At 34.7% G+C, this 72,089-nt stretch overlaps 3 protein-coding genes, 1 long non-coding RNA gene and 1 pseudogene across 5 annotated transcripts; 3 read left to right on the forward strand and 2 right to left on the reverse strand.

Moving 5' to 3' along the window:
- The first annotated feature begins 1,906 nt into the window (after positions 1-1,906).
- Positions 1,907-20,229, forward strand: LOC122598883. The gene is made up of 16 exons (XM_043771363.1): positions 1,907-2,271; positions 3,889-8,713; positions 8,788-8,976; positions 10,016-10,130; positions 10,789-11,824; positions 12,303-12,750; positions 13,363-13,416; positions 13,502-16,262; positions 16,367-16,480; positions 16,983-17,113; positions 17,279-17,371; positions 17,452-17,721; positions 18,081-18,612; positions 18,773-18,848; positions 18,914-19,309; positions 19,719-20,229. Exons 1-15 carry the CDS (start codon positions 2,018-2,020, stop codon positions 19,011-19,013), a joined length of 10,998 nt encoding a protein of 3,665 aa, XP_043627298.1. The 5' UTR covers positions 1,907-2,017; the 3' UTR covers positions 19,014-19,309; positions 19,719-20,229.
- Positions 20,230-33,113: 12,884 nt separating this feature from the next.
- LOC122601477 lies at positions 33,114-38,183 on the forward strand (annotated as a pseudogene).
- An 11,727-nt stretch (positions 38,184-49,910) lies between these two features.
- Positions 49,911-51,319, reverse strand: LOC122602317. The gene is made up of 2 exons (XR_006324212.1): positions 51,151-51,319; positions 49,911-50,440 (listed from the first exon to the last, which is right to left on the reverse strand). It is a non-coding gene; the product is annotated as an uncharacterized LOC122602317 (long non-coding RNA).
- Positions 51,320-51,714: 395 nt separating this feature from the next.
- Positions 51,715-56,030, reverse strand: LOC122600627 (extra-large guanine nucleotide-binding protein 1-like). Its single transcript, XM_043773372.1, has 7 exons — positions 54,986-56,030; positions 54,377-54,514; positions 54,198-54,302; positions 53,740-54,103; positions 53,409-53,656; positions 53,144-53,310; positions 51,715-52,475 (listed from the first exon to the last, which is right to left on the reverse strand). Exons 1-7 carry the CDS (start codon positions 56,015-56,017, stop codon positions 51,854-51,856), a joined length of 2,676 nt encoding a protein of 891 aa, XP_043629307.1. The 5' UTR covers positions 56,018-56,030; the 3' UTR covers positions 51,715-51,853.
- Positions 56,031-63,628: 7,598 nt separating this feature from the next.
- LOC122600433 (mitochondrial import receptor subunit TOM6 homolog) lies at positions 63,629-65,605 on the forward strand. 2 transcript variants are annotated; one of them, XR_006324049.1, is made up of 3 exons: positions 63,629-63,952; positions 65,077-65,184; positions 65,349-65,605. XR_006324049.1 is itself a non-coding variant. In XM_043773145.1 (2 exons), exon 1 carries the CDS (start codon positions 63,765-63,767, stop codon positions 63,927-63,929), a length of 165 nt encoding a protein of 54 aa, XP_043629080.1. In that variant the 5' UTR covers positions 63,629-63,764; the 3' UTR covers positions 63,930-63,952; positions 65,077-65,269. The 2 variants fall into 2 exon arrangements, 1 of the variants encoding a protein (XP_043629080.1); XM_043773145.1 differs by lacking the exon at positions 65,349-65,605 and having other exon boundaries at positions 65,077-65,269.
- The last annotated feature ends 6,484 nt before the right edge of the window (positions 65,606-72,089 follow it).

Consider the following 72,089-nt stretch of genomic DNA (forward strand, 5'->3'; position numbering starts at 1 on the left):
TTCCTCCAGTTGATATCTGATCAGAACTGAAGACATTCCAATTGACGTCGAAGACAACAAATGGAAAATAGAGAATGACAATGGCAGTGAAGCCCAGTTGGCATTCTACACAGATTGAAACTGGAGAATATCAGTTTAAAGCCTTGACAATGCTTTACACTGTTTACAAGGAAGACCTTTTTGCTTTATGCAGCTTTATACAGACAATATCATTTATCTATGATTAAAGTACAAAAGTGCATAAAGCAGATTAGATAAAGTAATGTCTTGACTTACCTTATCAAGCATTTCAAAGGAACTCACCTAGTTTACTTAAATGTTGTCAACCATATCTATACGACAAAGTTGGATTCCCAATGCCAACTTTGTCTATAAATAGAGGTCTTTGCACAACAAGAATACAACTTTGCATATTCAGACCTTTGCAATATTCTTGGTGTACTTGTGCAATATTCTCTCAATCGTAAAAGGGAACAATTCACAACTTTAAGTGTTTCGATTGTTAAAGAGAATTTCCAAGTATAGATCATTTGTATTTAATAGGTTGTTAGGATATTTACATTTATGTAATATCTTGGTTCCGCAACAACCTTGTACTTTATTTAGCATCAATAAATAAAATACATTTGAAAATTACAACTTGGTCTCACCATTTTACTTTATTATATTTACTTATGCATTGTCTTTTCTTTTGTCACCTGCTAAGTAATCTATCCAAGGACTTGGTATACAATCACTGTAACTGGTCGTCTCCAGTTCAGTGTTTATATTGCAAAGAACTCTCACCATTGACATAGAGATGTCTTCAGTTAGTACCATCTCTTAAGTTGGGACTTATAAATATACTTCATAATTTTCATCACAAATTTGATAGGCTGTTCTTTGTATAAGATTTGAAATTTATTGATCATTCATTTTAACTCCAATAGCACCAGTGACATCTACAATCCTAACTTGCACATTAAACCTACAAAAAAAAAAAAGCAGAGATACAATTTTACCACATATTCCATTGAATACCATAACTGGTCGGTTGGAATAGAACCGATTGTTGCAACAACAACAACTACTTTATCAAACTGTCAAAATGAAAATGTTTATACATTAGAATGTTAAAAAGCTAGTTATAAATTCGAAAGAAAGTTATGTTAAAAAGTAATCTAATCAAAAAAGAAAAATTCACAAACAATGAATACTTACATGTTCGTCCATCAGGATCATCTCAATACTACCTATGTTATTAACATCTCCATATAGAGGTTGCTTCCATAGCCGCAAAATTCTAACCGTTATCGTACATGGCTTATTATTTGGACGCAAATTTCTAATTGAAACATGGCTTAGTGAAGCCATACTAAAATTGATCTGTTATGTGTTTACGTTTTGAAATGCCTTAAAACTGAATAGAAGTGGCCTTATATAGACATAGACATGCAAGGAAGTAACCGCCACAAGCAATACACGAACGGTTACACATTCAAATTTTTGAAAATTTGAACTTCTTGAAAGCATAACTAATCCGTTTTCGAAAATTTAAACTTCTTATAAAAGGAATTAATCCGTAAACCTTCCAAGGAGTAATATTGTAATGATTTTTAGGTTTTCTTGCATTTTTAAGCATGCCACATAGGCAATAACAAATTTTGAAGTGAGATTTATATAATGTGGGATTACTACCCGCTAACCATACATCCGAACCAGCCCATCACACATGGAATAAGTTCTTTTTTTCCCAACGAAATAAGTTTTTTTTTTTTTAATAAGCTTTAGATACCAGTACGACTTATTAAAAGTGCGGATAGAAGCGAAGTCCTAAAAGCCCCCCTATATAGTTAAAAACACAAACTTACATAAGTTCACTCCGCCCTGCTTTCCTCTTCCTCCTTCTGCTTCACTCATGACTTGATCATCTCACAAAAATTCAAAACTGAATAACTTTATAATACGAGTAATATAACAATAATAATAATATGCAAATTAAATCAAACTTCAAAACAATAACAAAAATCATCCAACAATGAATATGAATATTCAAGGCTTACATCATCAACAGCAACAATTAGCTGCTCTAATTTCAGTTGCTCTTCCTAAAGACTCCGATTCCTCTTCATCAAAACCTAAAATTCCTTCCGAAAACGGAGACGACGAGCCGTCTCGATTAGCCGCTATCAATTCGCTTCATCGAGCCATTGTTTATCCTCACAACTCCCTTCTTGTCACTCATTCTGCTTCTTTTCTCGCCCAAGGCTTTTCACAACTCATTGCAGACAAGTATTTCTATATCTATATACCTATATCTATATACACACACACGCACATTTATTTATACTTGCAGCTTGATATTGTGATGTATAATTGAATGATTGTTAATTTTCTATATACCTCTCTATATATATATATATACACACGCGTACATTTATTTATAGTTTCAGCTTGATATTGTGATGTATAATTGAATGATTGTTAACTGTTTTTAATATTTTAGGTTAGTATTGATAAATATCGATACGTACATATGCTAAACCTAGTTTAGGTTGTAGAAATACTAATAAATGAAATTTGGATTGTTTTTACGTGTCGGCGAGAGTCAAAAGTTGGAGCTAGAAATCTGTTAGGCGTGTGGTGTTCGTGAGAGTGCGGAGAGATACGTGTATAGATGAAAAACCGTATGCGTATGCTTATATAATTGTTTAGTATGAAGGATGAGATTCTTAGATATATAATGTAGACAGTGTATAGTCCAGGTGCTACATATCCATAAGTCTATTAACTTAGGTCTTAGCATTTGTAACAATTTGGAATACGAACGTATATAGTAGGATTCTAGAAGTATGTATTTTGGAAACAGTAGCTAGTAATGGAACTTCACAATGCCGCAACATGTTGGGATCCTGAATTTAACTGCAACGCTGGAGTCAGCAGATTCTAGTTATCTTAAAATATATATTTAATTTACTCGGGTTGGGGTTATTAATCTATTTGAGTGTATGCGTAATAATACATGATAAAGTGCACAAATTGTTAATGTATGCTTATTTGAACCTGTAAGTTAAACAAGCGAACTTTTGATCATGAGTGGACCTAAGTATTTTAGCTAAGGTAGGATTTGCTTTCTGGAGTCACTTATTAAGAGGGATAATGGTTTCAGATAGCGTTTACTATATGTAGATTCTTGTAATTTTGTACCCGGGCATCAAAATGATATTTTGATGACGAATTAGGGGAGAACAAAGATGACCTAATTTAAAAATGAATCTGAAATTTACGGTGTTGTAATCATAAGTCTTACTATGAGAGGACTTGTCATTTACTGTACCTCATGAAAGTATACAAAGCATGTTTCCAAACATCTAACTATACTCTAACATTAGTAATTTGGAAGTTTATGAACAAATGTTAACTATAATAGAATACTTCAGTTGAGGTACTTTGTGTCAGAGTGTTAAAGCAACTCTTCGTACATATTTTTAGTGGCACTAGAAGCTCAGTAGTGAACCCTGTGGAATGGAAAACCCACGCCGTACTCCTAGCTTTTTCATTCCAAATTACTTACAATCTTTTAATTTACATGAGTTTTGTGTATATCTTCCAGTACTGTATGTTCTATTTGTAGCAAGCTGCTGTTACCTCTTAAATAAGCTTTTGACTTATATCTTAGATCTTGCTCTCACAGTGCTGTCATTCAGTCAAGTATATACGTTTCTGCAATGATCAGATTAATTATTGGCATCTCCACAATTTTTTGGGGCGAATATGCATAATGATCAACTGTTTGATTTACAATCAATGGTTCTTTTTATGTTTCCTGTGTCGGAACTTTATGTACAAGATACCAAATATATATTTCTATATTGTTTGTAATTCTTTTAGTATGTTCACTTTATGTAGATCATATTCTGTACGTCAAGCTGCAGCCACAGCCTATGGTGCCTTGTGTGCTGTCTTATGTTCACTCCCTAATGGAAGGCAAAACCACCACTTAAATGGAAATTTGGTTGATAGATTTATTGGCTGGGCGGTACCATCATTTAGTAATGTCAATGCTGGTGATGGGACTGTGGAATTTGCTGCAGAAGGTCTCCATGAGTTCCTCAGTGTTGGCGATATTGGAGCTACTGAGAGATATGCATTGCCTATTCTTAAAGCTTGTCAAGAGCTTCTTGAGGATGAGAGAACCTCCTTAAGTTTACTGCACCGGATTTTGACTGTTTTGACTTTGATATCTTTGAAGTTTTTCGTCTGCTTCCAGACCCATTTTGTTGACATAGTTGACTTGCTTCTTGGGTGGGCTATGATACCTGACCTTGCTGAAGCTGATAGGAGTGTCATTATGAATAGTTTTTTGCAGTTTCAGAAACATTGGGTCAACAATTTGCAGTTCTCCTTGGGATTGCTTTCAAAATTTTTGGGTGACATGGAAGTGCTGCTTCAGGATGGAATCCCAGGGACCCCACAACAGCGTCAAAGGTTGCTTGTGCTATTATCTTGTTTTTCTACAGTTTTGCAATCTACAGCTTCTGGTTTGCTAGAGATACATTTACTTGAAGATATTAAAGACCCACTCAGCAAAATGCTTCCTCAATTGCTGGGATGTTTGTCAATGTTTGGAAAGAAATATGGCTGGTCAAATTGGATTGTTGATTCCTGGAAGTGTTTGACTCTTTTAGCTGAAATTTTGAGCGAGAGGTTTTCATCTTTCTATAGTATTGCAGTTGACGTCCTCTTTCAAAGCTTGGACATGAAAAAAGATGCTAAAACAAAGAATGCCGAGAAGCTCACTTCTTTTCAGGTTCATGGGGTCCTCAAGACGAATCTTCAGTTATTATCACTTCAAAAGCTTGGCCTTTTATCTTCATCTGTACATAAAGTATTACAGTTTGATTCACCAGTATCTCAGCTTCGTCTGCATCCGAATCACTTGGTGACGTCAAGTGCTGCTGCTACATATGTTGTCTTACTTCAGCATGGGAACAATGATGTTGTCGAATGTGCAATGTCTTCATTACTCAAAGAGCTAAACATGTTAAAGAGCATGCTTGTGGCCCCTAAATTATGCTCTAAAACCGAGATCTTTGCACTCTTTAAGTTTGATTTGAAAGTACTCCTGAGCTGTGTTTCTTTGGGGGGTGGGAGTACTTTGATAGGCAAACCAGAAATTGATACTTTATATGTTAATAGATCAGGGAAAATGATACACCATCTTATTGAGAATCTGAATCCTTTCGATCAACCTCTTCAGGGATATGTAGATTTGCAAGCAAGTATTTTTAAGATGTTGAATAGGCTAAGTACAGTGGAATTTCTTAGTAAGTTATCAATGAGGAAAAACAAGAGTGGGGATATCCCCTTCGATAATAAGAATGAAAAACTTTTAGTTTGTAACCTCAGGAAGTATAGTGTACTCCTTATGAGAGCTCTTCACTTTTCATCTCCTTTGGCAGTTAAATTAGAAGCATTACAATGGATACATGCATATTGTGAGACTGTTAAGCATATGTATGACTGTTCAAAGTATACAGATTGTGGCTATCTTAAGTTTTTTGGTGAACTAGTCTTCTCTGTTCTTGATGCTGCATCAGATAGGGAACCAAAAGTGAGGTGTCAGGTTGCATTGGTGTTGGAAATGTTTCTCTATTTAAAATTCATACACCCCTCACAATTGTATACTTTAACTGAAGTTATTCTTGAAAAGCTTGGAGATCCAGACCAAGATATCAAAGAATTATTTTTGAAGTTGCTTTCACATGCAATGCCTGTCACAATATATATGTGTGGCATGCATTACAATGGAGCAATTACAAAATATAGGCCACTAATGCAGTGGAAGCAAATTTTTGCCCTGAAGCAACTGCCACAACAGCTTCACTCAAAGCAGCTTGTCTCCATTTTAAGCTACATTTCACAAAGGTGGAAGGTGCCTCTTTCTTCATGGATCCAACGGCTTGTTCATACTTGTCGAAATTCAAGGGATCTTGCTTTGACCCAACAAGAGGATATGGGAAACTTGTATGCAACAAGCTTATGGCTAGACATCAACGTGGAGGAAGGTTTTCTTGAAAGAATATGTTCAGTAAATCTCCTTGCAGGAGCATGGTGGGCCATACATGAAGCAGCTAGATACTGTATTACTACACGCCTGCGGACCAATCTAGGTGGGCCCTCACAAACTTTTGCTGCGTTGGAGCGGATGCTTTTGGATGTTGCACATGTATTACAGGTTCATACCGACCAAAGTGATATAAACCTAAATATTTTAGGTTCTTCGTATGCCCATTTGTTACCATTACGGTTATTACTTGATTTTGTTGAGTCGCTGAAGAAAAATGTGTACAATGCCTATGATGGATCAACTGTGTTACCATCTCCATCTCGCCAGAGTTTAGTTTTCTTCAGAGCAAATAAAAAGGTCTGTGAAGAATGGTTTTCTCGAATATGCGAGCCAATGATGAATGCAGGGCTTGCCCTCCAGTGCCATGATGCTACAATTCATTATTGTAGTTTGCGTCTTCAAGAGCTTAAAAGCTTAGTGGCTGCATCTATGAAAGACAAGTCAAGGACCCAAGTCATAGAAAACCTCCATAACCTGAAGTCTAGGTTTTCTGGAGATATCTTGAGGGTCTTAAGGCATATGACATTGTCTCTGTGTAAGAATCACGAGCCTGAAGCTTTAATAGGATTGCAAAAATGGGTATCAGTCACCTTTTTTCCTTTATTTATGGAAGAAACTCAAAGTATGGCTGATGATGGAGGATTTGGATCATTGTCATGGATCAGAGGGCTTGTCTATCAATCACAAGGTGAGTATGAAAAGGCTGCTGCTCACTTCACACATTTATTACAAACAGAAGAGTCACTTGCTTCTATGGGTTCTGAAGGTGTACAGTTCGCTATAGATCGTATAATTGAAAGTTACAGTGCAGTTTCGGATTGGAAATCCCTTGAATCTTGGCTATCAGAGTTACAGCTGCTTCGAGCTAAGCATGTTGGTAAAAGCTACTCTGGTGCTCTTACAATGGCAGGGAATGAATTAAATGTGATTCATGCTCTAGCTCATTTCGATGACGGTGATTACAAGTCAGCATGGGCTTGCCTTGACTTGACCCCTAAAAGTAGCAATGAACTCGCACTTGATCCAAAAGTAGCTTTGCAAAGAAGCGAGCAGCTGCTTTTACAGGCAATGCTCTTCAATACAGAGGGGAAGGTGGAGAAGGTGCATCATGAACTACAAAAGGCGAAGTTAATGCTGAATGAAACATTCTCTATTTTGCCACTTGATGGGTTGACAGAATCAGCTGAACATGTTAACCAGCTGCATTGCATATCTGCATTTGAAGAGAGTTGCAAGATCTCAGGTGCACAAGACATGCAACAACTTCCATTGTTATTAAGCTCGTATATTCGAGAAGTGCAGTTTTCAAGTAATCACATCCATCAAGATTGTAAACCCTGGATGAAAGTTCTCCGCATTTATCGAACCATTCATTCTACCTCTCCATTGACTCTAAATCTCAGCTTAAATTTACTGACTTTATCCCGTAAACAGAGAAACCTAATGTTGGCAAATCGGCTGATTGATTATTTGAACAAGTGTGATCTAGGTTCTTCTGAAGAAAGTACACATAAATTAATCCTCTTAAGTGTGCAATTTGAAAGCATTCTCATGATGCGTACTGAAAACAAGCTTGAAGAGGCTTATACAGGTCTATGGTCATTTGTTAGTCCATCAATGGTTCCATCTTCAGCTGTCATTTCCGTTGCTCCTGATGATGCTTTAAAGGCAAAGGCCTGCTTGAAACTTTCAAGTTGGTTTAGAAAAGACTATTTGGATGTCAGTTTGGATAATGTTATTCTCAGGATACGATCGGAAATATGTGGAGAAGAACTAAAGCATAGTGATGATAGTATGAGCTCTCGATTGAAGACAAATCTCTTTGTTGAGGAACTTGTAGGTACAGCTACTAAGCTCTCTACACATCTATGCCCTGCTATGGGAAAGTCATGGATCTCTTATGCTTCTTGGTGTTATGCGCAAGCTCAGGCAACTCTACAGAATCCAAGTGATACTGCCCTCCAATCTTGTACCTTTTCTCCGATTCTTGGTTCAGAAATTCTACCTGACAGATTCGGATTGACAATAGAAGAGTTCTCAAGAGTCAAATCTGTTTTTTTTGATCTTCTTCAGATAGAGAGAAATGCTAAAGATGTGGGTGGTGTCCCACACGATAGCAGCTTCATGTCTGATTCTCCTGAACATGGGCGTGATGAAAACTACACACATGCGGTGGTGCAGCAAGTAGTGAAAATAATAGAGGTTGCTGCTGGAGAACCTGGAGCGGAAAATTTTAGTTGCGAATGCCTATCTTCTGTTGTTACTTCTCGGTTGCAAAAGTTCTTTCTTTTTGTAAATATTGGTGTTGAGGGAACCACTTTATTATTGCTTAACGAATTGGTTGATGTTTTTTGGTCTTTAAGAAAGCGACGGGTATCCCTATTTGGGCATGCGGCTCAAGGTTTTATAAGTTACCTTTCACATTCTACTTCTAAGCTCTGGGGTGGTCAGTTAGCTGCTGGTGGTGGTGAGGAAGGTCGAAAGAATGCCAGTTATACTTTGAAAGCTACACTTTATGTTTTGCATATTCTTCTTAATTATGGGGTTGAGTTAAAAGCTATCTTGGAACCTGCGCTTGCAGTAGTTCCTTTGTTGCCATGGCAGGTGAGTACCCTCCTTTTTGCTATTTGAATATTGGAAGCTACCATTTCTGTTCTGACTAGTATACCTATTTGAAGGAAGTAACACCACAACTATTTGCTCGATTAAGCTCTCATCCTGAAGATTATGTACGGAAACAACTTGAAAGCATTCTGATAATGCTGGCAAGGCAATCTCCATGGTCAATAATTTATCCAACCCTTGTTGATATTAGTAAAAGTGAAGTGGATCCTTCAGAGGAGCTTCAACGAATTTTGGCCTGTTTGGTAAGTGATAGAGGCATATATGTGGACACCCTCTACACACCACCTCTCCAGTTTGCTTCCCTTGTGATTGTATCCTCATGGACTAGTGCATGGGGATAGGTCTTCCATGAGCTTCATTCATACATTTAAATGCCTTAGTTCTATATTTCCCATGTTTATGTACTAGAGTTGGAACTGGGCTGTTTAGGTAGCGAGTCAAATTGGGTATATTTGGAATGGGTGAGGCCATGTTAGGTTGACAGGAGTGTCTATTTTGTCAAAATTTAGGTAGTGCTTTCGTTTTGTTATTTGCCTCTTCTTACCTACTAATTACACATATTGATGTTTGTGCATTACTCATTTGTAATGATTAATTTATATGCTAGGGTGAAAGGTGCTTTATCAAGTTTTATGTGCTTGAAATATGAACATAATAAACCCTTTGAGTCATAAGGCCAACCTTAATGCTGGCTGATATTAACTTTTGTAGGTCATTGGTATTTTCCTGATAATCTACATATGCTCATATGAATACCCTGAAACAAATAGAAGAATTTTTATTAGCTCCGAAGGCATAAAAACCTTTACGAGTGATGGTTTATTTGTCTGATCACTGGGATTGTGGAGATTATGTCAGAGGCTCAGAGCATGTTGTACTTTTGGTGGAGTATATATGTAGTCTGGTATAAACAACTTCAAAAATGATACATATGACTAAATTTCATAAGCCTAAGTATACCTAAGGAGATCAAGACACATGGCGAGTTTAGGTGAAGATGAGGAAAGAGGAAGAGTGGAATCCACGTGTCATTAGCTGAGTTGATTAGGCATGTTAGGATTATAAGTTTTAGTACTCAAAAAAGCTTTCCTACTATAAATGATAGCATTGCACATTAGGGTGTTGAACAACCCCTTACCATGTATAAAGTATACAAACATGAAAGATGTATAAGAACCATTTTTTAAAAGTATGTCATCATTGCGGTATTGGACTCCATGATTATGAATTCCTTGCTGTAGAATAGCACTGAAAGACTAAGCATTCGTACTTTGTTTGCAGAACAAGCAATATCCAAGATTAGTTCTGGACGTTCAGCTCATGATTAAAGAACTTGAAAATGTAACCATTCTTTGGGAAGAGTTGTGGCTCAGCACATTGCAAGATCTTCACTCAGGTATCTTTTCTTGACAAAATTGAATTTCGATAATAAGTTCTGAAGTAGCATTTATATTTTCAGGATTATGAAATGATAAACCACATGATCCAGTTTTCTGATACCATTTATAATGAGACATTGAGACATGCTTGCAACATGTAATTCTTCCAAATTCTAAATTATTAACCAAAGTGTCTGTAACACATGATGGCTTGATATTTACAACATTTACCATATAGGCCTTTACTAGAAACAAGCATTTAGAATATAAGGATATATTTTTTTCGTTTTTCTTTATTTGTTTTTATTTTTATTTTTAATCATTGCAGTAGATCCTTGTTGTTTTTATTAGCATTTACTACATGAACTCAAGCCTCTTGCATACAAAAGTGATAACCTTCCTCATTTTATTTTATTTATCTATTTATTTATTTATTTTGGTTGGAAAAATGTGTAGGGGCTGAGTGGTGTAATAAATGATCTCCTGAAAGGTATTAGACCTAAGGGGATACCAAACATTAATCATATGCTGGATCTGTTTATTGTTTTCTGCTATATTTTTGCCTTTTTTTGCTAATTAATTACCATAAGTTTATTCATGGATGCTCATCATACCATCTCTCTCTACTGCTGTGTTTGGCATACTCTTACCCATATCTTTTGTGTAATTTTCTAGATGTAACTGGACGGATAAATCTGCTAAAGGAGGAGGCCTCACGTATTGCAGAGAATGCAACTCTTAGCCACGCTGAGAAGAACAAGATAAACGCTGCAAAATACTCTGCCATGATGGCGCCCATTGTAGTAACCCTGGAACGTCGTTTAGCTTCTACCTCTAGGAAACCTGAAACACCTCATGAGATGTGGTTCCACAATGAGTATATGGGACAGATCAAAGCAGCCATTTCAAACTTCAAGACTCCTGCATCGGCTGCTGCACTTGGGGACATTTGGAGACCCTTTGATAGCATTGTTGCATCTTTATCATCCTATCAGAGAAAATCATCAGTATCTTTGTCAGAAGTTGCACCTCAACTGGCTCTGTTATCATCATCTGATGTCCCAATGCCCGGTCTTGAGAAACAACTTACTGTTTCTGAATCTGAACGGGATCAAAAAAGTACTCTTCAGGGTATTGTCACAATTGCATCGTTCTCTGAACAAATAGTTATCTTGCCAACAAAAACGAAACCTAAAAAACTTGTTATAGTGGGGTCAGATGGTCAAACATACCCATATCTATTAAAAGGCCGTGAAGACCTACGTCTTGATGCCAGAATAATGCAGCTGTTGCAAGCGGTAAATGGTCTTCTACATTCTTCCCCTATTGGCATTCGTCATTATTCGGTGACACCTATTAGCGGTAGAGCAGGTTTAATTCAGTGGGTGGAAAATGTGACAAGTATTTATAGTGTCTATAAGTCTTGGCAGACCCGTATCCAGGCTGCACAAGTTTCAGGGGGTCCTTCTGGCAATTCAAAGAATTCGGTGCAATCTCATGTACCTCGGCCTACGGATATGTTTTATGGTAAAATTATACCAGCACTCAAGGAGAAAGGCATTAGAAGAGTGATCTCTCGAAAAGACTGGCCTCATGAAGTCAAGCGAAAAGTTCTTTTGGACCTTATGCAGGAGACTCCTAAACAGCTTCTTCAGCAAGAAGTGTGGTGTGCAAGTGAAGGTTTCAAATCCTTCCGCTTAAAAATGAAAAGGTAATTCATATTCACTAAAATAGCTTTTCCTTGTGTGACTCTGAAACTTTGTATCTAAGAATTCAATCTGGTCTGGACTGGTACCGGCTTATTTAATCTTGCTCTTAGTTCTAGATTTATTAAAAACACTGAAACTGGTTTAAGTTTATCTGATAACCAGTTCTCAAGTTCTTTGTCTTTATAACCGAAATAACTTTGTGTTGTATTTGTTCTTTTGAAAATTATAAAGCCCGGAGCTTGTGTTTGTGTTATTGTCTTGTTTGGAACTGCACTGGCTTTAAACAGTATCTTGATCTCTTTAGGTTAGTCCTATTAGCGGTTCAATTGTTTGTCCTGTTTCGCTACGATAAGCACCCTGTAATTCATATCTGCATGTAGTCATGTACAACCACCTACCAATCAACTAATATATTTGCATAGGATACGTGCTGAGCTATGGAATGATGTTGCTTCTCAGTTGAACCTTCTTTCTCTTCAGGTATTCTGGAAGTGTAGCAGCCATGAGCATGGTAGGTCACATATTGGGCCTTGGAGACCGGCATCTGGATAATATTCTTTTGGACTTCCATAGTGGTGATATTGTCCACATTGATTATAATGTGTGCTTTGACAAAGGACAAAGGTTGAAGGTCCCTGAAATTGTGCCCTTCCGTCTGACGCAAACACTCGAGGCAGCTTTAGGATTAATGGGCACGGAAGGCTCCTTCAGAAAAAACTGTGAATCAGTTCTTGGTATTTTGAAGAAGAACAAAGATGTACTCCTGATGTTATTGGAGGTTTTTGTCTGGGATCCTCTAGTGGAGTGGACACGTGGAGATTTCCATGATGATGCTGCGATTGTCGGTGAAGAAAGAAAAGGCATGGAGCTGGCAGTTAGCTTAAGTCTTTTTGCTTCTCGTGTGCAAGAAATCCGTGTTGCTTTGCAGGTATTATCACTTTCATTTTGGTTGCTAAATTTCTGTGACTTTTAGGCCATGAAATATTCCTCTTCAAGTTCAAGATGCTAATTTTTGACTGAGATATAAAAAAAAACGGTAGATTGATAGGAACCGTTTGATCCCATGTACCGAGTTGGTACCCACATAACCCCCAACAGGGATAGTGTCAAGGTAATTCAACCACTTAAATTCAATTTTGCCTCTGGCAAGCTTCGAACCCAGGTTGCTCCTAGAAAGTGGCAGCTGGTGGCCAACTCTTCTACGAAGAGTTGGTTAATTTGTGACTGAGATATAGCCTTTTATAATTACATGAGAAGTATATGTGTCAAGATGGGTCAAAACGGGTTTGTGTTGAAACAAGTCATTTTTTTAGTATGTGTTGTTTGCATGCTAGGCTGGTTGACCCACAAAACTACCGTCTCCATGGGTCTGTACCCATATAAAAGTTATCTTAATAAGCACAAAAGAGTTGTTGCACAGAAAAGAATACTCCTCAATCCTGATTCCTGACACAACTTTTGTTCACCATGGTGATGTTTCTTATACATTAGCATGTTCCTTTTGGTGCATTGTTCTAATTTATTATATCAAACTCTCCAGGAACATCATGATCTCTTATTGGCTAAACTACCAGCCGTTGAATCTGCTCTTCAGGTAGGTTGGAGTTATTACATTCTGTTTTGCTTCTTATGATTATGTTCCTCAAGAAGTTTAGCTGACCCCAAGAATCATACAACAGACGTTTGCAGAAGTCTTAACTCAGTACGAGATTGTTTCTGCCGCCTACAATCGTACAGATCAGGAGAGATCAAACCTAATTCTTCGCGAGACATCAGCTAAAGCAGTTGTTGCAGAAGCAACTAACAATTTAGAGAAAAGCCATTCATTATTCGAGTTGCAGGCGCGGGAATTTGCTCAAACAAAGGCTTCTGTAGCTGAGAAAGCCTTGGAAGCAACATCATGGATTGAAAAACATGGAAGAATTATTGATGCATTAAGAAGCAGTTCAATATCTGAAATAAATTCCCACATACAGTTAACTGGAAAGGAAAAAGCTTTCTCTCTTACATCTGCTGTTCTGGTCGCAGGGGTTCCATTTACTGTTGTTCCCGAGCCTACACAAGTCCAATGTCACGATATTGATCGTGAAGTTTCTCAGCTTATGACAGATATGGATGAGGGGCTCACTGCTGCTGTTACAGCTCTTCAAACATATTCACTGGCTTTACAAAGGATTTTGCCACTAAATTACGTCACAACTAGCCCGATGCACAATTGGGCTCAACTTTTGAAACTTTCAATTAGCACCATATCCTCTGATGTTCTACTGCTTACAAGGCGACAGGGTGCTGAACTGGTATCGAAGGTCCGTGAAAATAGTTTTCAGACAGTGAAGAACATTCATGATGATCTATGTCTTCAAGTAGAGAAGTATGCTGATGAGATTGAGAGAGTTGAAAACGAGTACCGAGAGTTGGTGAATTCGATTGGTTCAGAGACCGAGTCCCGAGCCAAGGATCGTCTCATGGCTGCTTTCTCAAAATTTTTGCAGTCAACCGGTCAACTGGTGAGTTTTGGTTCACGACAGCAAGACATGTTCAAAGATTATAACTTGCAAACTTTAGTAGGCATAGCGGTAAGTTCCCTTTATAATGAGGTTAAACATAGACTACTTGAGGTATTGAATCATTCACGTGGGTCAAGAATTTCGAACAATACTCTTTTATGCGAGTTTGAAGAGAAAATAGAGAAATGTGTTCTTGTAGCAGGTTGGGTAAATGAAGTAAAGAAATCCATCATGCCTCATGTTGATGCTATTAAAGATAGACCAGATGATTCTATGGAGACAAACTGGGCTTCCATTTTTAAAACAAGTTTGCTCTCATGTAAGAGCTTGATTGCGCAAATGATTGAAAATGTTCTTCCAAATGTAGTAAGATCTGTAATTTCATATGATTCAGAAGTCATGGATGCATTTGGATCTCTTTCACAAATCCGGGGCTCAATTGATACGGCCTTGGAACAGCTGGTTGATGTCCAGATGGAGAGATCGTCTCTTCTAGAGCTGGAACAAAGCTATTTTGTGAAAGTGGAGTTTATTACTGAGCAACAGCTGGCTCTTGAAGAGGCTGCTATTAAGGGGCGGGATCATCTTTCGTGGGAGGAGGCTGATGAGCTTGCATCTCAAGAAGAAGCTTGCAGAGCCCAATTGAATGAACTCCATCGAACATGGAATCAGAAGGACATTCGAACTTCAAATTTGATACAAAGGGAGGCAAGTATTAAAAATGCTCTTATATCTGCTGAAAATAATTTTCAGTTTTTGATTGGTCAAGAACAAGAAGATGAATCCCAGAATTCAAGAAACAAAGCGCTTCTATTGGCATTAGTTCAACCCTTTCTTGAATTGGAATCGGTTAATAAGATATTATCATCATATGGCGGAGCATCGGGTTCCTCGAGTGGAGTTTTGCAAGTTACTGATTCACTTAATTATGGTAATGCAATGCCAACATATATTTGGAAGTTTTCTGGCATAGTGGATAGCCATTTGTTTTTTATGTGGAAAGTGGCTGTTATGGATTCTTTTCTTGATTCGTGTATACGTGTAGCAGCTTCGTCAAGAGATCAAAGTTTGGGATTTGACCAGGTTGCAAGTGCTGTTAAGAAAAAGTTGACTATCCAACTTCAAGAACATATTGGTCAATATCTAAGGGACAAAATGGCCCCAGTCTTGTTGACCGTTTTGGATACTGAAATAGAACATTTAAAACAAAATGACCTTGATTTTGAAAAGATGACAAGAGATATGGGTGCTATCGAAGGAGTGAAGCTCATGCTTGAAGAGTACTGCAATGCACATGAAACTGTAAGAGCTGGAATGTCAGCTGCAGCACTCATGAAACGACAAGTGAAAGAACTTAAAGAGGGTCTGCATAAAACTTGCTTGGATATTCTACAGCTTGAATGGATGCATGATGTCATCTTGAGCCCGTTGCATAATTACAGACTAATATGTCACAAGTTTCTATCTGGTGATGACAATACCCTTCCAGTTATGCTAAACCTTAACAGACCTAGATTGTTGGAAACTATACAGTCTTCGGTAGCCAAAGTAGTTAGGTCAATAGAGGGCCTTCAAGCTTGTGAACAGACTTCCATTACAGCAGAAGGGCAACTCGAGAGAGCCATGGGGTGGGCTTGTGGTGGTCCTAATTCGAGCTTGACCGGGTCAACATCAACTAGGAGCTCAGGGATTCCACCTGAATTTCATGATCATTTAGCAACACGTCGTCAGCTGTTATGGGGTGCTCGAGAAAAGGCATCAGATATAATCAAAATCTGTATGTCAATAGTGGATTTCGAAACATCTAGAGATGGCATACTTGGGATTTCTGGAGAAATTCATTCAAACAGAACAGGAGCTGATGGCAGGACATGGCAGCAAGCTTACTTCAATGCAGTAGCAAATTTGGATGCCACTTACCACTCTTTTACACGTGAGCAGTTAATTTCTAGTCATCTAGTGTATCAGTTAATTTGCTAGAGTGATATACTACAATATATAACAAATATCGGGTACTTTGTGCTTGGTGTTCATCAGGTACAGAGCACGAGTGGGAGCTAGCACGGGGTAAGATGGAAGCTGCTTCAAATGGTTTAATTGCAGCAAGCAATGAAATGCATGTTGCATCTGTCAAAGCAAAGTCCGCAGCAGGTATGTGTTCTCCTTGAATGTATTATATGAAAATGGGCAGTTTGGGTAACTGGCTAAACGAGGCTCAAGTTGAGAAAAGTCAAGTTCAGTACTGAATGGATAAAACCACAAACTTTCTTTGCATTTGCATTTTCTGTATTAATTATGAATTTATGATTACAAAAGCGAAATTGTTATAATACGAATCTAAATATTTGACTGAATTTAATTAGGAGGTTGTATGCATAAGGGACTTTGGGCATCTTTTAACCCGCTCGACAATTTGACAAGTTTCTCATATTGCTATTTTTACATTTGACCTATTTCAGATAAATTTACACTCAAATCGAGCCATTTGTAAATGGGTCTAAATTTCTTCCTCAGCTCATATTTCTTGTTAATCTTATTTGATCGCGCTTGTGTCGCTGCTCTAATTGCAGTATCCATATAAAATATCATTAACTGTTATGCTCTCTTTTATACTTTGGTACGGCATGATGTTTTTGATTATCGTTTCCTTCAGGTGATTTACAAGACACTTTTGTTGCCATGAGAGATTGTGCATATGAAGCCAGCGTGGCATTGTCTGCCTTTGGATCTATTACCAGGGGTCACACGGCTCTGACTTCTGAGTGTGGTTCCATGCTTGACGAGGTATGATACTTCGGAAGGGACAGGGACATAACCAATAATATCTTTTGAGTCTGAGTTTTGAAGTTTCATAAGTTTACAATATGACGATTATTTTCTCTCCTCACATCATATAGTGGAAGACAGTTTCACACATATAATCTTATTAGTGCCCTATCTTGCTTCTAGGTTTTGGCAATAACAGAAGGTCTACATGATGTTCATACTCTGGGAAAAGAGGCTTCTGCATTACATTCTTCTCTTATGGGGGATCTTTCGAAGGTTATAATAAGTGATATCTGAAATTCTATATACAGAACTTCTACTGAAATTTGTGAATATATTCTGTTTCTGTTCTACAGGCAAATGGCATTGTACTTCCACTGGAATCGGTGTTGTCTGAAGATGTTCAGGCTATGACTGAGGCTATGACGAAAGAAAGAGAGACCAAGTTAGAAATATCTCCCATTCATGGACAAGCCATATACCATTCTTACCATACAAAAATTACCGAGGCTTGTCACGTAATTAAACCTTTGGTTCCATCACTTACGTATTCTGTGAAGGGACTACATTCCATGCTTACAAGGTTGGCACGAACTGCAAATATCCATGCAGGAAATCTTCACAAGGTATTTGAGATCTTTCAATAGAGTAGCAATTTTGACCCATTTATTATACAAATGAATGGACGTGAGATTTTTTTTTTTTATCTCTAACCAGTCAGATGGGTTATGCTCAAATATTTAACTAATAAGGAAGCAGCTCTTATTGGTTGAGCGATTAAAACAGGTTAAAATTCGTATAAAATGTATTTAATCGCATAGAAGCTGCGAAATTCCTTTACTGATTTTCTTGGATGTAAAAGTATTGTTTTGTAATCAAATTTTACACAATACAAAGCATTTACAGTATGAAGTTCAAACCTCAAATAACAAAAAAAAATTGGGGTTGGTCCAAACCGTTATCTGACATTTGTGATCGCTACTAGGCACTTGAAGGGCTGGGTGAAAGCCAAGAAATAAGGTCACAGGAAGATATTGTTGGAGATGAAATTGGATATGATAACAAAGAGAACGACTTGTTCTCACGATCTGATGGAGAGTGTGATGAGGAGTTGCCTCAGATAGCAGGTTTCAATCTGCAAGATAAGGGATGGATATCTCCTCCAGATAGTATCTATGATACCAGCTCAGACTCTGGTCCTACATCAACAGAAGCAAGTGCTATCAATAGCTTCACTGGCTCTGAAATAACTGAACCACATCCAGATAGATATGATAACAAAGAAAACACAGAGGTATCTAATTCTTCGCTGTATGAGTTGTCCAGAGATAAGGATGCTAGCCAAGTGGATGGTGATTTCGTGGATGAGAACCCAATTGATTTGGCATCGCGATCAAGTTTTTCTGAAATAAGTATAGGAGTTTCAAATATGAGAATCAGTACCCAATGTGACGAGGAAAGCCATAAATCCCGTACACCGAATACAGATACTCAAGGTCAAGTCAGCAGAGTAAAGAGTAAGTTTTGATTATTACACTCGTCTTGTAGAGTCAGATGCATGTGTAGTTATTTTATTATTCTATTTTCCTGAATGTTTGGCTCCCTGCTTGCGTGTATTATGTGAAGTCATCTCATTTATTTCTATTAATGCTTTTCTATTGATGTTTGGTTGGCTAGGTAAAAATCCTTATGCTGTTTCGGTATTAAGGAGAGTTGAAATGAAGATAGAAGGTCGAGATATTGCTGATAACAGGTATAAAGTTCACTTTTTTCATTATCTAAGGAAAATTTACTGACGTTTGTTTGTTTCTTTCACAGAGATGTAAGTATTGCAGAGCAAGTGGATTATCTACTTAGGCAAGCAACTAGTGTGGATAATCTCTGCAATATGTATGAAGGATGGACACCTTGGATTTGAGCCTTCAAAATTTCATCCATTTGCTGTGATTTATCCGTCCCATATACACGTTCATGTTATGAACCAGATGTAGGGTGTTTGACGGGTACATGTTAGCATGTTTTACATGTGTCCTAGTCTGGGAGACTGGGACCAGGTATATACCAAAACTTGGGCAGCTAAGAATCGTCAACACAACATGAAATGCTAAACTGTGCCAGGTTTGACCAAACATTTTGTGGGATTCTCGAAACGACTTGTACTGATCTGTTTGACCTGATTGCAAGATGTTGAGAAAATTCAAATGATGTAGCAAGGTATTCTTCCTTAGATACTCCTGATTTATACCCTCATCAATACTGCGTATGTACCTCCGGATAAAATTGGACTACCAGACCGGACTGGACCAAACTGGACCAATGTAGCCAATTTGGTACCAGTCTGGTTCTGATTTAGAACTGTTTCTGTCACAAACGAGACTGTAAATCAAATACGAGCACATATTTGGAGTTTTATAGTCCTGAAAATCTAAATATAAAGACATCGTTATACTGGACCAGACCGAACTAAGAACTGGTTTCTTTAAATATCATTAAACCGAGAATTGGTTTTGTTGTTGTTTAAACCAATATTCGTGCAGGCTGGCTGCATTTCAGGGTTTAGTTGTCTTTAAACTTTTACCAATTTTTCACTATCTCATATTGCTGCTGCCATATGGTTTTGCAGTTTTGGAGGTTTAAGACTACAATCTTTTTCGACGGACATTGCAGACATCTCCAGTGGTCACAGAAAGCAAGAGGTTCTTCTGTCATTAGGGTATCCATGATACTGGGGTCCATGATATATCTGATACTGTCCTTCCATGCAGTTAAGTTTGTGCTTTTCTAATTTTGTGCAAGTTAACTCGTACTCTGTCCTTGATTAGGTTATATCCCTAGTTGGTGGGAGCAATACCATTGACCAAGGGTTCTGTTCGTAGAATTCCGCTTATATGTCAGTGAACTTGTGTTTATTCTGGCGTACGGCTAAGTTCCTACAAAAACGGGGTCACATGTTTCTTGAGAAGCTGGACAGGACCGCTCATAAACTTTTTTTGTGGAACGAAGCTGCTCATAAAGTTTTCCAGTTGTTTCTATGCCAATGGCCTACATTCTATGTTTTGATTATAGTTAACAGACTGATTATATATGTTAAAGATTACAACTATGTACAGATATGATAAATTTAGTTTGTTTTACTGTTGGTGTTGTTAGATCCAAAATTTTGATGTGATTCGGTTTTAGCTTCCACAGAATTTTAGGTAAATGGTCAATCATAACTTTTGGTATTCTTTTTTAAAAAATTGGCTTTTTATGTTCATGTATATCATGCTATCTATAATTTGGACCCTTTTTTAGTAACATGGCCTCTTATAGATGAAAATAAGGGATAGTTAGCACTTACAGGGTTGCACATGTTTCCGCTTTTAAATTTTTTTTTTTTTTTTAAATCTATATCCATACAATGTGGGAACTACCCAAATAAAATTGTTTACATTAGTAGGAGTAAGGGTTTCAAGAACCCCATACCATCCACTTTTTTTGATGGGGCATGACAAAAAAAAAAAAAAGGTTCTTTGGAGCAAGGGGTTCCTTTTTGAGGGGTTCTTCGGCTCTTTTTTTCCCCAAGTTTGACTTTCATTTTTTTTAACAAAAAATTTAATTAAAATTACAATTTTTTTTTTTTTATCAAAACTCTAATAAAAACATATATCCTACATACCAAATTAAGTTATTACATAAAATAAAATAAAGTTCTTAATTAATAACAACATAGTAACTTAAGTTCTTAAAAATCACATATTACAACATTATTTAAAAAAAAGAAACAAGCTACTCATCGTCGGAACTAACGTACTCGCTAAGATCCGGGAGGACCTCGTTATCGGGATCAAAGTCATGTGCTTGGGTCGACGAAAGATGATCAATCAAGTCCGCCGTAAGCATGTTGTGTGTTTCTCGGTTTTTAATAGCATGACGGTTTTTAATTCGTTGTTTGAGTGAAGTCATTTTTCCCAATAACCCGGTACTAGAGAAGGTTCATATATATAATGTGTGTATGTATATATGTTGTATGATGTTGTGTTATATATATATATATATATATATATATATATATAATGTGTGTATATATAGAGAGAAAGGAAGAAAAAAAAATGTTGGTAAAAGTTTACGTTGGAGTGGGTACCCAAAATAGCCGTTGGCACATCTCCATAGACAATTGCCTCCCGTCCAAAATCGGCCAGCCTCCTATTTGTTCCTTCGAGAACGCCGCGTGGAGCGGCGTGGACGGCGTCTCGCCGGTGTTCTCGAGCGCTTTTTGGGAAGGGAACGCCTTGTTCCTATCAGTCTTATATGTCTCACATCCTGCATAATGGGTTTGTTGACCAAAAACTGAGCCCGACCCAATCTATAGCCAGTTATTGGTCAAACTTAGAGTGGGTATTGACCATGTTTGACCAGTTTTCTTTGACCAAAAACTGAGCCCGACCCAATCTCAACCCGGTTGCAACTCGATAAAAAAATGAAAACCCAAACCGGTTAGTAACAGTCGGGTTGGGTCAAACCCGGTTGTTGACCAATTTTAGGTCCATGTTTTTTTTTTGGTTCGGGTTTAACCGGTTTTTTGTACACCTCTAGGTCCACTCCTAACCTGAAATTTATATATTTATTAATTTATAATTAACATCGATCCGTTTGTGCGAGTCCCAAAAAGATGATTAACCCGACTGGCAAGCAATTCTGAACTGGTCATATCCAGGTCAGAATTGCTATATAAATAATATATATAATAATTCTAGATATGACCAGTTCAGAATGCGATCCACATGTGGATATTAACAACAAAGTAAATAACTGAATGTAAGTGCGAGAAACTTAGAGTGCAGAAACTATATAAATAATATATATAAGTCAAGTATGTAGCATTGAGTCACGATGTACTTTTCAATGTATTTTATTCATTGATATAAACAAAATACAAAGGTTGTTGCGGAACAAAGATAATCACAAGTGTTAAAATATTTAAACATACTTGTATCTAAATAACTTGGAAATACTCATAAGACAGGATAGAAGAGTTATGTATGGACATGTGTCATGTTTCTTGAGCGACATGTGTTATGTCTAATCATTTACTATCAAAATAAATAATCTTTTTTATAAAATACTATAAATTGGCATTAGTTATGTTATGTTGTGGGAATATTTTATGAAATTTTGTTTTTCGATTCTTTTGTTGACAATCATGGCTATTTAAGTTGGCTTTTCAATTAAAATTTTCTTTGGGCTTTTTTGTTTGGAGCCTTGCTGAAACTCTATTATTAAGTACCTTATTTATCTTGCTTTTACATGCATTTATGATGCGAAGCTTAAATTTGATTTTTACATACACGGATACACATATATAACAAATAAGATACTAATGTTTGATGTTAATGGGTTAGTGATCTATTGGTAAGATCTTAGACTTTAATTTGGAGAAACCCAACAGGGTTCGAATCTCAATTTCCACATTTGTAGGAGTGGATTACTAGGGTGGGTTTTCGAGAATTTTGGGTTTCATCCCAGACATGCATGATCCGAACTTCGTATACTGCCCAATTGTATGTCATTGTAGTGCTTCGAATGTTAACTATTATCTAATAGCTCGTTGTTAAAAAAATACAAATGTTTTATGATATCGTATATTGATAAATTATATATAAAATGTGTTGAATAACAATAATGTTGTTTTGCTTACATATAATTAAATGAGTTTAAGTATACATATTAAAAAGGAATTGACATGGTGTAGATAAAAAAAAGCGAAAGATTTTGTTAATCAATTCTCTATATATCTAATCTTCATATGTAATAAATATAGGGGCTTCAAGTTTGAGTTTGATGCATATATCACTATGAAGATAGTTAAAGATTTAAGAGATTAGGGTCCCCTCATTACGCTTTCTTTTTTTAGTTTTAAAAACTTGTAATTATACTTACTTGTATATTAATAGCTTTTTTTGTATCTAAAAGTTTCCATGAAACAAAAAAATTCATAATAACTATTAAAGTATTTAAGTTCATATATGGAAGCTAAATATTAAGGTGAGAAAATATCGAACCAAAGACCATGAAAATTGAATAATTCGAACCGAAAAATCAAAAAGCGAAAAAACCAATAATTTTTGTTTTAATTTTCTTGAAATCGAAAGTTATGATTCAATTTTGGATTCATATAAAAAATCGAACCAATCAAACTGAAGCAAAAATATATATTGTTTGCTTTATCTTAAAATTGTACCATTTTATAATGTAACAAATATAAATAAAAGATGAAATAAAATGATGATTTTGTTATTTTTTATGATTTTTTATCTTTTGATTATTCAAGACACCATATACATATAAGAATAATCTTTTATTTAAATATCATAAGATATTAACGATTTAAAATTAAATTCTTATAAAAGTTAACTATGACCAATATTTATTACGTTTTATCATAAAAAGATATATAAAGTCATAATTTTTGAAATTAAAAACAAAAGTAAAAAAAAATGATTTTAAAAATGATAATATAAGGTTTAGGAATTATTTTTTATAACTATATCATTAAACTAATTACTTTTTTAATTATAAAATATAAAAAATTACTTTCCATAATTAATGATCATATTCGAATTTGTTAAATTAAAATTAAATCAAAAAATGTAATAAAAGGTATTTGACATTAGCAATTTGATGTAATAGTTCTAATTGATAGTTGAGTTTTATCCAAGGGTCAAAACTTTCTCATTTTTGAATTAAGATTTCTCTTTTATTATATTTATTAGAGATGATTTTTTTCATGGATCATATTGTGCAGTAAAAATGACTACTTGATGATACGTTAATTAATGTCAGTTAAATTTTTAAATGGACGATGATTATTGAAAGTTTGTTTAAAAGAACGGAAAATTTTGAAAGTTGTTACATACTTACGTACAACAAATTGAACAATATAGTTCATAATAATAAGAGTAAATAATCACATAAACCGTCCCCAATTTATCATATCCATCCTTTGTTAGAAATATTTGCATAAACTATCCTGTAGGCGTAAATTAATTACATCCATCACACGACTCTTAAACCCAACCTGTGGTGGATCCCGGATGACAAAGTAAACCATCCTCATCTAATGTATTCAATACTATATATAATTTTAATAAATGTATTAAATATTATTTTTTAATAACTCAATATAATAAATAATCATCAATCAAACAATATTTATAATCATCTCATATATAATACGAATATCAAAACTAGGTATTTTTTACAATTCACAATTTTACAATAACATGTCAGGGGAAATATAGTCGCGACATCATAAAAGAGCTACTCGGTGACGGAATATTCGCAGTAGATGGGACTAGTTGGTGATGACGTACCATGTCTGGAACCCATTTAGTCATTATAACCACAGGATAATATGATTAGGCTACGGAACTATCCGCATAATAATATGATTAGGCTGCAGATTCATAAAGGAATCTAGAACAGTACACAAATGACGATAGTCTGAACACCCTATCAGACTAGTTGTCTCGTTCCTCAAAGTCAACTTTCGTACATGGGTAAACGACACACCGAATAACGGTTTCTTACTATCTGAGGTCACCCGTCAGGAGCCTCTTAAATATCTGATGTCACATTTTCGGGGACCAGAACTAGCTCCCCACGAGTCCCTATAAATACATGCCTTTGATCTCAACTCAAAGACATGACAAAATCACCATAAAACACACATAATACACTTGGTGGCGTGAAGCTAACTTGTTACTTCATACCTATTGGGAATCGCCAGCAAGTCACCATCCTCACTAATATTCCACTCTTTTTACAAGATCTCCTTAAACTAATTCAAGGGTAACTTTATACTTGAAAAAGTGGCGCCATCTGCACTCTAAAACATCTAGATCTTGCGAGAATACATCCCAAAATGGCGGAGGCCGGTCCTCCTCCAGGTTTCGAAACACCTCCGACTCAAACAAATACACCTCCGACACAAATAAACATACCCCCGACTCAAACAGGTACACCTTCGGTCCAAGCAAATGCACCAACGACCCATACAACCCACCAAGTTGAGGCAATTGAAGATCTGTTGCGGTAACACTTACGGTAGCTAAACATGGAAAGTGTCCGAACCCGCTTAAATTAAATTACAATCCAATATATCACGGTTTCACACAACCTACACCCATACCGCAAGTTTATAGCCAGCATACACCTGCCCAGTCGCAGCAACATTTCGTAACCCCACAAAACAACCAAACCGGAGGCTCCGGAATAACAAACCAATTCTATACACCCCAATACGGTGCATACTTTACAACAAACAACCAGCCGCATGGGCAAAGCCAATATACCCAACAACAATTTCAACCACAATTCCAGCAACAATCCCGACCGCAACAACACCCTCAAATGTACAACCACTTCCAGCAGCCCTACTTCCAACAGTCGGGCGGGAACATGTCACAAGGAGGTTCCGGGATCCCTAGTGCACAAGACATGATAGTACAGACGGAGCCCGGACCCTTTGTACCATGGATCGAAGATTACCCGCTACCAGAAGGCGGGCTACCAAAAGGGATGTCTATGTATGACGGCAAAGAAGACCCTGACAATCATCTGAAACACTTCAATGGAATGATAAGGATGCAGAAATGGATAGTACCGGTTGCTTGCCACATGTTCGCCATGACTCTCAAGGATGCGGCAAGAGTGTGGCTAGAAAGCCTACCAACAGGAAGTGTAGTAAGTTTTGACGATTTAAAAACCAAGTTCCGGTCGTACTTTGAGCAACAGAGGAAGTACAAGAAGATGCATCTGGAGGCCCACAACATCAAAAGAAGGGAAAATGAAAGCGTCAGACAATTCATGACAAGATACACCGATGAAACAACATTAATGAAGGGGCTCAATGAAAATCAAAAAATATCAGGCTTTGTACATGGGCTGCGTATCCAGCCTCTAATAGAATTTTTGTCAAGGGACCTTCCGGAAGAGTACACCACTCTCATGGACAAGACCCACATATGGTTGGTAGGAAACGAGACAGCTGGAGGAGTAGGAGGACCAGTATATAGCTCCGGAGGGAAGGATGTTGATAGAGGACACATAAATAGAAATTTTCGTGTGGAAAGAAATCGCTTCGTACCTTTCCAAAGAACACAAGGTTCCCCCTCTAATTATCATGGTACAATCCATCATACCTTGCGGCCGCCGCGAGACATCTTAGCCACTGAAAAAGGTCCGGCAAAAAGTCCCGGAAAATACAAAGGCCCAGACATGGCCAAATTCTGTGACTATCACAACCGCCCGGGACATGATACAAATGACTACAGGGTGCTCAAACACAAAGTAAAGGAAGCTATGAAGTCCGGAAAATATTCATCCTTAGTCAAAGGCATGAAAGAAACAAACTCAAGACATAATGATGAACGACAGTTGACACGAGAAAGGGCGGAACCGAAAGTAGAACCGCTAGAAGATCTGATTATGGCAATTGAAACATGTGAGAAAAAGAAAGAAGTCCTGATGGATGAACCTTGGAAGAATGTAACAATCAGTTTCCCGCCAATAAAAGAAGTGGAAGCCTCCGACGACCCGATTCTGATTAGTGCAGTAATCGGAAATCACCCCGTCCAGAGGATCTATCTAGATACAGGTAGCGGTTGTGAAGTTATGTATGAACATTGTTTCTTAAAGCTGGAGGCGGCACTAAGAAGAACCATAAGGGACATCACTAGTCCGCTGATAGGTTTCTCCATGGAAAGATCATGGTCTCTAGGAGAAATCACACTGTGGGAAAGAATAAGTGAGATGCCAAGGATTCGGACAGAGCAACTGACATTCATAATAGTAAGAGCCGTATCCCCTTACAACATCATTCTGGGAAGAACAGCCATGCGCAAGTTTGGAATGGTACCATCCCCAAGGCATGCAATAGTCAAATTCCCAACCCCTTACGGAGTTGGTTGCATCAAAAGTGACCCAAGACAAGAACGTGTATGCGCGCAAGTCAGTATACCAAAGGAAGAACAAAATCTGGAAGAGAAAAAGGCTGCGGAACCATTGACTGAAAAAATCTTCATCAATGAAGAATATCTGGAGCAGCATGTGTTAATAGGAAGGCAGTTACCGGAAGAATGGAAAGAAAAGCTGAAAGCGCTCTTGCGAAAGAACAAAGATGTTTTCTCTTGGACACCTGCGGACATGACAGGTGTCCCTAGACAGTTGAAAATTAATGGTGAAGTTTTGGACATGCAACATCGTCTGAACATGAGGCCGCAAGCTATTCCGAATAAGCAAAAGAGAAGAAGTTTGGCTCTGGATAGGAGCAAAGCATCGAAAGAACAAGTTGATGATTTAATCCATGGAGGGATTTTGCGAGAGGTGAAATACCAAAGCTGGATAGCAAATCCGGTGATGGTTAAAAAGCATGATGGTGGATGGAGAATGTGCGTAGACTTTACAGACATTAATAAGGTGTGCCCAAAGGATTGTTATCCCCTTCCGGAGATAGACTGGAAGGTTGAGTCATTAGTCGGCTTTCGTCTGAAATGTTTTCTCGATGCCTACAAAGGCTACCATCAAATACAAATGCACCCAGATGACGAAGACAAAACGGCCTTTTATACCGCAGAAGGAATTTTTTGTTACAAAAAAATGCCCTTTGGTTTGAAAAATGCAGGAGCCACTTATCAGAAAATAGTTGATAGAGCTTTCGGAAACCAAATAGGTCGGAATCTAGAGGCCTATGTAGATGATATGGTAATTAAGAGCATGGAGGAGGAAGAGATGCTAAAAGACATAGAAGAAACTGAATCCTAAGAAATGTTCGTTTGGGGTAGAAGAAGGCAATTTTTTGGGCCATGCAGTCACAAAGGAAGGTTTCGGAGCAGACCCGGGAAAGATCATGGACATTCAAAACATGAAGCCCCTGCAAACTTTAAAAGATGTGCAAAGTCTTAATGGGAAGCTTGCGGCATTACATCGTTTTCTATCCAAATCTGCAGATAGATCGCTACCATTTTTCAAGACCCTTAAAGATTGCCTAGAGAAAAAGCAGTTCAGGTGGACAGAAGAGGCACAAAAAGCTTTTGTGGAACTAAAGGAATACTTATGCTCACTTCCGATGGTCACAGCGCCAAAAGCTGGAGAGACGTTGCAAATGTATCTAGCGACCTCAAACGAAGCAATCAGCGCGGTACTAGTGGCTAACAGGAGTGAAGGCCAAAAGCCGATATACTTTGTAAGTAGAGTTTTGCAAGGCCCATAAACAAGATACCCAGAGATTGAAAAATTGGCATTAGCACTTATCCACGCAGCCCGAAGGCTGCGGCGATACTTTCAGGCACACCCAATAGAAGTGCTAACGGACAAACCCATAAAGCAAGTCCTAATGAAACTCGAAGTATCAGGAAGGTTGGCAAAATGGGCAATCGAATTAAGGGAGCACGAGGTAGAATTCAAACCAAGGAATTCGGTAAAGGGCCAAATCCTTGCGGATTTTCTGGCAGAAACCCCCCATAAGGAATGTAATGGAAAGCGTAAAACTCCGTCAAAATCCATGATAAAAGGTCCCGGAACAGAAAGAGAACGTTAGGAAACCTGGAAATTATTCACAGACGGAGCCTCGAGTGCTGACGGTTCCGGAGCTGGCCTGATTCTAACAAACCCAGACGGACAAGAGTTTACGTATGCTCTCCGTTTCAAATTCAAGGCTTCCAATAATGTAGCTGAATATGAAGCATTGCTAGCAGGGCTAAGGATTGCCAAAGAAATGAAGGTTAAACACCTTCACGCTTGTGTTGACTCTCAGATCGTAGCCTTCCAAGTCGATGGAACTTATGAAGCCAAAGAACGAATCATGAAGAAATACTTAGCAAAAGCTCAACAGTTGTTACAATGTTTCGAAAGCTTCCGAATCCAGAACATACGCCGGAACCGTAATAAAATCGCTGATGAACTAAGTAAGCTAGCCTCCACTTCATTCGCATACCTTACAAAAGAAGTTCTGGTAGAAACATTGGCAAAAAGTTCGATAGAAGCAGAAATAGAAACCGTAGCCGTTGAAGAGGAGGGAGATACATGGATGACTCCCATTGTAGAATACTTAACGAGTGGGATACTTCCGGAAAACAAAGATGAAGCTACAAAGGTAAGAATCAAAGCACCCCAATATGTACTTAAAGAGGAAGGTTTATACCGGAAATCATACCTGGGCCCATTACTGAAATGCATCGGCCCAAGGCAGGCTACGGAAGTTATCAGGGAGATACATTACGGGGCTTGTGGCTTACACTCCGGAGCCAGGATGGTGGTGGCCAAGATAATTATAATGGGTTATTATTGGCCTTCCATGCACAGAGATACACTAGCAGAAATCCAAAAATGTGATTCATGTCAAATACATGTCGCAACCCCAAAAGCACCCAAAAGTGAACTCATCCCAGTAACATCAGCATGGCCTTTTTCGAAGTGGGGAATTGATATCGTAGGGCCTTTTCCACCAGCTCCAGGAAAAGTCAAGTTCTTGGTAGTAGCAGTTGATTATTTCACAAAATGGGTGGAAGCAAAACCCCTAGCCACCATCTCAGGAAAAAACATGGAAAAGTTTGTATGGGAACAAATTGTAACAAGGTTTGGAATCCCTAAAACCATAGTTAGTGACAATGGCAAACAATTCTGCCAAGGAATTTTTCAAACTTTTTGCAGGAACCTAGAGATCCAACAATGCTTCACATCCGTAGCTCATCCGCAGGCTAATGGCCAAGTGGAAGTGACTAACAAACAAATTGTACAAGGGATCAAATCAAGACTAGGAAAAAGCCAAAATGGCTGGGTGGACGAACTTCACCAAGTTTTATGGGCCAATAGAACTACACCCCAAACGAGCAATGGGGTGACACCCTTCAGCTTAGTTTATGGGTCAGAAGCCATGATTCTCCCAGAAGTTAGCGTTCCTACGGCACGAAGATACAACACGGAGGAAGATAATGAGAAGCAACTCCGGAAAAATCTCGACTTGTTGGAAGAAAGAAGGGAGATAGCGTTGATAAAGGAAGCAGCCTACAAGAAGATGATCAAGAAATATTACGATGGCAGAGTGCAAAAGAAACCTTCTTACCGGGAGACTATGTATTTAGAAATAATGACGCTAGCAAGGCAGAAAAGCAAGGGAAATTGGGACCTCAATGGGAAGGACCCTACACAGTAATCGAAGCCTGCGGCAATGGAGCCTATAAGCTAGCCACCGTGCAAGGAAGAGATCTCCCCAGAACTTGGAATGGCTCCCAGCTCAAAAGATGTTACATTTGATAACCAACAAAATTAAGTGTTATTTTGTTTAAGGCATGAAAGCCAGTAACTGAGCAAGCAAGCAGCATTTACAAGCACATGTAAAAAGCATTGCTAATGAAAAGCCAAAACCACACAAGGCTGATTTCAATCAAGTATGTCAAATTTAAATAGTTATGCCTGACATTCCTCATCGTAAGCAGAGATGTGTAGGCTCGCAACCTTACGTCAGAAAATTACCATAACCCCACAAAATGCGAACGAGAACCAAGTTTCTTTAAAGCATCGCACAATCACACCCAACACGCTCCGGCTAATGGGTTTCTTGAAGCAAACAAGCCCAAGGGATTTCCTTGGAACCCTTGAAGGCAAATTATACAAGTCTAAAAAACTTAAAGGCATAAAAAATAAAAACTAAAATCTGCAGCTTCTACGACCGCAGTAGCATTCATTAAGCTGCGGTCAATCACAACATATTTTGAATATTGAAAAGGCATAAAGAGAAACATTGTCATAGCCAACAAAGGCCTTACACACACGCAAGAAAGAAATTAATGCATATATTATTCATACAGATAGAAGTTAATGCGAAGGCAAATCAAGCAATGGAACTTGAAGGGTTGCTAGAAGCCGCAGCTTTCTCAGAATCAGAGTCCGGTTCAACTTTGAGTAGTTCCGAGGGCGAAAGATCTGCACTGGCCGCAAGTTTAGAAAGATAAGGCCATTGCTTGCTCTGGAACCCCTCACCTGCTTCCTTCAACGTGGTAAAAGCCTGCGGGTTGTAGCCCGGAACCTTAGTAACATCGAATCCCAAATTTTTCTTTTTCAGCTTCTCCAATATTTTGTGACTTCCATAAGCGACAGACAACCCTTGGACCTTTCCCATCTCCCGGTTATACTCCGCAGAATGATGAAGTTTGCAAACAATCGCGGGAAGAACACCAATAAGCTCTTTCTTCTCTTCCCTAACTTCTGCAACCTTTCGCTCTAAAGCCTCCTCCCTCTCCTTTGCTCTCGCTAACTCAACATCAAACTGGGTTTGCAAGCTTGTTTTTTCTAACTCTAAATTTTGGAACTTTTCTCGAAGAGATATCAACTCTTGCTCCATTACATCTTTCTGTTGTTTCTCAACAATCACCGCAGCCTCCAAACGTTGCACCTTGGCATCCACAACCTGTGGATTGGAAGCATTCTCTAAACCCATGACTTTACGCCGCAACAAAACATTGTGACGATGGTATCGCCCCTTTTCTGCATCAAGAACCTCAATCCTCCTCCTGAAATCGCGTTGGATAAACGAAACAATATTAATATAAATAAAAAGAAGTGAGGAAATTAGCAAATTGGACCCATAATGTAATAAAAAATAATAAACCAACTAACCGCAAGAGAAACGGAGTCAATAGCATGACGAGCTAAGAAATCATAAAAGTGTCGATGACTCATCAAAGCTGTAGCCCGGAGGCGTGCAGGAATCATCGCATGCTCAGTATACTCCGCCCTCTCATCCTCCAACTCCAATGAACTGTTATAAGGAATACCCGGAAAAGTAATTGTAAAAGGCTCATCACTGTCCGGGACCATGGGAATGCGAGGATCGGGAGGACCATCACTTTGGGAAGAAGTAATGTTGCGAGAGCCAGCTTCACTTTGGCCATCAGAATCCGAAGCCTCATGCTCTCTGTCAGGAATCCCAAGCTTCCAGCACCATGAGCGGGCGCCGCAGCCTGAAAATCATCTTCTTCTTCCTCTTCAATTTTATACGTGCCCCTGACAGGTTCTTGAATTCTAAGACCCCTGGACTTCTTGGACCTTTTAGATGGTTGAACATTTGAATCTTCCGCACTCGTTTTCTTCCTCTTCAAAGCCTTTTTCTTTTTCGCAACAGACACCTGTTCAACTCCTTCACTCTCCCCTCCATCATCTTTTTTCTTTTTATTCCTCTTTAAACTTTCTTTATGAGCAGCCAACACTTCATATTTAATAGCTGCGGCCTGAGGATTATCGGGTATCACAACAATCTCCAGATCCATGTCAACACGCGCAACCTCATCAACCGTTTGTCCCTCGGGAACATCTGGTTGAATGTCAAAAGATCTCTCCTCCACCTCATCCGCCTCCATATATTGAAAGAAGCTCATAACTAAAAAACAAAACAAACAACAATATAAAAACACAGTAAGGAAACACTTGGGGAAAGACGACAACATAAATAATAACTAAAAACAAGTAAAGACAAAATATATGAAAAGTCAAGAAAGAGGGTCCGGAGAATCCGTACCCCTCCCATCTTGACCAACGATCCTAGGCTGGGCCGGATGAAATGCCCACAAAGGACTTAATTTGGCTAAGTATAGAATAGCCTCCGGAAGGGTACGACACCGAGTAGGTGGCCCATACATTAAACGAACATGCTCCGGATTCACGCCTACTATAGCATCTGAGTCAGCCAAAGAGCCGCGAGCTTCACCCTTCATATTCAGAATGATTCAATATTTGTCAGGAATAATCTTATCATTCATGTAAAAAAAACCCTAGATTTCCAACCCTTCACTGAATCTTTAACATCATACAAACATTCCAGAAGCTTCGACCCCGGACGCCTTTCAAATGTGTACCAATCGCCTGCGGCACCTAGCCTAAAAAACTTGCGAAACAAACCTACGGTGGGTTCAATGCTGCGAGCCCGACAAGCAACTTCAAAAGTAGCCACACGCATGGCTCCGAAAGGAGTGATTTGAGAAACATGACACTTGAAGTGTTTCAATACTTCCAAAAAGAAAACGGTGAAAGGTAGGCGTACGTTTGCTATTTCGAACATACCGAAATACATACCTATTTTACCTTCCGACACACCTTTTATGGTTTCGGAAGGGGAAGGAATGGTATATCCGTAGCCAGAAGGGAACCTATAGGTAGAAAGTAGCGAACCTAAACTTTCTCTACTCTCAGTGCAAAAATGAATATGCAAATCCTTTTTATTACCCATGTTAAAGAGAGGAAAAATATAAGTGATGTAACTAACCTGCGAGATAGAGAAGAGTGCTACGGACGAAAAAGAGAGGCTGCGGACCAAACGATTGAGAGAAAAATAGAGTTTGAAGAATAAGTAATGATAAAATGAAAGGAAAAATCGCCCTATTTATAGGGATAGGAAAATGACGAAAATGTGAAATGGCGCTTGACCACGACACGTGGCAATGGAAATAACCCAACAACGCCATCAAGAGCACAACTCTCAAGACAACCGTTCCTTTCCCCCATAGGCCCTTCGAAATTTAAATAAAAAAAGGGGGGGAAGGGAAAGGATGGAATAGAAACATGATTATAAAACAACAAAAGCCTCCGAAAAAATCATGGAAGCCTTCGAAAAGTATATTTTATAGCGCTACAACAACAGGATTAGTAAACCTAGCATCTTAGTAAACACAACGCTAGGCTGGGGGGCTTGATGACGTGCCATGTCCGACACCCATTTAGTCATTATAACTGCAGGATAATATGATTAGGTTACGGAACTATCCGCATAATAATATGATTAGGCTGCGGATTCATAAAGGAATCTAGAACAGTACACAAATGACAATAGTCTGAACACCCTATCAGACTAGTTGTCTCGTTCCTCAAAGTCAACTTTCGTACACGGGTAAACGACACACCGAATAACGGTCTCTTACCATCTGAGGTCACCCGTCAGGAGCTTCTTACATATCTGATGTCACATTTTCGGGGACCAGAACTAGCTCCCCACGAGTCCCTATAAATACATGCCTTTGATCTCGACTCAAAGACATGACAAAATCACCACAAAACACACACAATACACTTGGTGGCGTGAAGCTAACTTGTTACTTCATATCTATTGGGAATCGCCAGCAAGTCACCATCCTCACTAATATTCTCCTTTTTTTACAAGATCTCCTTAAACTAATTCAAAGGTAACTTTATACTTGAACAGTTGGCAACAACAAAGGAAGATATCAAGCCAAGAATTTTCTACAAAAATTTTGAGAGATTTTAGTAGTGCCACATTCAAAGAGAGTGCAATAAAACTTGGGAACATACTTGCTGAGGCTGGAAAAAGCAACCAAACAATCGATATAAATGTAAGACGTACTTTTCATTTATATACTGATTGAACAAATGCATACATACTCAAAGGATGAGTTTCGGTAAGCTTATGTGTACTATATTTATACTGATCATGTACTCATGCATGACCAAATCATACTAGATTTTCATCAACATCTCTTTGTAAAATAACGGATAGCACTTCATCTATTAACCGAGTAATATTTTATTTTGAAGTTCATATACATTAGATGAGTTCCGATTCCTTGCATTTTAATATAACTACATGTTAAGATATGAAATATACTCGTATATATATATATATACTAGTCTTAATATCCGTATTATATGATGTACGGTAGTTATATAGATTGTATCATAAAAAAATTCAAATACATGATTCATGAGTATGAAATAAATTGTGGTTAAAGTAAACCGATGATTGAATCCAAGTTATCAAATAAAATACTAAATTCTATCTATATAAAAAATATATACATGTAATATTTAAAAAATGATTCATGTACGTATATATATATAAAAAAATAGCACCCCCTATATGATCCACAAGATCTAAATTTGGTAAAAATATTCGGCAATTACGAATTTTTGGTGACCATCTTAATATAAAAATATTTGCTGTCACTATTTTGGACATAAAAAACTCAAAAATCAAACTTATAGGATGTATTATTTATTTATTTTTATAGGATTACCATATTAAAAAGTCAATTAATTTGCCGATTATATAATGTAAAATTCATGAATATCCTTGCTTGATAATATTTGCTTAAAACATATGATGTGTATATAGTTTTTGGCATAACCTATTCAAAGACCCACAAGTTATAGTCAAACAATTAATATATAGATAAGCAATCTACTTAAAAATCGAAGGCAAAACTTTCATGGTTTTACAAACCGTGAACTTAGTGGTAGTTGAAGCGGGCAGCCATTTGGGCGTCACCCATTAGTAATGGTATGTTATACAGTAATATAATCTTTTAATATGGTTTCTAATTTAATACTTATGAATATTTTTGCGAATTAAGTTTGTGATAGTACATTAATTTTTAAATTACCGCACATCGTGCGGGTCAAAAACCTAGTGTGTATATATATATATAGAAAAGTGAGTATGGAGTTGTTATAATGCACCCAACTTGGGTGAAAAATCTCTCACATACTAATATTTTAATATTTTGAATAAATGTTTGGCCTCCCATGATTTTTATAGTTTAAAAAAAGGTATGTGAGGATTTTTCACTCAAATTAGATGGCTAACAACCTCCTTCTCCATATATATATGTGTGTATGTCAGAATTAAGAATACATGCATACACAACATCTGGTGTGAAGTTTCACATTCATCGTCAACTAATTAATTAACGAACCACTGATTTATGAAATTAACTTGTGTAGTCGAAGAAAGAAGACATCCTATCGAGGTTTATAGAGATCAATAATATTGATAGAGATCAAAAGTACTTACGAGATATAATATATACTTAACTTTGTACTTGCTGGTAATTAAAGATCCTATCGCGATTACTATGTCTTGGTTCATATACATGCTTTGCAAACATCCTGAAATTCAAGAAAAGGTTGCAAAAGAAATCAAAGAAGCTATTGACATCAAAGAAAAGATTACAAGTGTTGTCGATTTTGCGGCTACGAGGATAAACTCAATAAGATGCAATCCCTTCAAGCATGTTTGTCAAAAACTATTAGACTCTATCAGGCATTACCAGTGGTACTATTCCTGTTAACACTTACTTAAAAAGGGTGATCATATTCGTACCATAATTTTTTATTAATCGATCACGAACATGTTTTACAGACTCGTACAATATGTTTTAATAATTATATTGTGTGGTAAATGTATCAACTTTTGTGGTACGAATGTCAATTCTTTAATTAAATGATCATATTTTGATGCTCTAACTATACGTATGGTTAGATATTGTACGTATCTAGAATTGAGCAACAATATGTTAATAAGATGCTATATATATGTACAAAAAAATACATGTAGGATCCAAAAATATGTTTTGCGGACGATGTTCTACCAGATGGTTGTAACGTGAAGAAAGGAGATTTGGTTTCCATATGCAATGGGAAGAATGAAGTTTATTTGGGGTGAGGATGCACTTGTCGACTTTAAACCAACAAGATGGCTAGATGACAATGGTCGCTTTCATTCGGAAAGTCCTTTTAAATTTACAGCTTTTCAGGTTAGTATATAATTACCATTAACTTTTTAGCTATATAAAAGTTTTGATTCACGTAATCTTGAAATTAATGTTGTATAAACACCTTAATTAATAAGCGTAATCGTTGAATGGATTAAAAGTTATGGTCATGTCATGTATCACCTTAAAATTAGTATCGTCGATGTATAAAATTTATTTATAGATGCTAAATTTTAGAAGGATGACTATTCACTCAGGTTTTCCATAATTGCATATTTGCATGTCTAGCCAAAACATGCACTTCTGTTAGATATTAATCATGTGTTTGCTTTTATCGCTTTATTGTCATTGGCATTTAAGTTTTCTTAGTTTAAAAAATCGTTTAAAAGAAATCCTTTTCAATTAGTTAACAAACACATTACAAAAATTAAAATAATTTACTAAAGTTTTTAATTCAATTCGCCGAACTCGTCGTTAATATTTCGGTCATTACTTGCTACTTACTCTAGCTAGGTAAGGTCACCTCATTCTTAGTATTTAGTGTATTTTTGTCCATTTTACTTTTATTCTTTGCATTGCATTTCATCTTCCACGTTCAATTCCCTTCATTGTTGAGGACCATAAATGTTTCACGGAACGCTTTTGGTCACTCCTCAATTGATGCCACTGCCGGTAATTGAACCCTGGAATTCACCGAAAGAGGTAATTGTTTTTATTAAATGAGCTAACCTCATATTATCTATATCTATATATCTATATCTATGTTTACATATAAAAGAAATAGCCTATTTTATTTATAAAAATGTTAAAAGTTGCTCTATGCGATAGGACTAAAACACCCCTTACTAAATCATTTTTTCACTAATTTAGTTATTTCTACTAATATACCTAAAATACTTTTAATGAATTAAATTACACCATCAGTCTCCTAACTTTTAAAATAAATACACTAACCATTATATTAATTAATTACATTTACATACATAACCTACATTGGTCATTGTCACCACCATCAGTTGTCGCCGCCACAAGTTATCACCGCATTACTGTCAACGATGCCGCATTTGCGTGGGTACCATGCTAGTTTGTATTTAGGTGTATTCTATGAGCAATAGCAATGTAATTTGTAACTAAAGCGTTGAATTATTTGTTTTTTTACGGTAATTATTGTCCTTTATGATTTGTTTTTTTGAAAAATAATAATGACAGCCCTAAAGGTTGTCATTAACAGCTTATTACATGCATAAAAAATAGTACTTTATATATATTAATAACCGTCCCTTGAATTTTCGCAAGACAAAGTACAAATTATAATGCATCAAATTAACTAATACTGAGATCCCTAAGGATTGTCATTCACGAACCTGTTTGGGTCGAGATTTTGCATATAGGCAACTGAGGATCTTCTCTTCTTTGTTGTTGGTTGCTTTGAGTTTAGCTTGAGTGATGAAAAAGATGTGTACACGTATAGAATGTCCATTAATATCCACGTCGTTCGTCCGTTACAAGTGCGTGTTTTCAATAAGTATGGATTTACCAATTCAGAAAATTAAGTATTATTTATATTGATGTTCAGCTTGCAAACTAGCGTAGCATATAGAATCTCTATCTCTATACGACAATTATTTTTTAAAAATATTTTTAAAAAAATTGTGATGTGGCAAGTCTACAATTTTTCTTAAAAGGTCTTTATTTTAATTATTATGTCATAAATATATTACAATATTTTTAATTAAAAATAGCTCACCAAATACTTATTTAAAGTTCCTAATCTTTTATTACAAACAAAGAATTTTTTTTAATAATTATTATGTTATTCATTTCATCATCTCCATATCGATTTATAATATATTAATAACAAAAATTACATGCATATTTTATAGTTTTATAATTTTAATTAAAACGTCCGGGTTGAACCCGGGTAAATTCGCTTTATGGTTATATCAAACTTATGGGTACTAAATAAATATGTAACCGTGTTACGTTGTGTGATTTTATTACTTTACTAATAATGATGACTACTTTTAATATACTGGATCGATAAAAGCATTTTTGCATATGTTGTCCTAATTGGCCATGCTCATGACATCTATTCCCTGTTACATTATTCGGATTTGAAGATGAAGTGGATGAATAACTACAAGATATAAATTTAATTGGTTGTAATCGCGCGAGATGAGCTTTTATCGAGTAATTTAAGCTCAGGCTATCAAGCTATCCCATGCTTTTAATTTAAGCCAACTTTGGCTTTTAGTTCGGCTCGAGTGGTTATTGAATTTTTCAAGCTTAAGTATACTATTGAGTTTTTTGAGCTTATTTATATTATCTACTACTTTGCTCTATGATTTATGTTAATATTTGACTTGGGTTTAAGAAGTTAAATTGAATTTTTGAAATGATGTTATAGAGTTATAGCATTGGTTTTTAATTAAGGTATGATTTTTTTTCCTAACGTTAGGTATTGATCGAGCTATTTGAGCTGAGTTTGAGTGTATACTAAAGCCAAACTCAAACCTACCGAATTTTTTCAAAGTGCATTTGAGCTCATTTCGGATGTAGTGTAGCACCTTAAATAAAACAACTTCTTTTCATTGTTTCTTTTGTTAAATTAAGCAATAATCTTATATGTTATTATCAACTTACTTAACAAATATGTCTTATTGGAATAAATTTTACCACGTCCCTTGGAAAATACAACAAACACATACTACTAACTATCATTTTATATTGTATCCAATACTCAATAGGCAAACCATTATCTAGATAATAACATCATCATATTTTAACAAGTCTTATATATATTTTATCTTGTTTTTTATTCAAAAGTATTGTTTTATATCGTATTCTAAAGAATTCTCTATCTATTAAGCAAGTCTCCTGATTATTTTTCCTAAATTTTGTGGCCTCTTATCTCTTTTGGTATAAAATTTATAGCCCATTTTATAGTACATTAACAAGCCCATAGTATAGCTTAAAGACCTAAGCCCATAAACTGTTTGATAACAACTACGAATTACTCATTAACAAGCCCATAACCATAGCATGCCCGAAGAGAAAATAAAAAATCTCTATATCAATTATATCACCAACGTCCACTGCTCGCCGACTTTGCAGCCTCCTTTTTCCAGACAGCGACAAACCTCCGGCCAGTGTCCACGGTTTATGATTTTATTTTATTTTTGTCAATTTCTTCTAATTAGTTTTTGCTTAAATCAATAAATCCCCAAATGTGTTGACTTCCTAGCAATTGTACTAATTTTGTCCTTAATTCGTAACTGTCCTAAATGTGTTGTTACTCCGTATTATTTTGACTTTTAAGTATTTTCATAAGTGTCTCTAGTTTTTGCTTGTTAAAATTATTATATAGTTTTAGGCAAGACAATAATTTAACCGATTATCCAAAACCTAAATTTATAGTGTTATTAGTGTTTGATCCGATCCGAACCAAAATGACGAGTTGGATATACCCAAAACATAACAATAAAAAAAAAAAGAAAAATTGATCCCGTAACCACCCAGCCCCACCAGCAATACCTAAAATCTTAATGTTCAACCAACATATTTTACTACTTACAACATAAGTACATAATACTTTCTATGTCAAACAAGTTCATATACATTCAAAATGTCTAGCTATTTAAGTTATTTTGGTTAATCATTTCAAAGTTCGTTCAGATACATAGATCACTCAAATGAATTGATAAAAATAGTGACTCGTTTACAACGTTTTGAACATATCTAAGAACTAAAATAGTTATACTTGAATAAAAATAAAAGTCCAAAATAAAAGTCGGCATTCCCACGTGGCCTTTGAAGTTTGAAGAATATCCCTTTTTCAATATCCCAATTTTATTCTCACCAATGAAATATCTTTCTTTTTTTCTTTGAAATATCTCTTTATAAATAGATTCCATTTCTCTATTCATCATTCCATAATTCACATTGAAGTTTATTTTTTAAAAATCAAAATATTTTACAAGAGAAAAAAAAATGTCTATAGTTGTAAATCTATGGGTGGGAGAGTTGACAAAGCTCACCGACAAGATTTGCTTGAAGAAAAAACATCAACAGTTGCCTAATGTTTTCCAAAAATCACAAAATGATCAAGCTAATGATGACGGTTTCATCGTAGACCAATCCGAATCCGGACTTGATCTTATGAAGACCGAAAAACCTCTTTCGTCGCAATCAGTAACCGAGAATGAATTGTCGGAAGAGACCGTGTTTTGGCTCATGGATCGTTTTGCGCCTTGCTAGCGTCTATTTTCTAGTGTACGATATAATAATTGTATATTTTGTATATTTCATGTAGACGTATGATGTTTTAAGTTATATGTAATGTATATATTTTTCCTCTCCTAATGGTTTTTTTTTTTTCCCAACATATTTCTGGAGGTACCAATTAATCATCAAGTAATATGCAAAACTTGCTCATTTAAATCTCATTTTGCTCATTATTTCTATAGCATTGATTGATATTGGGTGGTAATATTCATTCAATTTTAAAAGGACAAAAGATAGTTTTAAGTTTTTTTCTACGGTTGTAATTTATAGCGACGCTTGAATGGGTATTAACCGAACACGTGGCCCGGTAACAGATCGATGTTCGACTCGAGCTCGAACCAATTTATTAAATGAACTATTTTTGATTATTTTAGGCATTTCTTGTTTTCTAGAATAATTTCATTTTAAACCACCGACGAAGAGATTTTCCCAACACGTACATAGACTTTTATTTCCTATAAACGCATAATTTGCACACGTATCTGAACTTTGTATAAAATAGCATTTAACTTTTTAAGTCCTTGTTACGTTTGACTAGCTAGGTTTGTTTTTCATTAAATTAACTTTTTTGCTATAAATAAATATTTTTATATCTTAACAGCACCATTTTCTTTTCTAAATTTTCTAAATAAAATCCTTAAAACTTGTCAATAATTAATTCGGTGCATCTTTATTGTATTATCAATTTCCTTAAAGTATCACTTAATAATGTCACAACTATTAGTAAAAATCAACTCTCGTTGACTGTACAATATAATAGTAGCAAACTAGCCAGTAGCCCACATGGATATATGACGTGATCGTTTTTATCATTACATCCCCTTTTAAAGTTCGTGTTTATTTTAAAACAATAAGTCTATTTTATAACAATAAATGGATCCTTATCTGATTTTTTGTTTTTCGTTTTTTAAGATCTTTTTTTTAGCTTATGCTTTTAAATAAGATTACTATATATATTTTTATTTGTTTTTTTCTCACATATAATTCAAATTATTGTTATATTTTATATGGGTATTGGTATAATGATATGTACGTGATGATATAAATAAAAGTTAATATATATATATATATATATATACGGGTTATGCAAGTTATTGTTATGTTATGAACTTATGATTGTAAAGGGTTATTGGTAAAACTATTTGTGGTATATACACATTTACATCTTTATAAAGTCAATTATATTACAGTATTGTAATATTCAAAACAATAAAGCATCGACGTTATCTATAATCAGAGGCGATACCAAGAAAAAATTATAAAGGGAGCAAAATTAAAAATTTCGTGAAAAGTAAATGTAAAGAGGAGCAAAATATTAAAAACCTATAATAAAATTTTAAAAATTCATTAAAAATTTAAAAATAAGTGACAAAATTCAAATTTTGAGGAGGGGCATTTGCCCCCTTTGTCCCCCCTCTAGTACCAAAATACCATTCTTTTATAAAAACTAATTTAAACATCTTCATCTAATATACCTATAATACCCTTTATGAAATAATTTACAGTATAGATCCCTAACACTTAAAATAACTACAATACCACCTTTAACATCGATTACTTTTACATTCACCACCATTGTCGTCGCCCCCATCACTGTCCCGCTGCCGTCCTCACCACCGTCGCCACCTCCGTCATCACTACCCACACCGCGCCACCGCTGCATTGCACGGACTTACGTATCGTCATTTTATAGATCAAAAGAATGTTTATATCTTACTTTTAATATTTCTTTTACTTATAAATATATAAATTTATCAAATAATTTGATTTATGTATAATACTTTTCTGATAAAAACTCAAACAATCTAAAAAAAAACTTTATTTTCATAATAAAAATGTAACTGTATAGAAAAACCAACGTACGAGGCTTTCCTAGTGGTATACATCAACAATATGATGTGCACATCAATTATTATGGTGGTGTAAACAACTTTATTTTCAATATTGGCGTCGCGAATGGGCCACGTACTTTCTAAGAAACAAACAACTCAATCGCAAGGTGGTACCATTTGTTGGTCCTCTAAATATCTCTTTTCAAATCAAATAAATATCCTAATAACTATTCATACATTTTCTATAAGGTTTATTACCTATAGATCTAACTAATTATATGCTAAAATGTTTATGCTATGTAAAAATATTGTAAAATATCTATGTCATTTAATAAACTTTAAAATTCCGATTATTAAATATGTTGTACCTGAACAATCAAAAACTTACATGTGACAGCTTATATGTTATCACATATATCTTAATACATCTAATAACCAAAATTTAAAAGTTCATTATATTATATAGATATTTTATAAAAATTTTATATATCATAAACATTTTAGCATAATTAATTATATATATAGGTAATAATCCCTTTTCTGAATTGTCAATGACAAAAGGGCAAAAAGTGAATAATAAAAGCATGATTGATATAGTGAGAAGGGAGAAGTCCATTATTAATTCGATGTAGATATATAGCCGGCTCCACCTTATTGGAACTTTTTTGATGAAGTGTTTTTTTAGAGTATCAAACATTAGCTTAGCGAGGTCAATAATATAGTGAGAACTAGGTATGGAAATTTGGTGCTAAACTGCTAATCGATTTGAATTGTTTGTCTCGTGTATAGATGAACGCGTTTAAATTAAGAGGAGTGGAGAGTTAACTATACCTTTTAAATTTCCCGTATATCTTTTAATAATAAATGTTAACTAGAGGAAGGGTTATTTGAGAACTCCTAAAAAAAAAACCCAAGAACTCCTCTACACCCTTAGATCAAAGAAAATGGATGGACAAGATGAAAAATTAATAAAAAAAAACCCCTCTCAACACTAGAGGGGTATTTTCATCAGCTCATTTTTTTTTCTTTCTTACTTTAATAAAAAAAATTTATCTTACAAACCGTAAATCGTTAGACGAAAAGAAAAGTGTGGGTAGTCTAAGAATTTCGTCTTCTTTCATTAGAGATGCAATTCGATATACTTTTGACGACTTTTTAAATTTAGTTTTTTTTATTTATCACGTTCATCTTACACATGTGTAACTTGTACTTACCCATGGGCAAGTTGTACTTACCCCTAATACATCCCACTCCAGGGTGTAGGGTTTGAAGCGCGACTCCCTATCCTATTACTCATCTAAGGGCTATCACCCTTCGCGCTTCAAACCCTAAACCCTGGAGTGGGAACCCTCATCCTTTTTAGGTTTTTAGGGTTTAGCATTTAGGGTTTAGATTTTTCAGGGTTTTTAGAATGTAGCTTCCCTTCGGATTAGCAATTAAGCTTTAGGGTTTAGGGTTTGAAGTTGTAGGCTACAACTTCAAACCCTAAACCCCTAAAGCGTACCGTGTACCCGCTCTAGGGTTTAGGGTTTGAAGGTCGAAGAAGGTCGAGGGTTAGCCGATAGGCTAACACTCGGGCTTCAAATCCTAAACCCTAGAGTGGGAGCCCTCATCCGTTTTAGGTTTTTAGGGTTTAGATTTTCTTAGGTTTTTGTAAAGTAGCCTCCCCTTCATATTAGAAATTAAGCTTTAGGGTTTAGTATTTAGGGTTTATAATGTGTCCTCATCATTTTTAAACTTTATAAGTAACTTACTCATGTGTAGTTTGTACTTACCCATGGGCAGGTTATACAACTCACCAGTTACAGGTCTTTCCTACACATGTGTAGGTTGTACTTACACGAGTAGGATGAACGTGATGGGAAAAAAATGAAATTTAAAAAGTCGTCAAAAGTATATCGAATCGCATCTCTAATGAAAGAGGACGAAATTTCAAGACTACTCATGTTTTTTTTTTTCCGTCTAACAATGTACGGTTTGTGAGATAAAAGTTTTTTAATGATTTAGATATTTTTTGATTTAATAAGAGGAGAGAGAAAGAGAGTGTTGGACAATTTTTTAAATAATGACAAACATGCTCTTCCTGGTCTTGATGAATGGATGGCTGAGATTGGTTCCCTCGTTCTTTTTTTTAATGGTTCTCAAAATAACTCACCCATGTTAACTATATATATATATAGGGGAACAATAAATAAGAACAGTCTTAAAATAAGAATGGTAAGAACACTTAAAAAACATCATTTTGATGCATTAAATGTCCATAAAACTAACATAGTGCATAACTAATTATCATTATTTAAGTGTTTAACAACACATTGATCCATCAAAATCGAAAAAATCACGTTTTTTGGTGGATGCATCGTTTTGAAGAATATGCATCCAAGATGGATGCACAAAACAAAAAAATGATTTTCTTGATTTTGACAGGCCAATGTGTTGTTAAACACTTAAATAATGATAATTAGTTATGCACTATGTTAGTTTTATGGACTTTTAATGCATCAAAATGATGTTTTTTAAGTATTCTCACCGTTCTTATTTTAATACTGTTCTCACCGGAGTAGGGATGGGCATGGGACCGGTCCCGTGCCGTACCGGTCCCGGTACCGACGGTACCAGTCCCGAAAAAACCAAAAACGTGGTACCGGTCCCGGTCCCAAATAAGGCAGGATCGGGACGGTACCGGGAAATCCCGTAGTTCGCGGGATTTTCCCGGTCCCGTCCCGGTTCCAATCCCGAAAATCATCAAATTTCAATACCGGTCCCGATCCCACGTGGGACTCGGTACCACTTCCCGGTACCGGGATCGGGACGGGACTCGGGACTTAGGATTTTCGGCTCATCCCTACACCGGAGTGTTACCCTATATATATATATATATATATATATATATATATATACATATAAAGAGAGAGAGAGAGAAAGGAGGGGTTATTTGAGAACTCCTAAAAAAAAACCCAAGAACTTATCTACACCCTTGGATCAAAGAAAATGGATGGACAAGATTAAAAATAAAAAAAACCCCTTTCAACACTAGAGTGGTATTTTCGTCAGCTCCTTTTTTTTCTCTCTCTTACTTTAATAGAATTCTATTTAATTCACTAAAAAACTTTTATCTCACAAACTGTAAATTGTTAGACGAAAAGAAAAGCGTGGGTAGTCTTAGAATTTCGTCCTCTTTCATTAGAGATGCGATTCGATATACTTTTGACGACTTTTTAAATTTAGTTTTTTTTTATCAGGTTCATCTTACACATGTGTAAGTTGTACTTACCCATGGGCAAGTTGTACTTACCCCTAATACATCCCGCTCTAGGGTTTAGGGTTTGAAGGTCGAGGGTTAGCCGATACGCGCTTCAAACCCTAAACCCTGAAGTGGGAACCCTCATCCTTTTTAGGTTTTTAGGGTTTGGCATTTAGGGTTTAGATTTTCTAGGGTTTTTAGAATGTAGCTTCCCCTCAGATTAGCAATTAAGATTTAGGGTTTAGGGTTTGAAGTTTTAGGGTTAACCTGCTAACCCTACAACTTCAAACCCTAAACCCTAAAGCGTACCTAAACCCTAGAGCGGGAACCCTCATCCGTTTTAGGTTTTTAAGGTGTAGATTTTCTTGGGTTTTTAGAAAGTAGCATCCCCCTAAGATTAGAAATTAAGCTTTAGGGTTTAGTATTTAGGGTTTTACAATGCGTCCTCATCATTTTTGAACTTTATAAGTAACTTACACATGTGTAGTTTGTACTTACCCATGGGCAGGTTATACAACTCACCAGTTCCAGGTCTTTCCTACACATGTGTAGGTTGTACTTACACATGTGTTAGATAAACGTGATGGAAAAAAAAATGAAATTTAAAAAGTCGTCAAAAGTATATCGAATCACATCTCTAATGAAAGAGGACGAAATTTCAAGGCTACCCATGTTTTTTTTTTCGGTCTAACGATGTATGGTTTGTGAGATAAAAGTTTTTAATGATTTAGATATTTTTTGATTTAATAAGAGGAGAGAGAAAGAGAGTGTTGGACAATTTTTTAATAATGACAAACATGCTCTTCCTGATCTTGATGAATGGAGGGCTGAGATTAGTTCTCGCGTTCTTTTTTTTAGTGGTTTTCAAAATAACTCACCCCTATAGGGAAAGGTTATTTTGAGAACCCTTTAAAAAGCAAGAACTTTTAAGAACCTTTTAAATAAATCTTAGCCATAAAATCTGGAAATTTACGGCCCATACATATGGTGGCAGAGTTGTAAATAAGTAGAACCTAAAAAAGGGACGGAACATGTGACAAGGGGTAAAAAGGGAAAGAAAAAGTTAGAGTTTTATGGAGTAATTATTTCACAAATTAGGAATAAATAACCACAATAACATCAAACAAATTTTTCCCAAACAAATTTTTCCCACCTACATCCTGCAAACCCGTTACTCTCTTCAATGGATATCAAAACACATCCAATACAAATCAAGCAACCAAATCAAATAAGCGATTTGATCGCTTGTGATCAACAAAAAAAAATTAAAAGATTAATGCGTTTACGATCCACTATAAATAGGTCGGTGACCAATTTGTGTTTCCCAGTTCTCATTTGATTTAAATCGATTATTTTTCTTGTTTCTCAATACAACAACTAGGGTTTTGCTCATACATAATCAGAATGAAGCGAAAGGTAATTTTCATTAATTTTAAATTTTTTTGAAAAAGTTTCTAATAGTGTTTTAGTAAACTTTTTTTTTTTTATATTTATTTAGAGTCCAATGTGTTACATGTGATAAGTTGTGATCAGGTGTATTACATGTGATCTTTTATGGTTTGCAATGTTTGCAGAGTTCATGGTTAGGTTAGTGGAGAATGATTAGATGTGATCAGGTGTATTACATGTGATCCTTTGTGGTCTGCAATGTTTGCGAGTTCATGGTTAATTTAGTGGAAAGTGGTTAGATGTGATCAGGTGTATTACATGTGATCATTTGTATTACCCATGATCTGTAATGGTTTGTAATGTTTGCGAGTTCATGGTTAACTTAGTGGAAAATGATTAGATGTGATCAGGTGTATTACTTGTGATCTGTTGGATTATGTTGTTAGTGCAAATGGTTATATTTTTTACCTTAAAAAATGTGATCACATGTCCAAAAATTTAGTTTATGTGACTGATTAAATGTGATCAATGTGATTACTTGTATTTGGAAAGTGTAAAAATTGTGGGCAGTTAAGTTGTTCCACAATAGGATCACATGTGTGTATAACATATTAACATGGGTTCTGCAAGTGTAAAATTTATGTGAAGCAAGTGTTTATTTTTCCTATTTCCTAAAAAAAAATGTGGCTACATGCAATGAATAAATGTGATCATGATGATTATTTGTGATACTAAGGGGGAAACAAATATCCACTGTGCACAATGCACTGCGGAATTTGGAATGTCAAACTAAGCAGGCAGCTGAAAAGTTGGAACGGGAAAGAAGGAGAACGAAATTACTGGGGAAAGTCAAGTCACCGTATGTGAGACATGTGGCAGATATTGGTGTTAGACTTTCTGTTATGGATATGAAAGCATGGGAATTAATACATGATGGAACAGGAAAGATGCTCGTAAGTTTTGATGTAGATTAGGTGCAACTATATAATTTAATTTCCATATAATTCGTATCACATGTTTTTTACTTGGATAATTATCATCTGTGGTATGGATGTTGTGTTTCAGACAAAGTACGGGGATTTGAGTATGCGTGATGGTTTGGCTACACTTGCAAGACAAGAGTGGGTTTATATTAGTGTATCAACAGTTAGTCGACACATTTGAACCTTAAAGAAGAAAAAAGGAACAACAACTCACCGTTCTGCTTATTCTGTCACACGGGAATGGTATAAAATTAGTAACATTTATGCTCATTATTATATAATGTATCTGATATTTCTAATACATGTATTATAGACGGATGGAGTCACTAATGTAGAAGTTGATGATTCACTTTGCTTGAAAGCATTCACAATGAACCTTGGAGAAGTGGTTATTCGAATCCTAACACTGAACATGAAGGATGTAGACATGGTAGGATCAGGATTACATACGCTTGTATATACATATAGAAGTCATCCAAAAAAATACTACCATTGATGGAATAATATCTTATGGTTTAAATTGCATGTTTTCTTTCCAATAATGCAAGACAACAAGTACTACTTAATCTGTTACAACCGGAAGGCAATGTCGGCTTACATAATTGAAAACAGAATTACAGATGGGGATTCAGTATCCATTTACAAAAACGTCCTAAACAGATTGGTAATTTAATCATTTGTTTTTTCCAAAACTATTTACATATGATTCTGGTTTTATTAGTCAATGAGTGGTTTATTTGTTGTTTAAATTAAATGCAGCATCATCCTGGGGCGCCCTCAGCAACATAACACCCACCGTTTTGGATTTGAACTGGTACAGTGCTGAGTGGTAATGATTTTGCTGTTTTCTTGATGCAGCACATGGAGTGTTTCATGGGCTTACAAGATGGCACATGGGAGTGTGTCATTTCCCCAAATAGTAAGGAGAAGAAAAAACAAATGTGAACCTTGACAAGATTACGCAAGAAGCTAATATGCATGCAGAAACAAAGAAGAAAAATATGAAATAGAAAGTATTTGGATAGTATTTCGGTTAAAAGTAAGTTAGTAAAAACATTATGAAGTTGTCTTTTAAAGTTTTTATTACTGTTTTCCGGTTAGAGGATTATTCAATCCTAATGATATTTATGGTGGCCAGGTTTTTTGGTTTTGTAATCCTCAGGGTTTGCCTTTTTTTTGTTGGTTAAATGTAAGTTTACAAGATGACTGTGAGTATTTTATTTATACTTGAGAACATGTGTGCATTTCAGAGGTGATCATATGTGTGCACTTATTGTCTTCAATTGACGACGAGACCATCTATTCATGTGATCACATGTGTGCAAGCAAGATAGGATCATATGTGCGAATCATAGATGTGATCATATGTTGCATTTCAAGACAAAATGTATGCAACAAGATAGGATCATATGCCTGCAATAACCTATGTGGAGTAAGATATTATATTGAGAACATTGTTTCTCATGAGCATGTGTGTGAAACTAAGAGATGATCAGGTGTGCATTTCAGGTGTGATCATATGTATGCAATAAGTTAGGATCATATGTGTAACACATAGCTAATAACCAATAAAAAACTTTGTGGGTTTACTCAGGATTGGTAAAAGCAAATAGACTAGTAAAATTCGGAAAAAAACTTACATGACAATGTATGTAATGGTAACCCTTAACAGTAAAAGAAAATGTAAAAAAAGTAAATATTTGCTAGGCACTTGTATCAGGTGAATGCGAAACATCCTTTTTTGACTTCGCTTCCTTTCTTGCCTTTGTGGCTGTCTTTTTTTTTTCTAGCAAGTTGGTTGGCAAGTTTATGTGGACATTTGCGTTGGTCATGCTCATCTTGGACTTTAAGACACCATTTGCATTGTCGTACAACACGTCTTATTTGTTAACAGGCGCCTCACGAGGATTCTTTAACCTTTTCCCAATATGTGTACCTGAACCTTTGCTGTTAATACCACTTGGTGGATCAACATTTACTTTTTCATGAACTGTTACATCAAGCAATCTCTTGAACGTCTCATCTTTTTCCTTTCTCGGATCTGGTATTGGAAGCTTCGACAACTTTTTTTCTGTAATCTGGTATAACATATTCAAAAACAACGACATCAGTTACCCGTATATGCAAAAAGTACAATAATATAATACATTTCCCATGATCACATGTGTGTAGTTTATAAATAATCACATGTTTGCATCTAATGTGGGATTGAGCGTGGGGCTCATATGTATCCATCTGGTTTGTAACATTGGAGAATCTGACCATAACGATAGTAATTAACCATTGAAAACTTGCAGATGTTTATGTATGATCATATGTATGACTTAAAAATCTCATAAACTAGGGCTACCTATATAAAAATTAAAATTAAAATTCTTAAAAACCTGGAACATCAAAGATGAAAATTTCGAGTACAACTATAGGATCGAAGATATACCGATTACTCTAAGCACACACAATTTTTGTAGGTCCTACTTATTTTTTTACAAGAAATACAACATAATAGAATTTTTTACAAGAAACACAACATAATAGAATTTTTTAAAAGAAACACACACAAATGATTAAACCCTAAATCATATCCAGAACAAATCAAGCACCCCAATCAAATCAATGATTTGATCGCTTGTAGTGACCAACGAAAAAAATTAAAAGATTAATCCGTTTACGATCAACTATAAATAGGGCGGTAACCAGTTTCCGTTTCCCTATCAAATCAGCGATTTATAAAGATAAGAATTTATAGATTAAATCAAATAAATTGAAACCGTCAATTATCATTGCATACCTTCATAATGATCGCTGGGCAGAATTTCACTCAGAGGACTCAATATAATCGCATTGTATACTTCATCAATGTTAGACTTATCTGTTAAACTCAAATCCATTGTCTAAATTGGAAAAAAAAAACGAATGTATAAGAAACAGGATGAATTGTGTTAATGGGCTAGATATTAGAAATTATGGCCTTTGAAAACTTGAATTACGTAACTGCAGTAGAAAACTAGAAATATATGGGATATTTTATTTATGATATCTATTTATTTAGTGGATAATTAGACAATTACGATAATACCCTTAATTAAGTTGGTGGAAAAAGGTTCTCAAGGGTTTTTTTTTTTTAAATTAACTTTTTTCACTATATTAATAAAGTATTTCTTAGCTCGTAAATAGAAACAATACTGGCGTGAATTCTTACGTAAATAAATAAAATATTGTTGCCTTTTAGATCTCTGAATGTGTTATGAACTTGGTGTTGAGCAGATAATTCTTCAATTTAGATGAGACACAATTATGCCCAGATTGTTTAAGAATGCATGTATAACAACTGCTGTCTTTAACGTAAACCATATTGATGAAAACCATGTAATTCTCTATAATTTTATTCATAATCTTCTTCTATTTTTGCTATTTACACATTGCCTATTCCTTAACATAACAGTAACCATTAAATACAAAATATATAACAATTAACAAATTAACGAACGGGTTTATTTCTGATGTAGTCCATCCGTCGTAGTCTCTGTAGTTTCAGTAGACCACTCATTGTTACTAGAAATCGGTTTATTTTCTTCATCAACCCACACCAAAACTTCCTTCCCATACTTAATAGCCGCATCAACACTATCGCCTTCTAACCCTGTCACAGGAGAAACATAGAGTTTTCGGCCAGTCAACTCACTGAAAAGCTTCTTAAACTTTGCAGCAATGTACTGAAAACCATATTGCGCTACGGTTGAAGTATTGTAATTGTTGGTATTATTGGTTTTTGAACTTGTAGCATTATATGTATGGTTGGTGATGAACGGCTTGAAATCATGAAACCATTCGCATTGTGTAAGAGGTGTGGATTTGATCTTGTTTTCAAGAAGATCAAACTTGTTGAGTATTAAAAGGAATGCTTTGTTTTTGAATCTTGGATGGGTGACTATTTTTTCAAATGTGTTTTTGCTTTCTAGCATCTTGTTTTTGAGAACTAAGTTGTTGTCTATGGTATACTCGTTGTAGGAAGTTAAGTCAACGCAGTAAATGATAAGATCGATGTCTTCAAACATGTCTAGCCATTTACAGTTGTCTCCTAGGTTGCTTGAATTCACTCGAATCAATTGATACCTGCAAGGGTATGGTTCGTGTTTAGAATGGCTCAGCATTATGCAAACAAACCTCAAACAAAGAAGGCCCAAAAAAACAGATTGGGTTACTGGTTGAATTGGTTAACGTGAAAAACAATATATTTTTGAATCAGACGAAACAAGTTGGATCGAGCCTCTGAACATTTAGATAGGAGTCACATATGAGTGAATAGCATTATCAACACATTTACTGAAAAATTGGTTGTTTAAGATTTTTTTTTTCTTATCTCAAATGGGTCAAACAGTTTTTATTATTCTACTAAAACAGAAATGGGTCAAAAAATGGGTTCAGACTCACATACAGCATATCTTTTAAGTATACACCATCCTAAATGGTTTTGTTAAAAATTTGGATTATTATTGTAGTTATACATTATTTAACACATTGAACATTTATTAAAAAAAGTTTTAAACAGTGAACAAATAATGTGCACTTTGACCAAAGCTGCGCCAAAACTTACCTGTTTCATGCCAAACCCATTTTAATCAGTAGTACAACCCACCCATGTTGTTGCTTCAATTTATGTTACAGGTTGATTATAGGGTCAAAAAGGCAAAAATGGTCATAATGCCCCTCATTTGTTGTTTTTAATGGTATGAAAAGCTAGACATTACACGAAGAGTTCAACATTTAATATTTTTCCTAACCTTTGCAGCTGAGTATTTTTCTGCTCAGTGGCCTCGATGAAGCTATTCGTCATATTAGTGGGAAGTGAGAACTCCATTGAAGCAAGCCCATTAGAAGATGTAATGCCATCAGCATACAAAATGTCTAGATCAGAAGGCTCGTAAGTCATACTTGAAATTTCTGCAGCCTACACAAAAACCAAATAACTGATTTAGAAATCTTGTTCTAAACAAACAGGACCATGTTAATATGTCTATATCGATCATTTTATCTATGAATGCATACCCTTGGTAAAAAATAATCAGCTACTATTGGGAGTGAAGGAAGTTCATTCCGTCTAGCATAAGTTGCTTGAAAGGCCTTGTCCTTCCAAAGTTCTTCAACTAGTGCCGAATACTCACGAGTTGCAGCTGGAAAAACAACATCCAGATTGCCAGATCTCACAACTTGAAGAAGCCATTCAGAGAATTTTTGCAGTTTTGTACCTAAAGAATAAATGTTTGCTTCAACTTCTTTGACCAAACCTCCTGCGGCTGAACAAATGAAAGCTTTAGATCGAAATAATTTATGGTAAATATGAAAATATATTTGATTCTATCAAATCTACAAAATGTACCTGAAGTGCCAGGTTGATCATCTAGTTTTCTTTGAATCTGAACTGAATAATCCTCTTCAAATTGTTGAAGACCCTCGAGCAGAATACTAATATAACGATACAAGTTGCTCTGGATTAAAGACTTCACTTGTTGACGCTCATCTTCTGAAAATGGAACTTTGTAAAGAATCTTGGCCTGTTTATAGATGGCACTGGTACCCGATTGATCTTTACCAACTAGAAGTATTTTAGTAAGTAATTTTGTATCAGTGTTTTTTTTCTGCCCAAATTGACTGCCATTGTTAACTATCTCTTCCTCGGACGAGATAAAAGATTTGGGTGGAACTGGCAAAGACAATAGAGCACAAGCCAGATTGACTCCTGGCTGAATTCAAAGTTATCGAGACAACGTAAGTGAGTTTGTCCTAAGCGGAATTTGAAATATATATCGAAAGTAATGACATATACAAATTACACACCTTTTCCCATATTTTGCCTTTCATTTGGTTTTGTCCCACTTCCTGATAAGATCCATTATGGCTTACCCAAAATTCAGGACCACCTTTGTGGTTGATTCGGGCAACCTGCATAATTCGCAAGAATGTCAAACATTGACCAAAAACATCTCTAGTCCCTTTTGAGTTTCAATGCTACTGACCTTCAACATAAAGAGTTCCGATTTAGTGATCACTCGATTGTTGATTTTTACTTTTGTGTTTCCATTGCTAGCATTTTCCATTATGGCACCACCAATTGACAATCCTGGAGTAATAATCTGGCAAGGCTTATGTCCCTCCTGTTTGTGATAATCAAATTTTGTGTTAAACACCGTTGAAAACCATAACATATATTTTCCAAAAATATTTCTGTGAAGATATATATCTCTTGTTCTATATGAGATGGAAACTTCGACCCTTTCTCTTATAAATATGTATATTTGCCATATGTTGATCTCCAACAATCAACAAGTAAAGTAAACAAAAATTGCTATTAAAGGCTTGAATGTCATCTAAAGTGTACTTTTAATGAACAAACCCTCCTAAAAGATTGATTCGGGTCAGCCTAGCCCGAACCAAAATTACCCATTCTTATTCACCTGCATTATAACATGTTACCCAACCCACACGACCTACCCATTATGCCACCTCTAGACACATCAATTGGAAAGAATATATCACGAGTATATTTATGTGTTTAAACACAAAAAAGTACAGAAAAATGTGTGATTATAAACGGGTCATTTAGCAAATAGCAAAAAAAACCTCACCTTTCCCCATAAACCAGACAACTTGTCATACCAATAGCTTCCCGGAACAAGTTTTTTTGGCGGGTACGCACACGTTTGCAATTGAATCACTTCTTCTGAAGTAAGTTGTTGTCCATTTACGATAACAAGCCAACTCGGCGTTTGATTTACTCGACACGATTTTTCAAAAAGCATTACTTGTTTAACTTGGAAATCCGAGAGCACTTGCTTAAGAACCTTTGAGCATTTCCCTAATCGCGCACGTTTTGACTCATCAATCGGATACCCAATACAAGTAACACATTTTCTACCTTCTTGCATTGACCCCATCACTCTCAACACACATTTACTACAATACTTTGCATCACATACAATGCAAGTTTCCTTAATAGTGAACCGGTTTCCCTTAAAGCAACGATGACATAACCATTTTTTGACGTTGGGGTCAGCATGCGGCCTTTCTTGATGCATCAATTCCGGGTCAATACTGTAATCACTTTTCTCATGAACCATAGCACTTGACTCTGGTTCACGAAAAGTAACCATGTGAGTCGTGTCATAATCATATCCATCCTCCTCATCACGGGTTCCATTTTCTTCACTAGCAACAACCAACTCTTCAATCTCATGACAATCGTTTTCTAAACCGTCACCATCTGAACTCATGGAAAATTCTTGAGAATTTTCTTGGCTCTCTGAAAATCCTAAAGAAACCGAACTTTTCTCTCCCTCTGGTGAACCAGGGGTGTATGCATCGTTATCTATCAAACCTGACCCAAAACGGCTTTCCTTGAGCGAAAACAACTTACCCTCTTTCTTAACAATAGGATAGATAACGGGTAACGATAAATTACCAGAATCAGCTGGCGTAGATACAATAGACGCGGTTGAAATATCACCAACGTCAACAGGAACTGCCTTAGGAATGGCATAAGAAACCGGAGGACCAGTGTACTCCATGGCAAACGAAAACTCGACATTGTACTCATCATCATCATCAACATCCTTTTTCGAAGAACGAATAGGTAATATATTTCTAAAAATGCTACCCATCTCTATATAGTTTATGTTCTCAAAAACAGTAAGCTAATAGCTAGGAATTTGAAGCTTACAGTAAATGCAGAGAATATATATATATATATATATTGTTCACAAGCTCATGAAATACCAAATGTGAAGAAGGAAACTACGGTTTTCTATTGCATATTAGTGCTAAACATGACCTTAGACTATATAAATTATAACAGTAGTAGTACTATTGTAGACTAAGATTTTCTTTTTGAAAAAAAACAAATTCGTAGACTAATTAAACTCTAAAGACTAGACTTTACTAGAAACAGTGATAACATTTTCTTTAATTAGATGTCTCCATCCAAAAAGCAATAATGACCATTTCAACTACAATAAGCGCGCGGTAATAAACTCAAAATGCTAACTTTTATTTTTATTTTAACTGCTTGTTTAAATATATATTCACAAATATTTACCATTAATTTGTTCATATGAGATCCTTGTAAACCATAACTTATTGGTTAATATATGGGTCATGTGGAATACTATTAGACCAAAAACCTTTGGTTCAGTTAATATGCTAATTAATTCTTAAGTCTTAAACCGAAGTATGTGAAGACACACACCCCCTAAATTATTTAGCTCAAGGGTATTAATCGTATTCTGTAACCTTTAATTTTAATCTTTGAAATGAAACGTTGAAAAACATAAAGACGACTTTAGTTAAAAGGTTTGACAAAACAATAATTAATCATGGAGTGTAGTTTAATGCAATGACGTGCAATATATTATCGAAGAACGATGACTGGACTTCAAAAGACGCCAATAGTCCAATGACCAGGTCAAGATGCATGTTTGATTTTAATAATTCTTTTTAGTGTTCCACTCGTTATTTTGGATGGCTTTGTATTTCATTTATGTCATATTTTGTAATAAAAAAGTAGCTTTCAAAAACGAAATTAAGGTTATTATAATAAAAATAATAATGATAAATGTATAGTAATCTACTACGTACTAACAAATAGAAGATTCTATTTATTTTCTATTTTATTGTCATGTGATCAGATTTTCAGATATATGTTCAATCTCACCAAATTAGTCACATTTATCAAAAAAAATTTAATAAAAATGAGATAACTGCATTCAAGGTGACTTAATGGTTAAAATTTTGATTTTCAGAAAGATCTGAAGTTTGAATTCCGTTTGTACAAACTTGAGGTAGTTAGGGAAGATTTGAAAATAGTTACATACAAGACGAAATACATATTTTTGTGACACTACATATACGTGAGTCAAAAACACTCACCTTTTTTAAACAACTTGAACCTCATCCATTTTATACACGTTACATACAAAACGAAATACATATTTTTTGTGACTCAATGTTAAACGTTACACTTATATTAGTTGTTATGATGTTGTGTTTTAATGTCCGTGACCAATTCAAAGTGTGTCAAGTTTTATTTCTATTTAAATATTTAACGCGTTTAACGGATTTGAGTAAAGAAGTTTGACCAAAGGAAAGTCATGTTTCACCAATATTATTGACTTATACTGGCAAACGACTTTGACTTGTGTTTTTGAAATTTTGAATCGGAAGTACTTAGATTTATGGGAAATTCATGTGAAATTTTCCAGTCCCTAAAAAAGCTATTTTTCAAAAACAAAAAAAAAAAACACAAAAAAAAAAAAAAACAAACAAACAAAAAAAACAACAAAAAACAATAATGAATTTACATATAGCAACGACATGAAGGTGCAAAATATATTGCATGCCTTAACAATTTACTATGATTTTTGAATAATTTCGGGCAATATATAGCTAACGAAACTTGTTTTTGCACAACTATATCAACGAAGTCAAAACAATAACGACATCGACAACATCACATATCAATTACGAAACTGTTAAATTACATAGCTTTTTGATAAAACTTATATTTTGGATGAAACCAACTGGGTTGGATCAGTGGTTGGAGCTTATGCCTCTGGAAACAGAGGTCATGGGTTCGATCCTCATGTCCAGCATGGCTGGAGGTCCTTTTCTACCTATGGTAGAACCTGGAAGCAGCCTCTCTACCTTTGGTAGGGGTAAGACTGTCTACATATCAACTTCCCCCATACACCGTCGAAGACGGTATTGGGACCCAAAACCCGTGGAAGACGGCATTGGAGTTACTTTACTTTTACTTTTTATATTTTGGATGAGTTGTGCAGGTATTCAATGGTCGGAGGAGTATTAGTGTGCAAGTCTATTCTAGGAGGATGCTTATGGAAAAAGGAAGAGTTCAAGGAGCAGAAGAAGAGTCGGTGCAAGATAGAGGGACTAAAGTGTAACTTTTAAAGTCTATTTTAGATGAGTTACATACGAATCATCTTTTATTATATTAAAGCACAGTTGTTCTAATAACTTATCGACCAATCACAGCTCTCGATTTCTTAAAGTTGACTTTTTTTTCAATTTTGACTTTAATTTACACTTTTTTGTTTTCCATCACAAATTTACACTTTTTACCCAACAGTTTTAATATAATAAATAAATAATAATAGCTTATATATATCCGATAAAATAATAGCTAATATTTATCTAATAAAATAATAGCTAATATATATCCAATAATATGTTCTATTATATATATAAAATTGATTATATAAAAATAAATTAAATTTATTGTAAATGTATTAAGATTTTAGTAGTAATTGTACAATTTTAATTTTAATTTTAATCTTAATCTTAATATATATACTATAAGACAATTGAACTAATGACTAATTAACCAATCACATCGTTCGATTTCATCAAATTGACTTTTGATAATGTCATCATTTAGATAAGCTACAAATTAAAAATCCTAATAATCATTATCCAAATATATTATTATATTAATATTTATATTAATTTGTAGAAAAAGTCTCAATAATTTACATTTTTTTGTTTTCCATCAATACTTTACATTTTTTAGCCCTGAATACTTAATTTATATTTATTTTTAGTCATAGAGGATTTTTTAAAATAAAAAAAAATTAACATATGAAATATTTTCTAAAAAATTTATTTGAAAACCTAATGACTTATTAACAAATATTAGAAGAGTCCTAATTGTTATCAAAGAATATAAAAACAATCTTAATTGTTATCATATTATCATAGAACAAGTGATTGAAAATAAACATATGCGTGTTATGAACGCGCATCATGATTAAATACATATACTTGAATGTCAAGTTCGGGATCACAAATATGTTTATTTTTTAATTCTTAATTATTTTTCTTAATAATATCACATTATGAGTACATCTGTTTCAAAATATATTATAATGGAGAAATTACTATATATAGCATGTGCCTTGTGGAATGACTACGACAAACAATTCCATCAATATGTCTAGACTAATAATGACAGTGAGAAACCTATGATTATTGTACTACAACTTGAAAAATATACACTTGAAACCGTGTTTTTTTAAAATTGTAAGTTTTTATGACTTAAATGTATGAAGATATAATATTGTTAATATCGTAAATCCCGTATCCAGTGTTGGACACGGGTCTAAAATCTAGTATGATCTATAACCCATTCCTACGGTTATTCGATCATTCTCATATTGTTGATAAATTTTTTGTTCGTATTTTCTCTCTATTGTATTTGATCATCTAGATTATAATTTGGTATTTTTTAGATTCATCATATTCTTCATAATAATTGTAATAGTAATAATAATAATAAGGCTTCATTCAAATCGGGCCGGCTGAGATTGTGTATCCTTCTATTGTCTTGTTTCTATATTCATAAATTTGTAAAAAAACAAAAATGTTTTAACATAACAAATGATAAGAACGACTAACAAGGAACAACTAATGGTGTTTCACAACCAACAAGAACGTCTATGATGAGTTGTATTCACCTTCTTCTTCACTTTCTTCATCATCGTGGTTTGATTTGTATCGGGAGACACAAACTTAACGAACCTCAACAACAAAAACCTTTTTACTTCCCTTTTAAAATTTTAACACCTTAAATACATCAAATTTTTTTAGGGAAATGATTAATCCTCCTAAAATAATAGCCTAAAAATCCTCTTAACTATTGGATGATGACATGTGAAAAAATCAGGGGCAAAATTAGAAAAGAGAATTAATAGATATCACATGTCACTTTCTTATGATTTTAAGATGATTGTTAGGCTAATTTTTATGAGGACTTATCATTTACCTTTTTCTTATTGTATGTCACTGGGGCAAGCCCATGGAAATCAATATCGTTATTACTCAAACTCACAAGTCCTCTAAAACTCTGATTTGACCTGACTCCCGAGCCTTAAAAGCTTGAGTTTTTATTTATTAGAAAAATTATGGATTAACTCCTCAACATACCACTTTTAGCGCAAACTAGGCTTTTCTTGGGCTTGTTCAGATTAATTCATTAATAAACTTTATCACTTTATTTTTTAAAATTTTTTTGTAATTTTTACTCATGATTAAAGTCAAATTACTAAAAATATTTCATAAATAAAGAATACACTTCAATACAACTCATTAAAAACCTACTATTCCCAAAATGAATTCAAAATCATGTCTTCATGTCAGCAAATCAGCAAGAAGAGTGATATTTTTACAACATAAATTTGTCATCTAAAAACAAAAATACAAACTTTATTGCACAGTATATAACTATATAAAACAGATATTGTTATAGATTATCAAATTGTATTATAGGAATATCATTTCCCAATCATCAATACATTATCTCTATCCTTAATAAAGCAAAGGCTCCTTGCATCTAAAATGTTTTAAAAAGTTGCCAAGTGGCAACCTCCCCCTTTCTTTCAAAAAAAGCAACCCCTTAACTTAACAAAATTTACACGGAGGCTTTAAACAAAAAGATATTGAAAAATAATTCAATGTTTTTTTTCAGGGATGTTTCTTCTCCATGACTTTACTATTTCTTCGCCTTTCTCATATTTAGGGTTTCAATTTGAAGATGTTTTTTGCTCTTGGCCGGACGGAATTTGCACGGAATTTTCCCCGGGAAAACAGTATTGAAAGTTTCAAATTAGGTTTATGATTTGTTTTTCTTTTTGGCTTATAGTTATTTTTTTATATATAAAATGCAAATATAGATCTATTCTCTGTTCTTATCTTATTTCTAACTAATTTTTGTTGATTATCTGTTCCGAGCTCGCCTCCCGTCAAACGTATTTTTTTTATATATAAAATGCAATTTAGTACTATTCTCTGTGGTAGTTTTGTTGGATGAAATGTTTGGGTTGCCTAGGATTGACGACATGGAGTTTTGTTGGATTAGTGTATTGTCAAAGGCTTTATTAATTGCAACCACGTCAAATTATTGTGTTTAACTTGTGTTTACCATCTGATTTGGCTACTCATATTTTTAATGTGAATGACACAAAAATCTTGCTAGGTGGACTGTAACAATATGTAGTCTATGTAACAATTCAAAATTAATCTTACTTATCACATTATGGGTTAAAACAACTTATTTCCACTACTGAGGGCATACTTTCTATTTGTGTATAAGCAACATACAAGTTGAACGGAAACCAACTTGTGGTTAGTGTTAGTCATTTCTCATTTCACTTATTTTGAATGTAAAGCAATCGAAACCTAAATCATTCACATTCTTTCTTTGTAACTTTTGCCAGACTATTCCTACAAGCTTTGTCTGAAGATATCAACTGAATTCATGTCTTCCAACTTTTGTGCCGTAGGGTAAACAAAACTACGAGCTAAACAATACAATGACACTAGACGCTAATACTATTAAAAATATATAGTCAAGCACGCCTTCAGTAACACTTAACGCCAATTTTATGCATTTGAAGGTGTTGACACATCATGTATAAGGTCCATAAGGAAACTTGCTACCCTATTTGTCTTGTCTTATGAAGTGTTTATTATCATGTACGATGTATGCATCTAACTCAATAATGTTGATTTATTTGATTGAATATACTACACTTTTAGCTCTCAATGGATATGTCGTAAGCGACATTTGTTTGCTACTGAGATTGTATATGTAATAAGCTGATTTTACTATAACAGAATTGCCGATAACCAAGTTATAAGGTTTCAGGAGACGCCTGATGAGATGAGAGTATAAGCTCATATGATTAATTGGTCAATTCTGGTAAACTCTGTGACAGTGTTGAGGTAAACTTCAATATGAACTTGAAATGTGTTGGAATTTTATTTACTGTGCTTGGTAGCTTTCATTTTTGAACTGACTTTTATTTTTGTTGAAAAGATCACTGTTATATACCGGGCTATGAGTGCGAGGATTGGTCAAACTCGGAGGATGTGAACTCTTCAGCTTATTTAGGCTACTCTTTACAGGTGGATTTCTGAACTTCATTTGCATCTACCTGCATACGTACCAAAGGAGTTCTCCCTGAACTCTCCACTAGGTGAGTACATGACTTTGATCATTATTCATTAGTGACAAAATGGACAAGTATATATCAATGTATCTTTTTCGTGTAACAGCTTCTGGAGCAAATATCTATCTTTTTTGGAGTAGTTGATCTTGGCGTTTTTCCAAATACGGCTGTTAAAAAGGAAGTCTCTCTTGGTGGGTATTGATCATTATTAATTTGTGTCCTAAACATGTTACCTCTCAGCTGACTTTTAAAAATGAATGTACAGGAATTCCTGTTTTTCCTGGGATGCATGTTGTAACCAGAGCTTCCGATATAACCAAGGTATTCATTGACTTTCATGTATTCAAATTAGATGGGTTATGGTGGTCATGTCAGGTTGACATGATACGTGAAAGTGATTCCCATGCTCGGATTTGATTCTCAGAATGGGTTAAGAAAATATATCTAGAGGCTTTCCGGCTTCTTGAAGTTGCCCTGCAGTAGCATATCACGCTACTGGTAAACATTGATTTTATAAAACAAGATATATTGCCTCCACCATTAATATTACATGTAATCTTTATTTTGCTGTGAAAAGAGAGCTCTTTCAAAATATATCTTTTCTGACACGGTGGTTCTCTCAACAAGAACCATGAACATGGACCCCATTACGAATGGTGTGTTAGAAAGTGAAAGAATGAGAAAGGATGCAAGTGAAAGAATGAGAAAGGACTATTTGGTTGATTGTATAAAAAAGATGCAGCTAGGGGTTGATATATCATATATATTAAATGTTTTCTTTCGATTTTAGCAACATTGCGAACTTGACACCAAAAATGCAGATATTTTTACACTATAATTGTTTTAGGATTCATGATAAAGGATAAACCATTTTCATGGAATTGAAGTTTTGATATCTAATATTGGAACTTATTCACATGACTACTTTTATATGAAATTAATTTTGATTCACTGCTTTCATATCAAATTCCCGTATAGCCACGACACATATAACATATTTATGCCTTTAATAAACTTATTTTGCGAAACTTTTATATAAACGTCTGGGTTGAACCCGGGTTAATTAGCTAGTAGTTAAAAAAAATTGTGGGCACCATACATAATAGAAAGTAACAGAGATATTCCCACTCACATAAAATGGATCCAAACTATAAAATTTAAACTAGTTTCATTTATATTTGAAAAAAAATAAATCGCAAATAACTTAAATGGGCCATTTGGGCCAACCACATATGAGCTCATGTACATCCCAAACGTTATTATCATTATTACGAAATAGAAATAGATATCCGAGAATCAATCCTTCATTCTTAACTAGGGTTTGTAAATTCTCTTTCAAGTTTCAAAGAAAAAAAAACAGAGACAGAGACCGAGAAATCATTGATCAAAGATGTTTCCAGGAATGTTTATGAGAAAACCAGACAAAAAAGAAGCATTAAAGCAGCTTCGTGTCCATGTTGCTTTGTTTGGTGGGTGGGTCGCTGCTATTCGGGTCGCCCCATATCTTCTTCATTACTTTTCTGAATCCAAAGATGAGCTTGTTCTAGATTTCTAGACCCCCTTTTTTATTTTAATAAGGTAATCACTTCAAAAAACCACCTTTATTACTATTTTTTTTTTATGTTTAATGTAAGTTTATAGTAAAATTTGTAGTCTTAAATCTTAGATTAATTATATGTACCTGTTATTTGTTGACAAGATATGTTGAAGGATTTATCAGGAAGAAGCAAATGATTTGGTTTTGATTAGAATTTGATTCAAGTTATGTAGCTTCTTTTGTTAGCAATTTTTTAAAAAAATTTGTAGCTATGAAATTTTCAATTGGAAGTATTTGAAAAAAAAATAAAACTTTATCTAATACTATATGTTATTGTAAATTACACAAATAACTTGGGTTTTTGATTTGGTTTGAAAATCAACAGCTTGTACAAACAATAAACTAAATTTCAAAGTCGATTTGGTCCCAAAACATACCAAACATTCATAAACCAAATTAATTAATTTGACTTCGGTTTGGTTTCATTTTCGGGTTCTTCCACTTGAAGCCATATATTGAACACCCCTAGGTGTAAGCTTTATTTACAGTGATCAATACCGAGTAAAGTTTAATTTAGACTGTGGTGTAATAAACTTATGGTTTTTAGTTTGGCCATACCTCTATGAAGTATCATATTTACTTGTCACAAAAGCCGTGACGGGGATAACTGATTACCTATACACTATGCAGTACAAGCAAAACTAGGCTTGTTTACACACGAATGCAAGTGTTTGGTGTCACATGATAATTTTGCAAACTCAAGAACCTATACAGACTGTGATTCAATACCCTTGAGTTAGTGACTTACCGTCTTTCATTCCCTTTTGTATGTGATTTTGTGTTGCTAGACTGTTTAGGCAAACATAGCAGTCAATGTCAACGAAAATACTCTTTTGTTGATTTAGTATGAGACTTTAATTTTTAGATAGAAAATAAATCTGATACTCTAAACCTATCTATAATTATTTTTGGCGAGTAGACAAGTATTCCCAAATAAGTAGTAAAGACTTGATTCATCTGAATAAGATTTTCTGGACTATAGGGAAACCAACTTGATACTTATGTAACCACTTTCTGGTTCGAGGTAAGAACACAAACATTGAATGAAATACTTCAAGTAATGTTAGATGCATTGTCAACTGAGAGTTTTTATTTTGTTTTGCAGCTATGTGGTGCTAATGCAATATGGAAGAAGCACGATGGGGACAAATCTTATAGAGGCTAGTTTATTTTCTTGAGATAATGATCTGTTCTAGTCCAGTAAACTAGTAGAGTATGTTTTTTTTACCCCTAAAACGATCTTTATTTGTCTAGGATTCTATCATTAAACGTTAATGGCAGAAGATTTTATTGCCTGATGATCCGTTCTAAATTTCAATTTTGCATAAATTGCATCTGACCCTTTTAGGATGTATGGATATGTGTTATTGTGTTTAGGCAAGTGCATCCTGGTCCAGAACTACATGTGGAGCATATTCTTTTGTCTTGTGATAGTTTTGACAATTGATGGGGAGGAGAAGTGACATTTGATGTAGTGTGGCAATCGTAAAATGTATTGTCAATATGTAGATGTTTGACTGTCACTTTTGCCATGATAACTCATTCATAAATAGTGCCACGCTAAATGCTTAGCTGTCGTTTCTTCGTGTAACTATCTAGACATTTTTAATGCAGTTATCCAATTATTCCTGCCACTTTTTTGTTGGTATTTTTATGGTTATGTGGGGCATTCTTAGGTTGAAAGTTATTGTTTCCTAATATGTATAGATATATAAGCTAAGCAAATATTAAGGGAGTTAGGTTGGAAGTTTTAACTTCTTAAGACTTGTCCATGTGTATACATATTACCCATGTTGTTTAGGGGTTACGGGTTCGATTTCCTTTTTAAAAAACAGTTTTGTACTTTAGCTGTTTTTAAAATAACATGTGATATGTATACGATAATGTTTAGCCATATATAAGATTTGCATACCATTTGAAGTTAAGAAACTCCAGTTTTGTGGGGAGTTCATGTTTTCTGCAGAGTCGTGTACGTATCCGACTCTTTTAACTTTGAGGTCTGCATTTCAAGATATATAAGTACCTTCGTGCCTGGTATCAACCAGAACTTCAACTATCTCATAAATTTGTCTTTTGGGTATCAAAAAGACCAATCAAAGGGAAAAAGTGGAGACTTTAAAGGAGAAAATTGCATATTAGCATAGCCATTGCTTACAAGAGTGTCATAAAAATCAAAAGTAATGGGTTCATGTGCATCTGGTCCTTCCACCACCGGTGGAGGAAGATTTGCGGGCAACTGGTCAACAACCGTCAAGGTGATCCACTCTGGTGATGGGAAGCTGCAAGAATTCCAGCGACCAATCAAAGCAAAGCACGTCCTCTCTGACCACCCTACCACCTTTCTATGCAGCAGCGACAACATGTTTCTTAACTGTCATGTACCTCACATGGCCGACGATGAGGAGCTTCAGATGGGTCAAATTTATTTCCTTATCCCACTCACGAAATCAAACCAGCCCCTTTCATTGCAAGAGCTATGTTCATTAACAATTAAAGGCGGCTCAGCGCTTAAAACAAAAACTCTATAATAGTAATCAGTTTCTGGTTCCACTATTAAAAAAAACATGTGAAAATATATAACTTCTTTGACTTACTCAGCAACAAAACTATAGTAAAAATAAATAGACTTCAATAAAGATACAGGACTTAATGTTGAACTGTTGGACTCTGCTTGCACCAAAACAACCCATGCTTGATTATCTTGGGCTGACTTCTTCTGTTGGGCTTGCTGGTGTGGGACTAATTGGCTAACATTGTCATATCTGAATCTATGTTTTATAATTTTCATATTATAATTTTCATATTGAATCCTAGTTTAATAAATGTAAATTGTTGATTATCCTGTTCTTGTATTATATGTCTATGTCATTATCTCCAGAGGTATTGCAAATTCGATATTAGCGATTTAGCGTACACTAGACCATGTATCATGAGTATACCTTATAATCATACGTATATCTTTATGTTAAGCTTTCGATGGTTGAGCAAAATGCTCAAATAGAAACCGTTTCGGTTATATTGGTATGGCAGGATTTATCATTTATATATATAAGCAAAATGCTTAAAAGTGTTAATGATCATTTTGAGAGCACCTAGCGTTTTAAGAGTTCTGTTTATACTAGCGTATGGAAGCAAATTCAGATTAGGCCATCTATATAACTAAACACAACTATCACTATAACTATCCTAGTAACCATATTGAGTGTTCTGCAACATAAACCAAACTTCATAGAAAGAAACTAAGTCACTAAAAGAGATACCCGCACGATAGAATTATGTGAATATTTTGCTAGCAACGAATGTTTTGAAACCAATTCGAACGGCGTAAAAGACACCGGTTTGTTCGTACATCCATGCAACAGGGAGGCACCGTCATATACTCATATTTAATGTTGGTGTATAGACTAAACTGGTCCTCTAACATAGATAGACTCATCTTGATAAGTAAGATGGACCAGTAAGATGGACCAACAAACAAGATGAAGCAGCAAGATGGAGCAAAATGCAGAACGGACCAACACTTAAGATGGACCAGTGAGCATGATGAACCAACAAGTATGATGCACTAGCAAGTATGATGCACCAGCAAGTATGACGGATCGAGAAGTCAGATGGACCAGCAAGTATGATGAACCAGTGATCAGAATGAACCAACGAGTAAGTTGAACCAATCCTCAAGAAACAGCTAAGAAGGGACTCACTATTGTCCAATAAATACGAGGATGCATAAGACAAGGGAAAGTCTAATACCCGGGTGATGAAGCACTCCCAAAGCGAAGCATCCTATTACCCAAAGTGGGCACTATAAATAGGTGCCCTCAGATTATCATTCCAACATTACAATCACCACACTTACTACTCTCTCTCTCTCTCTCTCTAAACTATGATTATCTCTCTCATCGGAGATTCAGTCCAAATGAACCGTGGCGTACCATTCCTCCTACATACGAGGTTTGTGAGTTACCAATAGGGAATCGCCACCCGAAGGAAGTCTTTCCTTCGGTCCTCTCATTATTGTGTGTTGTTCTATCGTATTAAGTTTATCTATGATCCATCAAGTATCCGTCTAAAAAGAACCGGACCACTCCTAGTCCGGTATGATCCAAACTGTTGCATCATCTATTAGCACGTCTGGTCTAGTTGACTCGAGCCAACTGCATCATTCAAAGAAGGAGCAAAATATCCTTCGACATTTAACTGTCACTATTTTAGAGGTACCTTCGCAATGCAATGATACTTTATTAGTGGATTATTATGTTTCAAGCTGACTTTATTTTTCACTTATTGATGCTAAAATTTAATATTAATGGACTTATATTCTAGGGAAAGTTACACTTTTGGTCCTTGAACTTGACACGTTTTTCACTTTTAGTCACTAAACTTCAAAAATTGCAAATTATACACTGAACTTGTCACTTTTTTTCACTTTTGGTCACTGCGCCGAGTTTGTTAGTTTTGCTCCGTTAAGTTGCCTAGATTCGTTAGTTTTTTTTTCCACTTTTCGTCCTTCCCATTATTCCATAACTAAAATCGATAATCGACAAACTTAATGATGAAAGTGTAATTTACATAATTTTTTTATATATATACCTGATTCGTCCAATTTTAAATGTTATTATTTTGATTTTTTTTATTATTTTTACTTTTAACTTTGACTCTAAACATTTTTATTTGTAATATATAGTAGTTGGTGTAAATTAAATCAATGAAAAGTATATTTAAAAGTTAGTTCATTATTATATGTTTTATAACAAATTTATATAACACAGACAAAAATATTTACGGTTAAATCATAAGGCATTAACGATTATCCGAAAAACCTACAACACGTTACTTCAGATAAACATTACAATATCTTATTTTTGTTTTCGTTTATTAATAGTTAATAAAATGTATTAAGAAAAACTATATAAGTTTATATAACACACAAAAAAAATTACGGTTAAAGTAAACATAAGAAGACTCAAAATTCAAACATAGTCACTAAATAAATCTATCTTTATAAATAAAAATTTCAATAACAATTATTTCATCGTCGTTAAAAAAAAACGATTATTTCATCTAATCAAACTACCGTATAACCAATAGATAATAAACTGTAAACATAAAAAATTTGTTTCAAAATATAATAAATGAATATGTATTTTCAATAATCGGCCAAAACAATATATAAGACCTGAAGTTTGACCGATTATCGATTTTAGTTATGGATTAATGGGAAGGACGAAAAGTGAAAAAAATTAACGAATCTGGGGAAGTTAACGGAGAAAAACTAACAAAGTTGACGCAATGACCAAAAGTGAAAAAATGTGTCAAGTTCAGTGTATAATTTGTAATTTTTGAAGTTTAGTGACTAAAAGTGAAAAACGTGTCAAGTTCAGGGATAAAAAGTGTAATTTTCCTTGTATTCTATTTAAGTTAAAAATATTTTGGTATTACTATTTCGGTTTGTGGTTTTTCGACTATGTCTATGCACTAATATAATGCACTAGATTATTGTCCCGCGTAATACGCGAGATAACGTATTTAATTAGTGACAAGTTATCGTTTCACAATATCATACATTGACAACTACAAAAAAAAAGATGTTGAAAATAGATTAATTAGTATCATGATGCCAAAGATGTAAATTAATTAGTATCTTGCTGTAATGAGTTAATATGCATATAAACAAATTCTCATTGAAAACTATCGCATTTATGATCAAAGTTAATGTATGTTTGTATAAACAATTAGTAACACTTCAAATTATTGTATCAAGTGATAGTTTGAAATTCAATATAAATATATTTGTTTAGTGGAATATAAATAAGAGCTATATATGGATTTGACTTCTCTTTAATTAGTGTAACTATATTACTCATTTTTTACAATTTTCACGTAGTTTAATGTATATATAGATACACATATAAATAAAATTTAACAAAACAAAAGTAGTTAGCATTTGAACTACGTATGTTTGGAATGAAACCCAGTAATATCGAAAACCCTCTTAATTATCCACTCCTACAAATTTTGAAAGTGTAATTTATACCCTAATGGATTTCCCAAAGGTTTAAGATCTTGCCAATTGCTCACCTTTTGAAAGTTTACTTTTTGTGTTTATAGTTAACCTTTTGAATTTTAAAAATTAATTTTACATTAATATATTAAGAGTTTCGGATTATGTACTTATATAGTAATAATATTTGAAGCAAATATTGGGTTTATGTAAGAAATTTAAAAACTAAAATATTTAGGAAATTAAAATCTTAAACTTTTAATATGTACTTTAATTAACATCACTTATGTAAAAGCAAATTATAATACAATAATCAAGATTTGAAAGTTCATAATATAATCTTATAAGAGATCCTAAATTTCAACATTTAAATTTATTAAGAAAAACATACAATAAATAACTTATTTAAAAGCGTCAAGTAATAAGTTTTTCAATTTGATAGGATCAACAACATAAGCAAATGTTGATTAAGTGAAATAAAATATTTCAATTGGTTAATAATTATTTAAGAAAATCGTATTTTTGTATATATAAAAGTTAAATTATATTTTCCTGCATATTACGCGAGACAATATAAATACGCGAGATAAACATAATAAGTTTTAAGAATAACATAATTATTAATTATAGATAAAACATGTTAAAATACAATTGTATTGTTATTTAAAGTTTTATTTGCATCAAATATGGCTAGTAAGATATATAAATTTTGTATAATGAGAATGTAATGTTAAATACATCTAATACTGGTAAAGATAATAATATTCAAAATTGCTCTTTAGTGTAGTTGGTTTTTATAATATGGTTGTTATATATTTGTATAATGACGATATAAAAGTAAATATAAACAAAACACTTTATTTACTATAATGATTAAATTTCAAACCAACTCATTTACGTGGGTTGGCCACCATGACATCATTGAGAGTCTGTTATCTTGAGGGACGCATATTCAATTTTTGCCATGGATAAGACTGATAATTATAGTTAATCATCGATGCAAAAAAACTCAACATTGAGGTTTCGTAGGTACCAATTCGGTACACGGGATCAAAGGGTTCTCATCGATCTACCTTATGTTATATCTATATTGCCATGTATGATCTTTATAATCAATTTTGATCATAATCATTAATTATAATCCTAATCATTAATATTTAATTTTCCATTTTCTATATAGGTACAAAGATTATATACATGATACTACTTTTTTTTTTTTATTAATTCACTGATAGTTATCTTTTATCAAATAAGATTGTTTATTATATTATGTTTATTAATTTTATTATATTATATTTAATAATTATATATCATGAGAAAAAAATTTATGATTTATAAATATTTATGTTTCATTAGTCTTGCTTTTATATATACTTGGCGTATATCATATATTCATAAAATATAATTTAATTGTTTCTATCAGTTGTAATCTGACAGTTCTTTATATTACCATAGCTATGAATAATAATGTAACTATCAATTATTGTTTTTATATTCATGTTCTCAATTATCTCGTACAACGTACGAGTTTAATCTAGTATCTAATATATATAGTGAATGACATATTTTTTCTGTAATTAATAAATTAATAGTTATCTATGTTGGTTAAATAATAATCAGATAATCTAAAAGACTTTAATGTATATAATATAATTGTAAACAATTTGATAACTTAATAGTACATTTACAATATGAACTTATAAATGCATGAATATATATATATACTAGATATTTTACCCCGTGCGATGCGCGGCTAGTTAAAAAGGTTATTTTATGCATTAATAAATAGTTATTCTATAGGCTTATTATGTTGAAATTGATTATGTTATAGTTAATGGTTAATTCCTGGATTACTCTGGTCATCTTTTGTATTTTCTGACATGTCGATATCACAGTCACTAAACCTACTATAGTGATTACACACCAACATTTAACATAAGATATTTTGATATCATTAACAAATCAAACGTAAATCGATAATGTAGCATGATATCTATATATTCATCAAACGAAATAATATATACAAAGTAAAAAAACTAAACATGACAAAAATTTAGTCATATAAAATACACATAAATACAATACGAATAAGTAAAAAAATAATAAGATAAATAAGA

The sequence above is a fragment of the Erigeron canadensis genome, chromosome 5 (assembly GCF_010389155.1).
Source record: "Erigeron canadensis isolate Cc75 chromosome 5, C_canadensis_v1, whole genome shotgun sequence".
Taxonomy (NCBI): domain Eukaryota; kingdom Viridiplantae; phylum Streptophyta; class Magnoliopsida; order Asterales; family Asteraceae; genus Erigeron; species Erigeron canadensis.

Excerpts from the sequence above, each read along its gene's own strand:
- LOC122600627 (XM_043773372.1), bottom strand. The coding sequence starts at position 56,017 with ATGGGTAGCATTTTTAGAAATATATTACCTATTCGTTCTTCGAAAAAG. Across the intron at positions 54,515-54,985 it reads TGTCTGGTTTATGGGGAAAG|GAGGGACATAAGCCTTGCCA; the intron begins GTGAGGTTTTTT and ends TATCACAAACAG. Across the intron at positions 54,303-54,376 it reads CGGAACTCTTTATGTTGAAG|GTTGCCCGAATCAACCACAA; the intron begins GTCAGTAGCATT and ends CGAATTATGCAG.
- LOC122600433 (XM_043773145.1), top strand. The coding sequence starts at position 63,765 with ATGTTTCCAGGAATGTTTATGAGAAAACCAGACAAAAAAGAAGCATTA.
- LOC122598883 (XM_043771363.1), top strand. The coding sequence starts at position 2,018 with ATGAATATGAATATTCAAGGCTTACATCATCAACAGCAACAATTAGCT. Across the intron at positions 8,977-10,015 it reads AACGAATTTTGGCCTGTTTG|AACAAGCAATATCCAAGATT; the intron begins GTAAGTGATAGA and ends CTTTGTTTGCAG. Across the intron at positions 18,849-18,913 it reads CGAGATATTGCTGATAACAG|AGATGTAAGTATTGCAGAGC; the intron begins GTATAAAGTTCA and ends TTTCTTTCACAG.